Source organism: Triticum aestivum, chromosome 7D, assembly GCF_018294505.1.
Source record: "Triticum aestivum cultivar Chinese Spring chromosome 7D, IWGSC CS RefSeq v2.1, whole genome shotgun sequence".
In the NCBI taxonomy this organism is placed as follows: domain Eukaryota; kingdom Viridiplantae; phylum Streptophyta; class Magnoliopsida; order Poales; family Poaceae; genus Triticum; species Triticum aestivum.
In genome coordinates, this window is record NC_057814.1 from 252,614,558 (window position 1) to 252,686,646 (window position 72,089).

The 72,089-nt window shown below is 46.5% G+C and overlaps 2 protein-coding genes across 2 annotated transcripts; both read left to right on the forward strand.

Annotated features, from left to right (window-relative positions):
• The first annotated feature begins 14,537 nt into the window (after positions 1–14,537).
• Positions 14,538–18,783, forward strand: LOC123168493 (PTI1-like tyrosine-protein kinase 3). Its single transcript, XM_044586378.1, has 9 exons — positions 14,538–14,836; positions 14,923–15,053; positions 15,989–16,224; positions 16,324–16,450; positions 16,591–16,864; positions 17,117–17,249; positions 17,668–17,754; positions 18,199–18,387; positions 18,490–18,783. The coding sequence occupies exons 2-8, from the start codon at positions 14,966–14,968 to the stop codon at positions 18,337–18,339; spliced, it is 1,086 nt and encodes a 361-aa protein (XP_044442313.1). The 5' UTR covers positions 14,538–14,836; positions 14,923–14,965; the 3' UTR covers positions 18,340–18,387; positions 18,490–18,783.
• Positions 18,784–24,704: 5,921 nt separating this feature from the next.
• LOC123166839 (biotin synthase, mitochondrial) lies at positions 24,705–28,189 on the forward strand. Its single transcript, XM_044584645.1, has 6 exons — positions 24,705–25,033; positions 26,518–26,697; positions 26,848–26,954; positions 27,110–27,315; positions 27,427–27,566; positions 27,745–28,189. The coding sequence occupies exons 1-6, from the start codon at positions 24,830–24,832 to the stop codon at positions 28,048–28,050; spliced, it is 1,143 nt and encodes a 380-aa protein (XP_044440580.1). The 5' UTR covers positions 24,705–24,829; the 3' UTR covers positions 28,051–28,189.
• Positions 28,190–72,089: the final 43,900 nt, after the last annotated feature.

The window sequence follows — 72,089 nt, forward strand, 5'->3', positions numbered from 1 at the left end:
GATGTGATCCCGTTATCAATGACATCCAATGTCCATAGTCAGGAAACCATGACTATCTGTTGATCAACGAGCTAGTCAACTAGAGGCTTACTAGGGACACGTTGTGGTCTATGTATTCACACATGTATTACGATTTCCGAATAACACAATTATAGCATGAACAATAGACAATTATCATGAACAAAGAAATATAATAATAATCATTTATTATTGCCTCTAGGGCATATTTCCAACAGTTGGAACCATGCACAAGGTAGCACTTGTCCACACCATCTAAGAGCTGGACATCATGTAACAACAAAGAAAGAGCTACAAACTCGTTTGGGGCAACAGTGGTCAGCCAGTTCATGAGGTTTCGCAAGTAGCCCATAAAGCATGATGTGTGAGACTAGGATGTGCATGTTGGTGGAGTGGGAGTGGGGAGTAGAGGCTCGGGAAGACTTTTTTTTGCAGGGTAGGTCTGGAAAGACTTTGGCTCGAAGTGTGCTGTGGAGTCAGATGTCATACCAGAAAAAAGATTTCCTGGCCATTGTTTGTTAGCACAAAGGTTATGTATAGTAGTGTGGGTAGCTGGGATTGGATGGCATTTGTGAGGAAGGAAGGTCTATGGCAGGAGGCATTGTGTGTAGGTTGCAAAGGTGTTGTTGATCTAACTAAGAAATCCAAAGAAGTTGGGGTGTGGAGCTATGAGTAAGGTATTTGTAGCCAAATTTCATTAGAAGGCAATTGTTTTGTGTAGCTAAATCTTCCAAGACCAACAAGTTTCTTAGATTTGCAAACGTTTTCCCAAACAATCAAGCATTTATGGCGGGAGAGAAGGCTGAATTGAACGACGAACTAGTTTGGTCAGAGGAATGGTCCATCCTATCCACTCAAAGTCTTGCATTGAATTACAACCATGCGTGATGCACTTTAGCCCATCCGACAAAACACTACTTTTGAAAGCGATCTCCTCTTGGACATTGAAGCTAAATGGTTGATGCCTCCTTCGTAAGTTTATTGGTCTGATTTTTCATGAGTGGTTATCGTGATGATTCTGGCGACCTGGTTGTGGGGGCAAATTATTTCATCGACCCTGCAGCAGATGTTTAAACTGTTGAGGCCATGGCGTTGAAACAATGCTTGGATCTAGTTGGAAGCACGAGAATTTAGAACTTAATAGTCCACTCCTACTATCTCCAATCGATGGAATGTATGAAAACAGTGCAGGATCCCCGTTGGTGGCGGCACCATCACAAATAATTGTTTCAACACTATAGTTGATTTTCACAATGTTGTTTTTGAGCACTGTGCTCGAGAAACTGATTCTGCACCTCATGAATTAGAAAGTATAGTGTGACGCCCGGATAGTTAAGCTACAGTAATTCTCTGTTAATGGCCCACTTCACTTCGATTACTGTTACTAATCTCACATTAGTTCGAAACCGATTCAAATTCAAATTCAAAATCAAGCAAACAATAAAAGTTTTCAAATATTTAAACTCAAATGTTCGGAGTGAACCAAATATTGCATAGGTAATTATGTTGGAGAAACCACACCTTTATAAAATGTTTAAATACTATTAGATGAATTAAAACAACAGTAAAAATAATTATTTGAATACCTTTTGTAATTAATAAACTGTCAAACTAATTATTTGAGGACTAGACTTTTTGTGACTATGGACTAAGATGAAATACTAATTCAGATGCTACGTGTATATTTTACTAAAACTAAGATTAATAGGAAACAAAACTAAGACAGAAAAGATAATATAAATAAAAAGAAAAAGGCAAAACAGAAAATAAAACAAAAGAATAGAAAACAAAGAACCCCCCCCCCGGCTCCCCATGGGCCTCGGCCCATCCCACCCAACCAGCCCTCAGCCCAGCCGGCACCCCACTCCTCTCCATAACCCCCACTCACCAGAAACCCTAACCTAACTCCCCCACTCCCCACGATCCCCACTCCCCCCGCGCGATCTGGATCGGGGGCGCCGCAACACATGCCTCCCCAATCCCGTCGCCCCCGAGCCCGACGTCAGCGCCCAACCGACGCTGCCCTGCCATCGCCGGACTGCCCCGCCCCACCGCTCCTTCGTCGCACGGCATCGGCCTCGACTGCCGTCACCACGCCGCCGCCCGAGGACCAAGTCATCGTCACCTCCCCGCCTCGCCCCCACGCTCGGACGCCCACACCGTTCGCCGCCACCTCGCCCCCGTCGTCGATTTGCCTCGCCGGACCACCCCGAGCCCGCTGCCCTCCCCGACCGGCCCCTTGAGAGCACGCCTTCCCCTCTCTGCCCCCGCGCTCACTACGCCTCCACCGCCGTAGGCCTCGTGCCCCTACAGCCGTCGCCGCTCACCGCGCTCACCCCCCTGCCTGCGCTGGCCGGTGCCCCGCGCACCCTGGCACGCGCCCCGGCGCGCGAGCCCGCGCCCCTGGATCCCCGAGCGTCGCCGCCCCCTGTACCCTCGTTGCCCGCTTCCGCCTGCGCCGCTCGCCCGCGACCCCCCTGCTGCTGCTCTGCACAGCCGCCTGGCCGCGCCCACGCCCCCTCTGCTCCGCCCGCCACGGATCTGTTCTCCCCGTCGGTGCCCTCGCCCGCCCGCGCGCCGTACCCCCCTCGCCGGAGCTCCCCCTGCCGCCCCGCAGCGCCCGGTCGGGTGTGCCTCTATTCGGGCTATGCCCGACGCCCGCGCCCGCTATGGCTCCCCAGAGCCACAGACTAGGGGGCCCCATGCCCCAGAAAACATTAAAGAAAAAGTGATTAAAACAAATAAATAATTAGTTAGTTAATGAATTAATTAACTTAATTAATTTTGATTAAACTAATGAAACTTAGTTAACCTAATTAACTAATTAAGCTAATAAATCATGTTTAGTTAGTCTGAGTCAATGACGAACGGGACCCACACGTCAGGTTGACCCAGTCAACCCCCTGTTGACTGCTGATGTCATGATGACGTCAGCTTACACTATTCTGGATAATGTTAGAATTAAATAGATAAATAAATTCAGAAAATGATTAAAACTTTAGAAAAACATAGAAACTAAACCGTAGCTCAGATGAAAATGTTTTCTACATGAAAGTTGCTCAGAACGACGAGACGAACCCGGGTACGTAGCTCGTTCGTCTGCCACACATCCCTAGCATAGCGAACACACAACTTTCCCCCTCCGGTTCATCTATCTGAAAACGCGAAACACCGGGGATACTTTCCCGGATGTTTTCCCCCTTCGCCGGTATCACCTATCCCCGCGTTAGATTAGCCCTGAGACCGCGTATTGCCTTGTTATATTTTGTGTGATGCTTTGTTTGCTCCGTATTTACTGTTTCTTCCCCCTCTTCTTCTCCGGTAGACCCCGAGACCGACGCCGCTGCTACCCAGTACGACTACGGTGTTGACGACCCCTCCCTCTCGGCTGAGCTTCCAGGCAAGCCCCCCCCCCCTTGATCACCAGATATCGCCTATTCCTTCTCTCTAGTGCTTGCATTAGAGTAGTGTAACATGTTACTGCTTTCGGTTAATCCTATTCTGCTGCACAGCCTGTCATTGTTGCTACAGTTGTTACCCTTACCATCTATCCTACTGCTTAGTATAGGATGCTAGTGTTCCATCAGTGGCCCTACACTCTTGTCCGTCTGCCATGCTGTACTACTGGGCCGTGATCACTCCGGGAGGTGATCTCGGGCATATGCTATATACTTTATACTATTACATTACTTATGATACTTTTCGGAGATGGGGGCTGAAAGGGCAGGTGGCTCCATCCCGGTAGAGGTGGTCCTGGGTTCCCGACGGCCCCCGACTGTTACTTGTGGCGGAGCGACAGGGCAGGTTGAGACCGCCTAGGAGAGAGGTGGGCCTGGCCCTGGTCGGCGTCCGCGGTTACTTCAAAATAACACGCTTAACGAGATCTTGGTATTTGATCTGAGTCTGGCCATTTGGTCTATACGCACTAACCAACTACGCGGGAACAGTTATGGGCACTCGACGTCGTGGTATCAGCCGAAGCCTTCGTGACGTCAGCGACTGAGCGGCGCGCGCCGGATTGGACGTAAGCCTGCCTTGTATTAAGGGGCTAGGTCTGCTTCCGGCCGCCTACGCAACGTGCAGGTGTGCAATGGGCGATGGGCCCAGACCCCTGCGCGCATAGGATTTAGACCGGCGTGCTGACCTCTCTGTTGAGCCTAGGTGGGGCTGCGACGTGTTGATCTTCCGAGGCCGGGCATGACCCAGGAAAGTGTGTCCGGCCAAATGGGATCGAGCGTGTTGGGTTATGTGGTGCACCCCTGCAGGGAAGTTTATCTATTCGAATAGCCGTGTCCTCGGTAAAAGGACGACCCGGAGTTGTACCTTGACCTTATGACAACTAGAACCGGATACTTAATAAAACACACCCTTCCAAGTGCCAGATATAACCCGGTGATCGCTCTCTAACAGGGCGACGAGGAGGGGATCGCCGGGTAGGTTTATGCTATGCGATGCTACTTGGTGAACTTACCATCTACTCTCTTCTACATGCTGCAAGATGGAGGTGGCCTGAAGCGTAGTCTTCGACAGGATTAGCTATCCCCCTCTTATTCTGGCATTCTGCAGTTCAGTCCACCGATATGGCCCTTTACACATATACCCATGCATATGTAGTGTAGCTCCTTGCTTGCGAGTACTTTGGATGAGTACTCACGGTTGCTTTTCTCCCTCTTTTCCCCCTTTCCTTTCTACCTGGTTGTCGCAACCAGATGCTGGAGCCCAGGAGCCAGACGCCACCGTCGACGACGACTCCTACTACACCGGAGGTGCCTACTACTACGTGCAGGCCGCTGCCGACGACCAGGAGTAGTTTAGGAGGATCCCAGGCAGGAGGCCTGCGCCTCTTTCGATCTGTATCCCAGTTTGTGCTAGCCTTCTTAAGGCAAACTTGTTTAACTTATGTCTGTACTCAGATATTGTTGCTTCCGCTGACTCGTCTATGATCGAGCACTTGTATTCGAGCCCTCGAGGCCCCTGGCTTGTATTATGATGCTTGTATGACTTATTTATGTTTTAGAGTTGTGTTGTGATATCTTCCCGTGAGTCCCTGATCTTGATCGTACACGTTTGCGTGCATGATTAGTGTACGATTGAATCGGGGGCGTCACAAGTTGGTATCAGAGCCGACTGCCTATAGGAATCCCCCTTCCATACTCCTTGGCCGAAGTCGAGTCTAGACATTGCAGAAATTTTACTAACATGGCTATGCGGCCCATGGGCCCACGTCGCCATTGGGTGGTATTAGGATCTTTTACTCCTCGATCTTTACTCCGGGATTCTGAACTCTCTTCTATTCGGGTTAAACGGTTTTTACTAAAATCTAACTTTAGGTTCTCGAAAATACTTTCTCCCGGAGAGCCCCTTCAGTCCAGATGATCGCCGGCTGCACCAGAAGATTTCGAAGATACTCTTCGATATTCTCTCGAGACCTTATGCCCGTTGCTTTTGCAATTCCCTTCCACCGAAATATCCCTATGGATAAATACTTACACCTGTCGTGCTTACTTTTATTCCCAGTCGATCTTGTTATTACAAGATACCCCGAGAATATTTTGTGCCTACTGCCTTGCAGTTTTTGCCACCTGAATACCCCTAAGAATAATTTCTCGCACTTTCCGAGTATCCGCTCATCCCCAGTTGTTCAGGTGTTTCACAAAATTCTTTGAAATACTATTCAATCCTCCGAAAATCCTTAGCAGCTTTATTGCTCTGCAAATACTTGTCTACTTGCATTATGGATGCTTCCCATATAACTGGCAATATTCATTAGTCTCCTTTGACACCGTCATTTTGATCCTGTTGATTCAACATGAGTGCGAATGCACGCAATCATCGGTTGATCCTTTTAAATTATCTATCCGGCTCAGATGTCATTTTGAACATGAGCTGGTTCTCAACCAATCCAATTGCCGTCGATTGTACCCCCAAGACTATTCAACTTATCCATCCCTAATCAGAACATTGCTTCTGATCCCTTGATTTGAAAATCATAATTCCTTTGCATTTGAGCTCTGGATTAGTCAGTTGTTTCTATAATCCAATGCCTTTGCATTGTTAATTCATTCTGATTGAGTACCGATACTCACATCCGATTCCTTGTGGTCCGCGAGACCAATTGCTTGGTTATTATCCGACGGTGTCCTTCATATCCAATAACCTTGTCGGTTCTTCCCCTAATATATAATGCCTTTTGTAAATTGTATCCTCTGTTTTTGTTAACCATGCTCTGCATTCGAGCTTGAGTTATTTTACTCCTGAAGTTTGTGGTATATGTTCCTAAGAGGCCCCGATGGGTTGGACATATGCCTTTTTTCTAATCCATGTGAACCCAGAAACTACTACGGGTCATACTCTACTGGTGTTATGCCAGATAAAATTTCAACACCACAACTTCGTTGAAGACGAGAAGTGAATGAAAGGTTGTGCATTAAAGAAGTGGGAGTCGACCTTGAACTTTGTGTTCATGCCCATGGACCTGATGTGGAACTTATCATGGAAGCTTCTTGCAAAATATTTAATCCTTTGGGAAATTCTTCCGGTGTCATTAAATTGGATCCCTTGCAGCTATGGTTCCGACCATATTGTTCTTCTTTGATCACATTTCTTGGGCAAGTTTAAGCATTTGTCTTCTACGGATCAATACCCCACTCCAACCTCTACTTTGATCTGTCATCGAGTATTACCCCCCTGGTATCTCGATAATATCACAGAACCATATTACTTCTTATGAGTTCTTCTTCAAGTATTATTTCTCATCAATTCCAATTTTCCCCGGGTTCTGAGTTGTTAGACACTCAGGGACACCGATAGTGAATCGAGTCTGTAACCCGATTCATTAACTCTAAGTAATTTTCGTTGCTTATGAGTTTAATAATCCTTCAAGTCATTCCTAGTCTGATTGTCTATTCCTTATCGTGCTAAATTTTAACTGTGCTACCTGGTCCTTCTTCCCGGAGCACCATTTTTGATGATGAGCTAAGCTTATGTCGATCTTCCTCATCATATCATTTCGCCTTGAACAACAAGCTTGATTTCGAGTTTGTGTCGTACCCATGGTTCCAATAACCTTTCGCTTCATCATTCCTTTGACTTGATGTCGTCGCTAATTGATTACATCTTCTTGAAATCTCTCGACAAATGTGTCGTGGTCATCATCAACCTTATGAGCTCGTCCTGGATATCAATCGGATTCATGAAGAGAAATACCATCCTTGCCCTCGAAGAGTTGTGTTATCATCGGCCACTTTATTGCCTTCCCTCCAACACAAACTTGTTCGTATTTTGTGTTGTACCTTGAGTTCCTTGCTATCCAACATTTGTTCTTCTTTACCTTGGAGTATTACCATCTTTTATGTCAAGAATGTCGTGAGAATTTCACCACCTCTTAAGAATTCTTGATATAGTAATACTTCTCGCCATCTCCGTTCATATCTTGGTCCCCGTGTTGATTCAAACCGGGGTACCAACAAGTGAACAGTGCTGCTTGGATTCTGAACTTCTAGCAACCCTATTGCTATGAAGTTGATGGTCGATAGTTCATTCTTAGACTATTGGTTGTTGAACCACCATTCTAACGTTGATCATGCTACCTAAGCCCATCTTTTGTGTGCACCTTTCAACTAATGTTTACTTGTGTATGTTTTCCTCGAGCATACCTCATTATATCATTTGATCTGACAAATGTTATCTCCTTGTTCACATAAGTGTGGAAATCCATCTATTGAAAATCTCAATGAATTGTCGCTAAGTCAATCAGCCACCTCCTCACCTCTCCTTGATTTAATGATGAACTCTTGTTTCAGAACTCGCTTCCATAGTTTAATTCCTGAGAATCTTACAATGTCATCTCGGCAATTTGTGGTGCACCCTTCTTCTGAGGCTTCCAGAGTCTGACTTATCCTGACACCAATCAGATCTGAATCTCGGTCAGATATGATGCTTGGAACATATTTCCAAGAGTTATAACAATGGTCTTTATGTGACCCGGTAAGGTGATGTCATGCCTAGCACACCTGGCCGGAGCACCTAGTGTTATAGTTTCCTTTTCTGCAAGGATATCCATTCATCCATGAGGAAATTGTAAGACTTATTCTACAGGTTGTTCCTGATGGATCCTTTGTATATCCAAGTCTGACCTTTGCTTGAAGACCATGTCAATGCTATCTCGAAGCATGTCTGTGGTACTCCAATTTTCGACAAGAACATTTGAAGCCCAATGCTAAATGTTTCTTGCTCAATTATCCAAACATCGTTGTATGGGTAATGTCATGAAGTTTCTCTCCCCTTACCTAAAGGGTTTTCTACATTATATCTTGTCACAGATATCATGCCCTGCTTGTCCTTGGGAAGGTATGCCCCAGAAATATGTGGTTAACACATTTTCCTTTCCATTTGTTCTATTTAATCTGATGACCACCTTTTCCTTTCCATTGTTTTGTTTAACCTTTCTGGTGATCTATATGATCTAAGCAGTAATATTCTTCTGCTTATGTAAACACCTAGGTGTACAATCGTGTCGGTAAGACCCTGTTACTTTTGTTTATGACATTCCGGTAACCACCGATGGACAAGAACTTTGCCTACTGGTCCGCCTCGTTCAACGAGCAGGAAAATGGTTCTCTTTGTCCCTCGCCCTTGGTACCGATGTTGTTGCCGACATAACTGACAGGCCATCCACTAACATGCCTTGCTATCATGATTGTGCAAGATGTAACCGCCCTTTCTACTTTTAAACCACATGGTGGGCCCATAACCCACAGTTCCACAGGATCGAAAACTGACTCTCCTGTACAACCCTGTTTCTAATGGATATTCCTTACGCTTGGCTTCGTATTTAATTCACGGGCCACCTTCCTAGTGCTCTATTCTGGTACCAGACGCAATACTTACTCTCGCTGCTCTGAACCCCTTTCTCACTCTGGTTTAGACTTCGAGCAACTATCTATCCGCTTGGAACCTCTTATTGTACCTTCGTACCTTACTCTCGATGTATTTTATATGTTCAACTCGAGAGATACTCTTATGCTCATTCATGGGTTAATCCCAGATTGTTTCCCTCATAAGCATTTTGTCGCAGCCGACCTGCCCCTTACCGATTCGTAAGTACGTTGGAGTTCCCAAAGAAAAGGACGACTTCACCCTGATGACCTGAAGCAGAGAAATAAAGACGTCAATGTAATGGATCGACCTCTTCGAGAAGAGCAACCAAGGCCGAGAAGATTCGTTAGAATTTCGTAACTAGACCTTTCCCCCTTCTCTACCTCTTAAATCTTGGGACGAGATTTCTTGTAGTGGAGGAGAATTGTGACGCCCGGATAGTTAAGCTACAGTAATTCTCTCTTAATGGCCCCACTTCACTTCGATTACTGTTGCTAATCTCACATTAGTTCGAAACTGATTCAAATTCAAATTCAAAATCAAGCAGACAATAAAAGTTTTCAAATATTTAAACTAAAATGTTCGGAGTGAACCAAATATTGCATAGGTAATTATGTTGGAGAAACCACACCTTTATAAAATGTTTAAATACTATTAGATGAATTAAAACAATAGTAAAAACAATTATTTGAATACCTTTTGTAATTAATAAAATGTCAAACTAATTATTTGAGGACTAGACTTTTTGTGACTATGGACTAAGATGAAATACTAATTTAGATGCTACGTGTATATTTTACTAAAACTAAGATTAATAGGAAACAAAACTAAGACAGAAAAGATAATATAAATAAAAAGAAAAAGGCAAAACAGAAAATAAAACAAAAGAATAGAAAACAAAGAAACCCCCCGGCTCCCCATGGGCCTCGGCCCATCCCACCCAACCAGCCCTCGGCCCAGCCGACACCCCACTCCTCTCCATAACCCCCACTCACCAGAAACCCTAACCTAACTCCCCCACTCCCCACGATCCCCACTCCCCCCGCGCGATCTGGATCGGGGGCGCCGCAACACATGCCGCCCCGATCCCGTCGCCCCCGAGCCCGACGTCGGCGCCCAACCGACGCTGCCCTGCCGTCGCCGGACTGCCCCGCCCCACTGCTCCTTCGTCGCACGGCATCGGCCTCGACTGCCGTCACCACGCCGCCGCCCGAGGACCTCGTCACCGTCACCTCCCCGCCTCGCCCCCACGCTCGGACACCCACACCGTTCGCCGCCATCTCGCCCCCGTCGTCGATCTGCCTCGCCGGACCACCCCGAGCCCGCTGCCCTCCCCGACCGGCCCCTTGTGAGCACGCCTCCCCCTCTCTGCCCCCGCGCTCACTACGCCTCCACCACTGTAGGCCTCGTGCCCTTGCAGCCGTCGCCGCTCACCGCGCTCACCCCCTGCCCGCGCTGGCCGGTGCCCCGCGCACCCTGGCCCGCGCCCCGGCGCGCGAGCCCGCGCCCCGAGATCCCCGAGCGTCGCCGCCCCCTGTACCCTCGTTGCTCGCTTCCGCCTGCGCCGCTCGCCCGCGACCCCCTGCTGCTGCTCTGCACAGCCCCCTGGCCGCGCCCACGCCCCCTCTGCTCCGCCCGCCACGGATCCGTTCGCCCGTCAGTGCCCTCGCCCGCCCCGCGCGCCGTACCCCCCTCGCCGGAGCTCCCCTGCCGCCCCGCAGCGCCCGGTCGGGTGCGCCTCTGTTCGGGCTGTGCCCGACGCCCGCGCCCGCTATGGCTCCCCAGAGCCACAGACTAGGGGGCCCCACGCCCCAGAAAACATTAAAGAAAAAGTGATTAAAACAAATAAATAATTATTTAGTTAATGAATTAATTAACTTAATTAATTATGTTTAATTAAACTAATGAAACTTAGTTAACCTAATTAACTAATTAAGCTAATAAATCCTGTTTAGTTAGTCTGAGTCAATGACGAACGGGACCCACACGTCAGGTTGACCCAGTCAACCCCCTGTTGACTGCTGACGTCATGATGGCGTCAGCTTACACTATTCTGGATAATGTTAGAATTAATAGATAAATAAATTCAGAAAATGATTAAAACTTTAGAAAAACATAGAAAATAAACCGTAGCTCAGATGAAAATGTTTTCTACATGAAAGTTGCTCAGAACGACGAGACGAATCCGGATACGCAGCCCGTTCATCCGCCACACATCCCTAGCATAGGGAACACACAACTTTCCCCCTCCGGTTCATCTGTTCGAAAACGCGAAACACCGGGGATACTTTCCCGGATGTTTTCCCCTTCGCCGGTATCACCTATCCCCGCGTTAGATTACCCCTGGCACCGCGTATTGCCTTGTTATATTTTGTGTGATGCTTTGTTTGCTCCGTATTTACTGTTTCTTCCCCCACTTCTTCTCCGGTAGATCCCGAGACCGACGCCGCTGCTACCCAGTACGACTACGGTGTTGACGACCCCTCCTTCTCGGTTGAGCTTCCAGGCAAGCCCCCCCCTTGGTCACCAGATATCGCCTATTCCTTCTCTCTACTGCTTGCATTAGAGTAGTGTAACATGTTACTGCTTTCGGTTAATCCTATTCTGCTGCATAGCATGTCATTGTTGCTACAGTTGTTACCCTTACCTGCTATCCTACTGCTTAGTATAGGATGCTAGTGTTCCATCAGTGGCCCTACACTCTTGTCCGTCTGCCATGCTATACTACTGGGCCGTGATCACTCCGGGAGGTGATCTCGGGCATATGCTATATACTTTATACTATTACATTACTTATGATACTGTTCGGAGATGGGGGCTGAAGGGGCAGGTGGCTCCATCCCGGTAGAGGTGGGCCTGGGTTCCCGACGGCCCCCGACTGTTACTTGTGGCGGAGCGACAGGGCAGGTTGAGACCGCCTAGGAGAGAGGTGGGCCTGGCCCTGGTCGGCGTCCGCGGTTACTTCAAAATAACACGCTTAACGAGATCTTGGTATTTGATCTGAGTCTGGCCATTTGGTCTATACGCACTAACCAACTACGCGGGAACAGTTATGGGCACTCGACGTCGTGGTATCAGCCAAAGCCTTCGTGACGTCAGCGACTGAGCGGCACGCGCCGGATTGGAACGTAAGCCTGCTCTTGTATTAAGGGGGCTAGTTCTGCTTCCGGCCGCGTACGCAACGTGCAGGTGTGCAATGGGCGATGGGCCCACACCCCTGCGCGCATAGGATTTAGACCGGCGTGCTGACCTCTCTGTTGAGCCTAGGTGGGGCTGCGACGTGTTGATCTTACGAGGCCGGGCATGACCCAGGAAAGTGTGTCCGGCCAAATGGGATTGAGCGTGTTGGGTTATGTGGTGCACCCGTGCAGGGAAGTTTATCTATTCGAATAGCTGTGTCCCTCGGTAAAAGAACGACCCGGAGTTGTACCTTGACCTTATGACAACTAGAACCGGATACTTAATAAAACACACCCTTCCAAGTGCCAGATATAACCCGGTGATCGCTCTCTAACAGGGCGACGAGGAGGGGATCGCCGGGTAGGTTTATGCTATGCGATGCTACTTGGTGAACTTACCATCTACTCTCTTCTACATGCTGCAAGATGGAGGTGGCCTGAAGCGTAGTCTTCGACAGGATTAGCTATCCCCCTCTTATTCTGGCATTCTGCAGTTCAGTCCACCGATATGGCCCTTTACACATATACCCATGCATATGTAGTGTAGCTCCATGCTTGCGAGTACTTTGGATGAGTACTCACGGTTGCTTTTCTCCCTCTTTTCCCCCTTTCCTTTCTACCTGGTTGTCGCAACCAGATGCTGGAGCCCAGGAGCCAGACGCCACCGTCGACGACGACTCCTACTACACCGGAGGTGCCTACTACTACGTCCAGCCCGCTGACGACGACCAGGAGTAGTTTAGGAGGATCCCAGGTAGGAGGCCTGCGCCTCTTTCGATCTGTATCCCAGTTTGTGCTAGCCTTCCTAAGGCAAACTTGTTTAACTTATGTCTGTACTCAGATATTGTTGCTTCTGCTGACTCGTCTATGATCGAGCACTTGTATTTGAGCCCTCGAGGCCCCTGGCTTGTATTATGATGCTTGTATGACTTATTTATGTTGTAGAGTTGTGTTGTGATATCTTCCCGTGAGTCCCTGATCTTGATCGTACACATTTGCGTGCATGATTAGTGTACGATTGAATCGGGGGCGTCACATATAGCTCGGGTTCATTCGCCGGAAACGTGGATCTATCCTTATTTCATATGATATAAAACTCGCCATGAAGGCTTTCCTAAAAACATGTTGTATTCAACCTCTAGCTAATTTAAAATCTAGGTTCAATATACAAATGGAGTAGACCTCTAGTTTTAGTAGTCTATCCACCACTCTCTGCTTGACTCCCATCAATCCAGCCGGGCTATGGGTTGCCAGCCGCGTCGGACTCCCCTGTCACGACGACAAGGTAAGCCACCACCTACAACACTACTCCCAAGCGGTTTACGTCGGTCAGGGCCGCAACGTGACTCCATGGGAGGGAACTCACCCTGCAAACATCATATATCAAAACGGGCGTTGTCCATCGGTCTAATCCGACAACAGTGAGGAGACTGGAGATGGTGGAGGAGAGGAACGGGGGTGGCGGCTAGGTCGCCTGTGACGTGGTCCTCTAGAGCGACGCATGTGATGTTATGTGATGAGATGGACGATACGATGTCTCGATATCTTCTACTATATACCCCTATAAAATCAAAGCGGTGAACCAAATCCACCCTACCCATGTCCACGCCGCTCCCGTGTTTAGCACCACATGTGTTTATAGCACTAAAACACTTGACTGATCTCAGCCATCATATACCCTGTAAAAGCACGAAGAGTGGAGAACCAAATCCATCCTTCACTCATGTGTTTATCACCAAAGATGTTGATCTCGGCCGTCAAAATATGTCAATCTAAAGACGCGATGTTTAACATGGCAAGTAATTATTTCTTAATAGCTATCCATATTTAGGTTCCATGGTTATCTTCCTCAATCTATCTGCTCTCTATGCAGAACGAGACTTTTTTTTTGCGAGAGTACGCACAAGACTACACTTAAATTAAAAAATATATAGGAGAATACTCTCATAGATCAAGAATATTTTTTTTATAGGATATAAGAATTGAATTTTTGATAATCATATTTTTATCCATCCAATGTGAAGATGGGTCTAAATCTTGTGATCATAAATTGTGGTTACTGGTTTAATGAATACTCGCTCCGTTCTAAAATTACTTGTGTTAAATTTGTCTAGATACGGATATACCTAACACTAGTATATCTAGATAAATGACAAGTAATTTGGGGCGTTGATAATATTTTTTATGATGATGTGGGTGGTGACTAATTCAGTTAGATGATTGTGTTGCCAAAGGACGGCGATCCCATTATTTGATTCCTACCCCCAACAAGAACACCGAAATTTTGTCTGGGAGCTGACTGTATACCAGTGGTATCTGGCCAAGTGCAGAATCAGCGCCAACCGCCACGCAACCAAATCCAAAGCCGAGACAATCAGTCGACAGCAATGATGAGCCAGTTAAATCAATTAAATGATGATCACCAAACACGTTAGGCAAAATCAATCCGGACGGCGGCGAGCTGGAAAGCAGGAGGAGCCGAGCTGGAATAAAATCGGCGGCGACCGACGACAGGAGGATTACAGACGGAAAACTCGTTTTGGCTTTAAAGAAATCCAAGCCGGTACTCCCTTGCCATCATCATCGACACCACCTCCCCCGTCCCGCTTCTCTTCCCTTCCCCGTCCCATTCCCTTTCCCTCTTCGCCGCCGTCCCAGACAGGCAGATAGCTCAGCTAAGGGGCTCTTCCTCTCCCCAAGACCATCCGCGCCCCCATCCTCCGTCTGGTTCTTGCTTCGCTGCGCCGCCGCCGGCAGCTGAGGTGAGGCTTCCCTGACCCCGTCATTCGTGTATGCCTCCGCCGTGTATTGGCCTGACCGTTTGTGCTGATGTCAAATCTGGTTCCAGGGACAAGAAGTGAGCAAAAGGAGAAGTCGATCGATTGGTCATTATGCGGCGGTGGTTTTGCTGCGCACATGTTGACACACCGTATCAGGAAAACGGGGATGAGTTTCCCAACAGTCCTGAACGGGCAAATGGTACGTTTGAGCATGCCCTGCTTCTAGAATCTGAACATATAAATGAGTTTCCGACAGACTGATACATCATGTTTCTACCCTTGTCCATGTTCAGTTGGCATTTTTTACACGACTAGTGCAAATGGCAGTTTGTACTATTAGGAATTGATAACAAAGGACTGCCCGTAATTCACCCCTGCTGGTTGATAGAGCTTTGTATTAGATGAGAGTACCATTTCCAGTGCAATGGGCATACTTGTCTCACTTGCAATCGGTTTTGGGGTTATTGACCAATTGGAACTTTATTTCCCTCCTACCATTATGATGGAAAAACCAGTTTTATTCAGTAACTCCCTCCGCCCCGAATTACTTGTCGCACAAATGGATAGAAATGGATGAATCTAGAACTAAAAATACGTTTAGACATTCATTTCTGCGACAAGTAATTCCGGACGGAGGGAGTATAATATAGCGATGCACAACTTTGTTGGGTACATGCATTGCTAGCTGTATATAGCAGATAGTTGACTGAAACAGCCAAACTGTACTGTCACATAGTCTAGACTAGTCTAACTAATACAATTATTCATTCATCAACGTCAAGTTTGAAGTTCCTTCCTCCGGGGCTATCTGTAACTACCAATTAGACCGTCTTTTTTGGTGACCAACATGACAGTCTATTTATTCGAGGTCTTCGAGGAAACTTGTCTGGTACAGCTGAACGGCATTGATCAGCTGATGGTTTTTGCTGATTCAGTTATTCAGTTGAACTATTGCAAAGTTCAGTTATCCTGTAGTTCATGATAGTTATGGAAGGAAGGAGTAGGTGATATCATATATCTTTTTGTCAAGCGTAGGTGATACTCCGTATCATATATCAACGCATTCTGCATAATATCTCTGCGTTCTATGTCTCTGCTGCTGACACCATATCCGTTTTAACATATGGGCTTCAGGTAATGGTTTTACTCAAGTTGGTGATCAGGGAAAAGCACCTCCCTCCATTGAAGTACCTGAATTGTCATTTGATGAACTGAAAGAAAAGACGGATGATTTTGGGTCAAAAGCTTTGGTTGGTGAGGGTTCATATGGAAGGGTGTATTATGCTGTTCTAGAGAACGGGACACATGTGGCTGTGAAAAAGCTTGATACTTCAGCTGACCCTGAACCTGACAATGAATTTATCGCACAGGTATGGTTGCCAGGTATATAGCTATCTGCATATGTATTCTAAGTTATCTACAAATTTTATTGACCAATTGTTATGGGCCTTTTCCTTCTTTGGATATAGGTCTCCGTTATTTCTAGATTAAAACATGAACATTTTGTTGACATGCTTGGGTACTGTCTGGAAGGAGATCAACACTTACTGGCCTACGAATTTGCTACTATGGGTTCTCTGCATGATATTTTGCATGGTATTTATCTAGCATACACATAAGAGTTACCATTAAGCAAATTCAAGGTTTTATATATGTCCATTCCATGCATCCTGCCATCAAAGCTACACATATATAACATTGTGCGTATTCTTTTTGAAATTTTGCTCTTTCAACAGGGAGAAAGGGTGTTGCTGGTGCACAGCCTGGCCCAGCACTTGACTGGATGCAAAGGATCAACATTGCTGTTGATGCTGCAAAAGGGCTTGAGTATCTTCACGAGAAGGTCCAGCCTTCTGTAGTCCATCGGGACATACGGTCGAGCAATGTACTTTTATTTGAGGACTACAAAGCTAAAATTGCAGATTTCAACCTTTCAAATCAATCGCCAGATATGGCTGCTCGTCTACATTCTACTCGTGTGCTTGGAACCTTTGGATATCATGCTCCCGAGTAATTATTTCAACTCATATATCTGAAATATTTTCCATAGTTCTGTATAATATATTTTTGATTGTGGTCCTGAGTAATAATCTGCTGGGGGTTTCACCAAACCATCGCAGTAAGAAAGGATTCTAGTGAACTTCAGTTTTGTGTTTTGCAACTGAAGTTTCTTTAACACTTAATATTTAGGCACTGAATAGATATGGCAAACTATAGTATTCACCTGATTCCAACATATAAGAGGTGTCCTATGCCATGCAGGTATGCCATGACAGGCCAACTGACGCAAAAAAGTGATGTGTATAGCTTTGGCGTTGTTCTTTTGGAGCTCCTAACTGGAAGGAAACCAGTAGATCACACGATGCCAAGGGGACAGCAGAGTCTTGTTACATGGGTATGTATACATTCACTTCTTTTGTTCACCCTATTATTCAACAAGATTCTGCCTTCAAAGGGGAAGAGCTGTCATTTCTTTGTCTGTGGTGTTGTCCTGATGGGGTTCGATTTATAGAGGCTATAATAGACTTAATAAGGCTGAGGCTAACAGCCCCATTTTCACAGTACATAAGATGTAATGTTCAACTTCAAACCCCTTGTGTTTTCTGGCACTAGATGCAATAATGCATGCTTCTATAATTCCATATAACATATTTGTTCTGGATTATGCGTAAGCAGTTCTGTACATATCTGGATAACTTTGTTGTTTGGCACGTCAGTAAAGATTTTTGCAATTCTCTACCAGAAAAGGTAGCCGGATGTAGTAATTTCTAGGTTTAATTTATAGACTGATTTGTTATTCATCTTCAAACCAGGCAACACCAAGGCTTGGTGAGGACAAGGTAAAACAATGTATTGATCCAAGATTAAATGGAGAGTACCCTCCAAAAGGAGTTGCCAAGGTATATCTTCCTCCCTCCTCCCTAATGCATATGCCGATATGCGCTTGTGAAGCACCATTTTTAGTACACATCTATATGTGTATCATTTTGTGCTAAAAAGGAAAGTTATAGATGGCCAACAATTACAAAGCCACTCAAAATGGCTGCGACCTGATGAGAACAACACTATGTACATGCTTAATACATCCAAAGATGGTTTTATTTAGGAAGTGGATGGACGGGCATTTCTCAGCTTTGCTCAAATATTCTTAAAGTTACTTTGTGTTGCTAGGGAAAAACTGCATTGCTAGCTCTAGTTTTTCTTTCTTTTAGGAATGGATGGACATTTCTCAGCTTTTAACAATCTTCAAGTTGCTATGAATTGCTAGGGAAAATTTGCATTGCTTGAACTAGATTTGTGAAATTCTAGCATATCAACCGTTGTTTTATTTGCTATCTGTGCAGCTTGCGGCAGTGGCAGCTCTCTGTGTGCAATACGAGTCTGAGTTCAGACCCAGCATGAGCATTGTAGTCAAAGCATTGTCTCCCCTTATAAATAAACCACAGCAGCCACCGGGAGCTCCAGACACACCTTCAGATACTTGACAACATGTGCAATTCGAGATTCATGTAAAGTAATACCAATTTTCCTCGGTACGTCATTTTGATGCAACTTTTCCACCTGTTTATATGTTGTCTTGATCAGGTTGTATATCAGAGAAATATAATAACCCAATCTTATGGATCACCCTGTAGGTTGCCCTGGCAGGTACTGCTTGCCCATATTTCTTGTGGTCATCGAGGACTACTGCAGCTAATTGGTTTTTTTGTGTCCTTTTCACTCCTATACTTGTTTTGTTTGTTCTGTGTTCTGTGTTCTTCAGGCAGTACTTGATGCTTCCTTTCACCTTGTAATTGGGTTGCTCATACTTCGATCTCAGTGGTTAATAATGCCTTAATTCTTTGAGTTTGTATTCTAGTGTTTTAAAATGCCACAGGTGCTAATGCATGTTTGTTGAGTTTTTTTTAATAGAGTTTAGATTCTCTGCCCATGGAATGTTCACTTCAGTAAGCTTTTCTTGCCTATGTTAACTTATAATAACTAGTCTTAGTAGTCAGAATCCCGAAAAAAATAAGTCTTAGTAGTCAGAAATTTTTCTTGGTGAGAATTTGGTAAATTATTAGCAGGTTTGTTTCCAAAACACTGTACTTCCTTCAGGCATTGAATAGGCCTGCGCATCTCACGGCTGGTGTTGTTTTGGTCTGGTAATTTGTAGTTGCCTGCCATACACAGTTCTTTTTGCATGTTCTTTTTGCCTGATGGATTGTAAACATAGACGATCTGTCGCCAACATGTACTTCAGACGCGGTGAAAGTGAAAAACATGTACTCTGGTGCAATTTGTACTCCTCGTGAAGTGCAACATGTACTTCACGCACATGCAACGTATGCTCCATGTTGCTAACATATACTCTGCCTGGCACATCAGTCGCGCACTAGTGTATGTGTTGAGTGCGCATGGAAATAAAAACGCGAGGGTGGGGTGGGGGCAGGCACCGGGCTAGCGCGAGCGAACCAACCCGGCAGAGGGAGCCCTGCGCGTCAGCAGGCGCGACGCATGCCCCTCCTGTCGCAGCCGAACTAGCCCGGCGCGGGGCGAGGATGCCGACAGGCGGGTCCTGCCTCTCCTTCGTGCACGGGACAATGTGCAAGATGCCGCGTGTGAGGCAGCCAAAATCACCCCATGATGGTGGCTCTGGCTGAGCACACGGTCCACCTGTCATGGACCCTTGAGATGGGCGCCCGGGTGCGTACTGTCCGGTAGGTCACACGACACGAAGAGCCCCCGAGAGGCCCCCACGGCACGCCATCGGGCAATGGACGGGGCAAAGGACAGTCTCGCCCGTGGAGGCGCCCAGGAGGCGGGCACTCCAGCATCTTTTACAAGAGTAATGATGCCCCAACGTCTCCAATAGGTACCCAATAATAAGGCACAACCAACTCCAGCATCTTTTATAAGAGTAATGATGCCCCAGCATCTCCAATAGGTACCTAATAATAAGGCACAACCACTTTTTGCGACAAAAAAGTGCTTTGCCTTGTATGCAAAAAGATTGCTTTTAATTTGCAGCACCACGAAAATAGGGCACCAAGTGTTACAAATATGCAACATCTGGGCGGCTGGAGTAAAACAAATTTGCAGCCGCACCACCACCGCGTCAACACCACCCAATCGGCTAAATCTGCACCCCGCCGGATGCCGCATCCGTCGCGGGATCTGTTTAGCATCTTCGTCGCCGCCCGCTGCGCCGATCAAATCCGCCACCATGCAACCTCCATTTCACCACACCACCTCCGCAGCGGCACGCTCGATTCGGTCATCGCCCGCCGCCACCCGTCGCCGCCCCACCTCCACGCCGTTGTCGTTTTGTCCTCGCCCTCATTGTCGCACCGTCGCCATACTCGCGACGCCTCAATGTCGCCGAAGCTCAAGTCAAGAGCAATACCAGCTTCAAGAGGGTGGCTCTGGCCACTGGTGTCGAGTTCCAATGCGACGACCGCCGCTACTGGCTCGACATGTTCAAGACGGCGGGCATCACGACGTGAGCCTACGAGATCGTCAGTTGGCGGTTCGGCCGGCCGCGAGAGGAGCTCAACTTCTTGGAGATCACAACCCGAGAGGATGCAGAGTTCATCGGTCCGCCAGTGAACATTATGCCGGTCAATGAGGAGGAGGAGGAGGAGAAGAGCAATGCGGAGTTCATCTACATTGTTCCCGGCGAGAATGATGTGGAGGCCATGGCGAGGTTCGCGAGGGAGAACTCGCAGTATGTCCAATACATGATGGAGTTCTTCTGGAAGCGAGACCACGAGATGAAGAAGGCGGTGAAGAAGGAGGACGAGGCTGGCCCATCGATGGTGATCAACCTTTCATCGAAGGAGGAGGAGTTCACCTCTGATCAAGAGGAGACCCTGGCCTATTGGAACTCGATCGACATCCACTATGTGTCAGACGAGTAGAGTAGTAGTGATCTTTTATGTTAGATCAAGTAGTATGGTGAACTTTTATGTTTAGGGTTTAAATCTATGCAATGTTTGGGTGTTTGTTTGAATTGATCTGTGCAATATGCTTTCAAAAAAATTAGGCCATCTATTGTAGTGGGAGGTCTTTAGTGTTGTAAAATGTTTCGGGTGTTGCAAATGCTTCAACCAACTTTTTCTTGGCCCTATTACAGGGGTCACCTATTGGAGATGCTTTTCTTCGAAAATGATCAAATCTATTACAAAAGTTCAGCGGAAGTACAACAAATTTCAAACATAATAGAAAATAGAGCGAAGTGCATAGTAGGTCCTTGAACTATTTCAAAGGTATCATGTAGGTTCTCAAACAATGAAAACTGTCATCCAGGTCCTCGAACTACAGTAAGTGTGGCATGCTAGGTAAAATATGGTTCTCAGACTACTTTAGTGTTTTCACTGATTTTGGACCTGAACGACACACTTATTGCACTTTGAGAACCCGAATAATGGTTTTCATAGTTCGAGGACCTACATGACACCCCTCAAATAGTTTGGGGACCTACAATGCACTTTGTTGGGAAACGTAGCATGCACTTTCAAAAACAATTATACGCTCACGCAAGATCTATCTAGGAGATGCATAACAACGAGAGGGGGAGAGTGTGTCCACGTACCCTCGTAGACCGAAAGCGGAAGCGTTTGACAACGCGGTTGATGTAGTCGAACTTCTTCTCGTTCCGACCGATCAAGCACCGAACGTACGGCACCTCCGAGTTCTAGACACGTTCAGCTTGATGACGTCCCTCGAACTCTTGATCCAGCAAAGTGTCGAGGGAGAGTTCCGTCAGCACGATGACGTGGTGACGGTGATGGTGAAGTGATCCGCGTAGGGCTTCGCCTAAGCACTACGTGAATATGACCGGAGGCGTAAACTATGGAGGGGGCGCCGCACACGGCTAACAACTGTTGATGTGTGTTCTAGCGGTGCCTCCCCACATATATATATAGGTTGGAGGGGAGGATAGGCAGCCAAGGGGGCGTCCCAAGTAGGAGGAATCCTACTTGGGGTCCTCCCAATTCGGCCTCCCCCTTTCCTATTCCTATTCGGAGTAGGAAGGGAAGAGGGGAAGGGGGAATCCTATTCCTTTTTTCCTTTCCTCCTTCCCCTTTTCTACTCCAATTTTGTCAGCCCATATGTGGGGGGGGGGGGCGCACCATCCCCCTTTGTGGCTGGTGCGTTTTCCCTCTTGGCCCATAAGGCCCATATCTTTTGTCGGGGGTGCCCGGAACCCCTTCCGGTGACCCAATATGTACCCGGTACCCTCCGGAACACTTCCGATGTCCGAATACCATCGTCCTATATATCAATTTTTATCTCCCAACCATTTCGAGACTCCTCGTCATGTCCATGATCTCATCCGGGACTCCGAACAACATTCGGTCACCAAATCACATAACTCATATAATACAAAATCCTAATCTCGATTCACGCCAACCCAAGAAGACACCTTCAGAGATACCTGTAGAGCATCTTTATAATCACACAGCTACGTTGTGACGTTTGATAGCACACAAGGCATTCCTCCGGTATCCGGTAGTTGCATGATCTCATAGTCAAAGGAATATGTATTTGACATACATGAAAGCAATAGCAATAAAACTGAACGATCAACATGCTAAGCTAACCGATGTGACTTATCCATCACATCATTCTCCTAATGATGTGATCCCATTATCAAATGGCAACTCATGTCCATGGTTAGGAAACCTTAACCATCTTTGATCAACGAGCTAGTCAAGTAGAGGCTCACTAGGGACTCAGTGTTTTGTCTATGTATTCACACATGTATTAAGGTTTCCGGTCAATACAATTCTAGCATGAATAATAAACATTTATTATGAATAAGGAAATATAATATAACAACTTTATTATTGCCTCTAGGGCATATTTCCTTCACACTTTACTCTAGAAAATACATCAAGATCCCGAGACCACCGAACGAACACCACTGCCACTAGAAATGAGTTGCCTCCGCGGCATTGTCAATACTGTCACCGCTTTCCTACCGGAGCCGGATTGATCTTGGTAGGACCAGTGCCCTAGAGCCGCAGTCGTCGCCATTGAGCTCTTGCATAGATCTGATCATCTGAAGCACCTGACACCAAATCTCGCCACATGATGAGAAACTCTAACTTCACTGCTCAGGAATCTACGCCAGAGCTCCTTCGACTATGTCCAGACGGACAAACTCGAGGTGAATCAAAGCCTGTAAGATTTGAAGAAGAAGCATCGACATTCGCCCAAGTGCGGCACCTACAACAGCTTAAAATTGTAACTTGGTCTTGCTTTCCTCCCTCCTCCCGGGTCGCCCCGCTCACGCTCGGGAGGAAACCCTAGCCCCGCCGGCGGGGGTCCCCCGCCTTCTCCTCCTCCACCTCGCCATCGCCAGAGGGCGCGGCCAGGCGAAGCCTAGTCGGCGGCGGTGGGGAGATCTCACCCCTTCGCTCGACGGGCTCGGTACGGGCCTAGGCGGCTGGGCCAGGGTGTCGCGCTAGCGGCGGGCGCGGCAGCGCGGTGGCGTGGCGGGCGGCGTGCTGGAGGTGCGCGCCTGGGGGCCGGTTTTGTTTGCGGCTCTGCCAGATCTGGCCCTCCGGGTGGCGCGGGGCCGGGGCGGCGCTGGTCATGGGCGGCGACCCATGCCTCGTCTTCCGACTGGTGGGGTGGTACCGTGACTGTGGTGGTCGACCCTCTCTCGCCTGCTGCTCGGCTGGTGGTTGTGGCGGACGATGGCGGCCTGTTGGTGGACGTCGGCGGCTCGGTGGGTGCCGTTGGCCGGCCGGTGGTGGTGGGGCGCACCCAGGAGGGAGGCAGAGGCCTCCTGGTCCATGTCCCCGATGGCGCGATGCGGTGGCTGCGGCGAGGACGAGGCCACTGGCTACAGCAAGGACGAGGCCGGTACCTGCAGAGAGGTCGAGGCCCGCGGCTGCTAGCAACCCTCTCCCCTACCTGGATCTGGCCGGCTGGGTCGTCTTCCTGCCAAGGGTTCATTTTGGGGTGAAGGGAGTCCATTTTACCTCTCATCAGTCGGTTACGTCCATTAGCATCGTTTTGGTTGCGGAGGGGTCATGGATGTCGGGGCAGCGGCCTTGGTGATGGTAGTCACGCTGCTTGTGGGCGAGGTGCGCGACTCAGGTGTGGGCTGGTTGCTATGGCCGCTTGGGGCGGCGTGGCGGCAGGTGCTTCGGCGAGCGGTGGCGTTTCAAAGGTGGAGCGTGCGTGCCAGGGGCGATCCCCTGCTCGGCTTCGGTCGGGCCGATGGTGGCGGCGTCCTTGGGCGTTGTCTCCTTCCTGAAGGCGTTGTCGTGGCTACTCTCCCCCTTCGAATGATCCAGGTGAAAGCCATGATCCTTTGGATCCGGCGGCGACGGTGCTCCAGTGTCGTTCCCCTTCTTGAAGGCGCCGTCTTGGAGGCCTACATTCGTCGAGCTCAGGCTCGTCTCTCCGTGACAGTTTGTCATGGCGGACTACTCCGACTACTTCAAGCTCTGTCCTTATTGCTCATTTGTTGTATGCTTGGAGTGTTGGGGCGTTATGGCTGTTCATGTACTTGCTGTATCCGACCTTGGGTGTGTTGTGTGGTGGTGTGGTGTGGTCTGGTGTGGTTTTCATTGTCTGTATCGGTGATCATTGCTTTATAATATAAATCGGGAGAAACCCTTTTTTGGTAAGCGCGACACCGCGAGGACTAAAAACCCTAACCTAAACTACTAGTCGGAGCGAAGGCATCAAAATTTCTCTCTTCATGACCGGCAGCCAGAGCGGTGGGCAAAGACGAAGCGAATTCATAGACTCACCGATGAAGTTTGGAGAGGAGAGTTTGCTCTAGCCGTGAGTTAGGGAAGGAAGTCGACATGCTCTTGAGCTAGTCATAGCTAAATGCGCTATGCTCGCGGGAACACGGTAAACAGCTAAAGGAGCAAAATCGCACTCTCGCTTTCCAACACAACTCCCTCGGCAGTATCGCCCAGTGTAGCAGCGGCTCCGTTCCGGCCAGCTTTGCTCGCCGAGCCGGCCATGATGTTGCTGCTCGCGCGCAGCCTCCGCTCCCGCGTCCGGCCCCCCCTCGCCTCCGCCGTTAGCGCCGCGCCCTTCTCATCGGTATCGGCGGCCGCGGCGGAGGCGGAGCGGGCGGTGCGGGACGGGCCCAGGAACGACTGGACCCGCCCCGAGATCCAGGCCATCTACGACTCCCCGCTCCTCGACCTCCTCTTCCACGGGGTACATACTCTCTCATCCCCCTTTTCCGTCTGCGTTCCGTTCCAAGTTGGGTAATGTCCCCAATTTCCTAGTGCTCTCGTGCTCTCGGCTCTCGGCTTAGATTTGCTGCCAAGGTTCTCCACTTGGGCTGCTTATCCTTTAGACGTTCGTGTTGCGAGTGACAGTGTGGCTCATTTTGGGGTTAGTTTGCTTGGAGGAGCTTGGGGAGTGCACGCAGAGGTATTGCCTATGGTGTAGTGACTCTTTCTGATTGGCAAACCATGATTATGAAATTTACTCTTATTGGGAGTAATATAGATACTATGCTAGAGGCTGCTAGCACCCGCTGGCCCATTTATTTAACACCCACATCCATGTCCAGCTAACACCACTTGGAATTATTAGTTAAATAGTGTTAATCTGCCACCGAACATTGCAGTCGGCATGGTGGAAATTAGCTTCAACCTTTTCACTTCGGAGCCTTTTAGTAGTGGAGAGTCCCCATCATTGACAGTGGTGTCAAGTCGAGTGGGATTTGATATTTGACATCCGATATTAGCATGCGAGATATTCTCGGTCATGACTGCTGAACAGTTAAAAGTGGCGATTGACACAAAGAACATTACTAAGTAGCATTGATAAAGTTTTTTTGGGGCCTTGTTAATGGTTTGGTGTTGCCAGTGGTAGGTGGCAACTTTCTTTCTCGTTATCTACCAGTTTCAGAATTCTACAACTTAATTCCCAGAGAAGAATTCAAATCGAATAGTGCATAACGTCTTCCTGGGAAATTTTGCCGTAAGGATAGTTCTGGCTTCCAGGAAATTATCTTCTCATTGGCGTGTTCATATGGATTGTAGATGTAAGGATAATTTTGTCATAAGGATAATCTATTTAGTTACTTTGTAAGGTGTATACTGTACTCAAGGACATTTAGGGAGTATAATCTGGAAATTTGCATCAAGGATTTTATGTACAGAGTGTTTGGATGCTTGGGATTCAAGACTATCGAAAGTATCATCTTTAGGAGGATTTATGTGGTGGGAATGGGTTTATGAGGTACCGAAGGTCATATGCTATGTACATGGAAATCTTTTTCATAAATCCTCAATTGTCCACTATTTGATTGTAGATGGAAATCAGTAACAAATTTAGCATGACTAATGCACAAGTCAAGGTGTTAGGTAATAACTACATTATTTATTTGATGTAAAACTGTAATGGTTCTGATCAACTTGGTGCGTCACAGCTTGTAAGCATTGTTTGCACCATATGAATTCGTAAGCTTGGTGCCTCTGTGTTGATTATATGTAGTTATGTACAAAAGAGACATGCAGGATGATCATTCCACTCATTCATTGTTCTGTTCAGCACATTCACCACATTTTCCTGTAATGTCATTTCATCCTAAGGAAGATTTATTAACTTTGTTTCTCGTAAAAGGGGGAAACAAAATCTTAGTTACCTTGTCTTCAAATTTAATCAGATAATACTGTCATCTTTTGTAGGCTCAGGTCCATAGGAATGTCCATAAATTTAGAGAAGTGCAGCAATGCACACTTCTTTCAATAAAAACTGGTGGGTGCAGTGAAGATTGTTCATACTGCCCACAGTCTTCAAGATACAGCACTGGATTGAAGGCCGAAAAATTAATGAAGAAAGATGCCGTCCTAGAAGCAGCAAAAAAGGTACTGTTCGTGTAACAATTTCCTTTGGGGGGGGGGGGGGGGGGGGGTTAAGGATGACTGCACACTTCAGTTTATGGTTCATGGAAACATTGGCCGGCCCACATAGATACTTAATCGTCGTGTTCCTTCTTCTGTCCTATTACCTCTTAGGCAAAGGAGGCTGGGAGCACCCGATTTTGCATGGGAGCCGCATGGAGAGAGACAATTGGCAGGAAAACAAATTTCAACCAGATTCTTGAATATGTCAAGGACATAAGGTATTTATCGAAAAAGCTAACATGGTAGAATTAGTGTGTATAACATATTTTGATCACAATGCATAGCGTTTGAGGAAATATTAGGAAAAATGCAATTTTTCTTTATCATATTCTATTTTTAGAATGCAATATACATTTGATAAATATCTGTGCAGAGGTATGGGCATGGAGGTCTGTTGCACCCTGGGCATGCTAGAGAAACAACAAGCTGAAGAACTCAAGAAGGCTGGACTTACAGCTTATAATCATAACCTAGATACATCAAGAGAATATTACCCCAACATTATTTCTACAAGATCGTACGATGATAGATTACAGACTCTTCAGCATGTCCGTGAAGCTGGAATAAGCGTCTGCTCAGGTTATTGTGCTTAAATCACTGATAATTATAACTTCCATCGTGTGATTCCTATATATGTGTCTTTGCCTCTTTATTAATGAAATAACTTGATGTACTGTTTCCTGTTTGCAGGTGGAATTATTGGTCTTGGAGAGGCGGAGGAAGACCGTGTAGGGCTGTTGCATACACTGGCCACTTTGCCGACACACCCAGAGAGCGTTCCTATCAATGCATTGATTGCTGTCAAAGGCACGCCTCTTCAGGATCAGAAGGTATGTTACTGTTGATTATTTTCTTGTAGGTTAAGATGTCGAAAGTTATCGTAAAACAGGCTTGGATAACCTCAGTTGTCAATTGGGTACGATATACAGAATATAACCAGCTTCACGCTAAGATTATATGCTGATTTATTTGTAATAATTGCTTTTGCTAACTAATGCGCATTACCAGCCTGTAGAGATATGGGAAATGATCCGCATGATTGCCAGCGCACGGATTGTGATGCCAAAGGCAATGGTGAGACTTTCGGCAGGGAGAGTACGGTTCTCCATGCCAGAACAAGCTCTCTGCTTTCTCGCTGGGGCCAACTCGATCTTCGCCGGTGAAAAGCTCCTGACAACTGCGAACAATGACTTTGATGCGGACCAGGCAATGTTCAAGATCCTTGGCCTGATTCCCAAGGCTCCAAACTTCGGCGATGAAGAGGCCACGGTAGCAGCACCCATGGAGAGATGTGAGCAAGCCGCTTCGATGTAAAATGTCGGTATAGATTCTCGAGACCACATCCGGTGCAAAACTGGCACCATTATCTCCACCTAGAGCTTTGTACTGTAGAGATCATGATATTTCTTAGTAACTTCAGATTCATCGAAATAAAAATAGGGGGTTCTCTTCATCGCGTTCCTGGGACGTGGTCGTGCAATGTTATTTTCAGTCAGGTTGCTACATATATAATCTTGACGGTGCGGCACACGTAGAAGAGGGACATAGTTCAGGTTACAGAGCTTGTAGCACAAGATAAAGAAGAGAAAAAGAAGAATACAGAGAGACCACCATAGGGGTGGATATCAGTCATGATCCGTGTCTGGCTCATTTTCTCCAAGCATTTCAACCATTGAGAGCTACAGGCAGGGAGCTGGCGCTCTTGCTTGATCATCTACAAAATCGATCTTCGTGTTGAGTGGCGTCCTGAAAAACTCGACGGTTCCGTTCTTTCCAGTGTTCCAGCAAGCATAGATAGCTGCGGTCGTGCGCCTCCAGAGCCGTGGAAATTGTTTCCACCATTGCTCCGGCGACGCAGCCACGAGGGCCACAGCAGTGAACACATTCGAGTCTAGCCAGTCATTCATGAGGTGCCGGAAGCCACGGGCATAGGGACGGTTGAGCAAGAGGAGGCAGTTTCATGCTCCTGGTCGCATAAACGGCAAAGGGGCTCATGGGGAATACTACCTCGCTTGGCAAGATTATCACTTGTGAAGATCCTTTCATGAATCCAAAGCCGAAGAAAGAACTTGCATTTGGGCTGCACCTTTTTTTGAACTCCAAAGGATTGGGAAGTTTGCCCTGGAATAAGAACCAAAGAATTGTCGGAGATAGGCGGATTTATTAGTAGAGTAAATCATTGTTTCTCGAGAATTTGTTTCAGTGCCCAGGATCAGATGCACTCGAACTCCACGCCGTCAAGGTTTCTCGAGATATGTGATGTAATTCTCCATTTGTATCTGCTCCGTATGTTTATTTCAAATGAATTTGGCCCACAATATTCACTGGAGGTTGGTGCCATTCAAACTCTCAGGGCATACCCAAGAGACCGACGGCAATTTCCTGAGCCGGGATGTGCCGCTCACGCTGTAACTCGGCCTCAAACGGCCACGTATCTCCTAGCCCTTGGAAAGAATCAACATTCAAAGAAAACTTTGTGAAAAGAATAAGAAAATGCTACTGTTCATCAGCGGATGAAGCTGCGCGCGTCGACCGCCTTGGTAGTCGTCAGATTTGATTTTGATCTAATGGCGTGCAACCATCTTCAACCTTTGTAACTTGGCCCCAGTTGCAAAGCAAGCAGTGCAACAACGTGCTTGTTGCAAACGTTGTTTGTCACGTCCATTACGCAACTAGCCTTGTACGCGTGTCACATATTCCTCATGGGTCCCGTCCTCTACCTTATCTCCTACACAACAAATGTGAGCCACTCATTTTCATCTTCTCTTTTCAACGCATTCAACACACCACAAATCACGCTGGCCGTCGGCACCTACCTGCCGCGCCTGCCACGAATCGAGGCCTCCACCTCAGCGCGACCTCGACCACCTTCATTCACACCGGATGGCAGTCATGCCACCCCTGCTAGCCCCATGCCGGGGACCTACATGCTCCAGGCCGGCCACCAATAACGTTTGCATCCTCCAGTGCGCCTCCATGTCACGTCCAGCAAAAGGTCATATACGAGTTTCTGCTACGACGATATTGTTGCAAATTGCGACGGCGAACGACAAAAGGGATTTTGTTTTCTGCAACAAGTCTCTTGTTGCAGAGGGACGAGTGCAACACTACGTTTGTTGCAAAGGGGTCAACAACGAAGTTTTTCTTTCTGCGGCAAGGGCTTTGTTTCTGAAACATAGGCCTTGTTCCAAAGAGAAAACCGTTCAGCGTTTGCAAAGTGACGAGTTCAACACGAGCCTTGTTGCAAAGGCTGGCGCACACTCACGGGGAGAAGATCAAATGGCTGCCGAGCTCATCATCCAACGACTACCGAGGTGGCGGATCTTTTCTAAACATCACCCGGCCGGTGCGTAGCACGCCCCTTGTGAAAACCACCTTTGAAAGGTTAAAAAAACTGGAAAAAATTACAAGATGTTAAGAGGGTCATGCTCTATTGCTATGCAAAAATTAAAGTTTAGACACATTACAGGATGCAAACTATGAAAACAAGATACCAAATTCATCAATGGATAGTATGAAACACAGTAACGGATGCGAGCTATGAAAAAAAATCAACTTGGAATTTCGCATGGAATAGAACATCACCTTAACATCCCTTTTTTTTTTAAAAAAAAATCGAAACTTCAAAACATCATTTCCGCGTGGTTTCCATGTGTTATTCTTTCTAGCCCATGACATCAACTAGCTCCTTCGTGATCTAAACAGAATGCAAAAGAACTGGCTCCTTCGTTTTAGGTCTTTCTGTCGATCCGCTATCTCCCCCAGTCTCACTCCACACCACATCGACCCCACGATGTCAGCATCCGGGCCATCTTCTAATGCTTCCCAAAACCAGGAGCTCCTCTTCCTAATTCCATTGCCTTTCTGCGGTGACGACCTCATGACCGCCACCGCTCGCAAGGGATTGCAACCCGGCTACAGATTCTACAAGTGCACCCACTACGATGGACTGACCTACACAAAATTTTGCCCCATGCATTCCCTTAACCATGTCTTCTAACTTGTGCCAATTATATTTGTGTTTTTTGTTGCCTGTGAATCCAGTCCCTGCATGTCCTTTCTTTGAGTTATATGATGTATATGTTGGAAGAATCAACCCACACCAGAAGCAGAACCAAGCTGCACAATAGCAAAGAAAATACAAAATGATAAACCAAAACGAATTAGCCAATTCCTTTTGCTTGGGAAACATGGCAAAATTAGAGTGTGTTTTCAATCCAGTCTTAAAGGGTTGAACTTTATTATCCTTGATCCTTAGGCTCACTATCCCGAGATCTTGTTTTAGAAGGACTTTCCACGCATTGATACTTGGTGCAATGTTTCTAAGGATCTTACTATTTATTTGCATCCAATGTTCCAACAACCCATGATCAAAATATCAAGAGCAATATCAGAAAATAGACGGACGGCTGGATGTCTAGGAGGACATAAGTGCTTCCTCTCCTATTATGAATTGAATCCCAACAACTCAGGCAAAAGGGCAGTTTCAAAATAAGTGCAAGGAAGTCTACACACACTGAGCGCAAAGAACATAAAATTGGAGCTGGAAGTATTTCCTTTGGGGCAGATTCCTAGTGTTCAATCTATCATGCAACAACAATTAGAAGAAAACCTTATATCTTAGAATAACAATAATTTCTAAGACAAATTTGAGAATAGGATGAGCAAGGCAGATATTCTCAAAGACGTATACATCTTGGTGGCAGAAAAGATTGGAGAATTCCAGGAGTATAGCCATTTGTCCTTATCCTTAGAGAGATGAATTTGATGCAACAAAGCCTACAATTGTTCAAACTGGTGGAAATCTTGCAAGGAAAGAGGTTCGCGAAAAAGCTCTTCCAAATTGGGGCAAATGACTGCTTGCTTGATTGAGATTGTATCATTCATAACAAATGAATAGAGATATGGAAATAATTGTAAACAACTTCTCTCTCCCTAGTCCCCATCTATCTCACTATTGAAGAATGGTGTGACCTTGACCAATCTGACATGAAGCAGTAACTTTTAATTTAGGTAGCAGCTTGAGAATGCTCTTCCTCCAAAAGTATCCAATCAATCTATCTTGATTTGGTCAAGATGCATAATAGGATTCCTGAATGAGATTGACCTAAGTTAAATCATAGTGGTTGAAAATTTTGTGCAAATGCTTCATCAGCAAAGCCTTGTTACGAGTTTCAATGCCCAACACACCGAACCCACCATCCACTTTGGCAGGAAAACTTTGTCCCGGGCCTTCAAAGTAGTACCTTTATCTTCCATGCCATAGTTTCTCTAGAAACAATGCTTAAGATATTTGTTAATTTGGTCAAGCACAATTTTGGGCAACTCTAGAGCACATAAAGAGTGTGGGAAAACTAGCGAGACAATCTTTACCAACTGAAGCATTTCCCCATACAAAAGGAATGATGATCATCCAGACATCCTTCTCTCACTTCTCTTCATAACATGCAGAAATCATTTATCTTGGGTTTGGTGGTACAGAGGGGGAGGCCCAACACTAGTGCAAGTATGTAAAGGGAAAAGATCCTTGCACACACCCAACAATAGAAGTAAGCATGTTCAACTGTTGCGAGGCACATTGATGGGCACAATCATAGATTTACTGTAATTAACTCTGAGTCCGGTATAGACTGCAAAATCCAACATAAGATTTTGAATGTGCTGAAGTTGAATAGGGCAGACAGGCATAACGAAAAAAGTGGTATCATCAACATATTGGACAATAGGGAAATCATGGCATGCACCAGTAGGCAGGGGATGCTGGATAAGATTGTTGACCTCAGCTTCATTAAAAATTGATTGTAGCAAATCTGTAGCAATGACAAATATAAGAGGGGAGAGTGGATCTCCTTGTCTGACACCTCCCTTGCAAGGGGTTTGCATGCCTGGGATGCCATTCAGAAGTACAACTGAATAAAAAGAGGAGTAAATCATGTCAATCCATCAAAGCCATCTCTTACCAAAAACTTTGGCTACCAACAACTGCTTTATAGTTTGATGTTCAATCATATCATAAGTATTCTCAAAATCTAATTTTAGAATGGTCAATTGCTTGCCAGACTACTAGCATTGTTGAATTTATTCATATGCCCATGCCAGACAATCCAGGATAGATCTTGATTTTAGGAAGCCATATTGATTAGCATGAACCAAATTCAAGATAATTCTTTGGAGCCTATTGGCCAACAACTTAGTAATTATTTTGATGGAGCAATCCAACAAAGAGATGGCTAAAATCAATTACATTCACATGTAGAACTTATTTAGGAATCAGAGTGATGAAACATGAGTTGTTGCTCTATAAATATGCTCTTCCATGATAGAAATCATCAATAAGGCAATACAAATCATCAACAATAATATTCCAACAAGCTTTGATGAAGTCAATATTAAATCCATCAGAACCAAGTGCCTTATCAAGGGGCATTCTTCACTACCTCATCAATATCAGATTTAGAAAAAGGAGCTTCTAAGAAATCTAGACCAGTCCTTGCAGTAATTAAAGTTTCCAAGTTCAGCAGATTGTGACTTTGCATAGAAGTGCCCAATCTTTGTTTGAATGGTGTCCATAAATAGCAGCTTTAGCATGATGATCATGGCGTTCCAATCCCAAATCAACTTTCAGAGAAACAATATGATTTGTGTATGTATATGATTGTGGGTTTAGCATGAAAAACATTTAGAATTGGCTTCTCCCATCTTAGTCCATCTGACAATTGCCCTTTGTTTCTAGTAGATCCACTGGTAAGATCGCAACTTGATTAAGTGCTCCTTTAGAATATCTCTACCATTACGTTCAATGATATTCAGCTTTCCAAATTCCTCGATAGTGTTAATGAAAAGGATGACCTCATTAGTGGAACTGATTGTGGAAGCAAGAATATAGATATAGCTAGCCCAAACTTTCAAACCCTTTCTTAATATCTTAAACTTTGCAGTGAGTCTCTACGCACTATCAATTTTTAGGAACCTGTTGTTCCCAAAGCCTTTTAATAGTTTCCTTGAAATTAGGGTGTTGCAACCAACAATTGTAAAATCTAGATATTTTAGACTTGGGATGGAGGTGCTGATTTTAATCATATAAGGAATATGATTAGAAATAGGGCTGACAAGAGGAAGAACCAGGGTATTGGGTTAATGAAGGTTCCTCGCTTCAAAAGTGAAAAACTAGCCCAATTTCTCTAGGAGGGGAGAATTTTGCATGTTGCTCCAAAAGTAAAGCATGCATTTCAAAGGAATTTATACTAGCACGAGAGCACCGATAGATGCATTAAATTTATTATATCGGAAATGTAGACACCCTCTTTATTTTTGTTCCCAGGACACCCCACATAGTTAAAATCACCTAGAACCAACCAATCTCTATCATCAGGCATATCAATATTTTGGAACCAATTAAGGAATATAGCTCTAGCCTCAGACTAACAAGGACCATATATATTACTTAGGAGCCAAGAATCATTATTATGCACTGATGAGGACTTCATAGATATGAAAAAGATCATTCTTGAACTCAGTTTGGCGAGATAAGAAGTAATCATTCCAGGAATGAAAATACCCCGAGAGGCCCAAGCTTACTTAGTCTCCTTGGGCAACAATTTCTAACATAATGCAAGTCAAAATGTTCTCTCTTAGTTTTCTAAAGGCATACAATAACACAATTGAATTCTTCAATCTTATTTCTCAAAGCTAGTCATTTATCTTTGTCATTTATCTCTCTAATATTCCAATTAAGAACATTTCCATGTTTAGACACTTCAAATAGATATATACACTTAAATGGTCCAAATCCACATTAACATACATATCCACACTATGAAGCTGACTGGCATAGTGGCCCGAGTTGGTTTTCCATTTACAACCTTGGTGTTTTCTTTGTCAGAGTTCCGGGCCCCGTGGATCTTTCAAAATAACAAGGACCGGTGGGGGCAGAATACTCTGTTGGTCCATAATTGCGGAATTGTGGATGGCTGCATGGGAACTTAGTAGTAGCCAATTTGTTGCTGGCGCGAGAGGGCAGTGTCTGATTCGGAGATATGGCTGAGGGAGTCCTGGATTAGGGGGTCCTCGGGTGTCCGGACTATTTGATATGGGCCAGACTGATGGGCCATGAAGATAAAAGCAGAGGACTTCCCCCCGTGTCTTGGTAGGACTCCCATATGTGTGGAAGGCAAGTTTGGTGTCCGGATATGTTATTTCCGTCCCTTACAAACTGACTCTGTACAACCCTAGACCCCTCCGGTGTGTATATAAACCGGAGGGTTTAGTCCATAGAGGCTATCAGAATTCTCATAGGCTAGACAGCTAGGGTTTAGCCATTATGATCTCGAGGTATATCAACTCTTGTAACCCCTATACTCATTGAATACAATCAAGCAGGACATAGGGTTTTACTGTTGGGAAACGTAGCATGCAATTTCAAAAAAATTCCTACACTCACGCAAGATATATCTAGGAGATGCATAGCAACGAGAGGGGAGAGTGTGTCCACGTACCAGCGTAGACCGAAAGCGGAAGTGTTTGACAACGCGGTTGATGTAGTTGAACTTCTTCTCGTTCCGACCGATCAAGTACCGAACGTACGGCACCTCCAAGTTCTGCACACGTTCAGCTCGATGACGTCCCTCGAACTCTTGATCCAGCAAAGTGTCAAGGGAGAGTTTCGTTAGCACGACAGCATGGTGACGGTGATGGTGAAGTGATCCGCGCATGGCTTTGCCTAAGCACTACGACAATATGACCGGAGGCGTAAACTGTGGAGGGGGGCACCGCACACGGCTAACAATCGTTGTTGTGTGTTCTAGCGGTGCCCCCCTCATATATATAGGTTGGAGGAGAGGAGAGGAAGCCAAGGGGGTGCCCCAAGTAGGAGGAATCCTACCTGGGCGCCTCCCAATTCGGCCTCCCCCTTCCATATTCATCCGGAGGGGGAAGGAAGGAGGAGGGAGGAGAGAAGGAAGGGGGAGGCCGAATTGCTCCCCTTCCTTTCTCTCTTCCCCTCTTTCCTTCCCCCCTTATTTGGCCTACATGGGGCGCACCATGTTGGGGAACGTAGTAATTTCAAAAAATTTCCTACGCACACGCAAGATCATGGTGATGCATAGCAACGAGAGGGGAGAGTGTTGTCCACGTACCCTCGTAGACCGAAAGCGGAAGCGTTAACACAACGCGGTTGATGTAGTCGTACGTCTTCACGATCCGACCGATCAAGTACCGAACGCACGGCACCTCCGAGTTCAGTACACGTTCAGCTCGATGACGTCCCTCGAACTCCGATCCAGCCGAGTATTGAGGGAGAGTTTCGTCAGCACGACGGTGTGGTGACGATGATGATGTTCTACCGACGCAGGGCTTCGCCTAAGCACCGCTACGATATTATCGAGGTGTAATATGGTGGAGGGGGGCACCGCACATGGCTAAAAGATCGTCGATCAATTGTGTGTCGAGAGGTGCCCCCTGCCCCCGTATATAAAGGAGCAAGGGGGAGGCCGCCGGCCAAGGAGGAGAGGCGCGCCTAGGAGGAGTCCTACTCCTACCGGGAGTAGGACTCCCCCCTTTCCATGTTGGACTGGGAGAGGAAGGGGGAAAAGGTGGAGGGGAGGAAGGAAGGGGGCGCTACCCCCCTCTCCTTGTCCTATTTGGACTGGGGGGGAGGGGCGCGCGGCCCTGCCCTGGCCTCCTCTCCTCTCTTCCACCGAGGCCCAATAAGGCCCATTAAGTTATCGGGGGGTTCCGGTAACCTCCCGGTACTCCGGAAAAATCCCGATTTCACCCGGAACACTTCCGATGTCCAAACATAGGCTTCCAATATATCAATCTTTATGTCTCGACCATTTCGAGACTCCTCGTCATGTCCGTGATCACATCCGGGACTCCGAACAACCTTCGGTACATCAAAACATATAAACTCATAATATAACTGTCATTGTAACGTTAAGCATGCGGACCCTACGGGTTCGAGAACTATGTAGACATGACCGAGACACCTCTCCGGTCAATAACCAATAGCGGAACCTGGATGCTCATATTGGTTCCTACATATTCTACGAAGATCTTTATCGGTCAGACCGCATAACAACATACGTTGTTCCCTTTGTCATCGGTATGTTACTTGCCCGAGATTCAATCGTCGGTATCTCGATACCTAGTTCAATCTCGTTACCGGCAAGTCTCTTTACTCGTTCCGTAATACATCATCCCGCAACTAACTCATTAGTCACAATGCTTGCAAGGCTTATAGTGATGTGTATTACTGAGTGGGCCCAGAGATACCTCTCCGACAATCGGAGTGACAAATCCTAATCTCGAAATACGCCAACCCAACAAGTACCTTTGGAGACACCTGTAGAGCACCTTTATAATCACCCAGTTACGTTGTGACGTTTGGTAGCACACAAAGTGTTCCTCCGGTAAACGGGAGTTGCATAATCTCATAGTCATAGGAACATGTATAAGTCATGAAGAAAGCAATAGCAACATACTAAACGATCGAGTGCTAAGCTAACGGAATGGGTCAAGTCAATCACATCATTCTCCTAATGATGTGATCCCGTTAATCAAATGACAACTCATGTCTATGGCTAGGAAACATAACCATCTTTGATCAACGAGCTAGTCAAGTAGAGGCATACTAGTGACACTCTGTTTGTCTATGTATTCACACATGTATTATGTTTCCGGTTAATACAATTCTAGCATGAATAATAAACTTTTATCATGATATAAGGAAATAAATAATAACTTTATTATTGCCTCTAGGGCATATTTCCTTCACACCAGACCCCTAGGGGCTGGTCTGTCCCCTTCTTGGCCCATTAGGCCCATGTATTTGCCGGGGGGATGCCCGGAACCCCTTCCGGTGACCCGATATGTACCCGGTACCCCCGGAACACTTCCAGTGTTCGAATATCATCGTCCAATATATGAATCTTTACCTCTCGACCATTTTGAGACTCCTCTTCATGTCCGTAATCTCATCCGGGACTCCGAACAACATTCGGTCACCAAATCACATAACTCATATAATACAAAATCGTCATCGCACGTTAAGCGTGCGGACCCTACGGGTTCGAGAACTATGTAGACATGACTGAGACACTTCTCCGGTCAATCACCAACAGCGGAACCTGGATGCTCATATTGGTTCCCAGATATTCTACGAAGATCTTTATCGGTCATACCGTAATGACAACATACGTTATTCCCTTTGTCATTGGTATGTTACTTGCCCGAGATTCGACCGTTGGTATCTTCATACCTAGTTCAATCTCGTTACCGGCAATTCTATTTACTCGTTCCGTAATACATCATCCCGTAGCTAACTCATTAGTCACATTGCTTGCAAGGCTTATCATGATGTGTATTACCGAGAGGGCCCAGAGATACCTCTGCGATACTCGGAGTGACAAATCCTAATCTCGATCTATGCCAACCCAACAAACACCTTCGGATATACCTGTAGAGAATATTTATAATCACCCAGTTACGCTGTGACATTTGATAGCACACAAGGTATTCCTCCGGTATCCGGGAGTTGCATAATCTCATAGTCGAAGGAATATGTATTTGACATGAAGAAAGCAATAGCAATAAAACTGAACGATCAACATGCTAAGCTAACGGATGGGTGTTGTCCATCACATCATTCTCCTAATGATGTGACCCCATTCATCAAATGACAACACATGTCTATGGTTAGGAAACTTAACCATCTTTGATTAATGAGCTAGTCTATTAGAGGCTTACTAGGGACACGGTGTTTTGTCTATGTATCCACACATGTATCAAGTTTCCGGTTAATACAATTCTAGCATGAATAATAAACATTTATCATGATATAAGGAAATATAAAATAACAACTTTATTATTTACTCTAGGGCATATTTCCTTCACTCTCCCACTTGCACTAGAGTCAATAATCTAGTTCACATCGCCATGTGATTTAACACCAATAGTTCACATCGCCATGTGACCAACATCCAAAGGGTTTACTAGAGTCAATAATCTAGTTCACATCACTATGTGATTAACACGTAAAGAGTACTAAGGTGTGATCATGTTTTGCTTGTGAGAGAAGTTTAGTCAACGGGTCTGCCACATTCAGATCCGTATGTATTTTGCAAATTTCTATGTCTACAATGCTCTGCATGGAGCTACTCTAGCTAATTGCTCCCACTTTCAATATGTATCTAGATCAAGACTCAGAGTCATCCAGATCGGTGTGAAAGCTTGCATCGATGTAACTTTTTACGATGAACTCTTTATCACCTCCATAACCGAGAAACATTTCCTTAGTCCTCTTTAGGTACCTAAGGATAATTTTGACCGTTGTACAGTGATCTTCTCCGAGATCACTATTGTACCCTTTGCCAAACTCATGGCAAGGTATACAATAGGTCTGGTACACAACATGGCATAATTTATAGAACCTATGGCTGAGGCATAGGGAATGACTTTCATTCTCTCTCTATTTTCTGTCGTGGTTGGGTTTTGAGTCTTACTCAACTTCACACCTTACAATACAGGCTAGAACTCCTTCTTTGACTGATCCATTTTGAACACCTTCAAAATCTTGTCAAGGTATGTACTCATTGAAAATATTATCAAGCGTCTTGATCTATCTCTATAGATCTTGATGCCCAATATGTAAGCAGCTTCACCGAGGTCTTTAATTGAAAAACTCTTATTCAAGTATCCTTTTATGCTATCCAGAAATTCTATATAATTTCCAATCAGTAATATGTCATCTATATATAATATCGGAAATGTTATAGAGCTCCCACTCACTTTCTTCTAAATATAGGCTTCACTGTAAGTCTGTATAAAACCATATGCTTTGATCACTTCATCAAAGCGTATATTCCAACTCCGAGATGCTTGCACCAGTCCATAGATGGATCGCTGGAGCTTGCACACTTTGTTAGCACCTTTAGAATTGAGAAAACCTTCCGGTTGCATCATATAGAACTCTTTAAAAAATCCATTAAGGAATGCAGTTTTGACATCCATTTGCCAGATTTCATAAAATGCAGCAATTGCTAACATGATTCAGACAGAATTGAGCATCGCTACGAGTGAGAAAGTCTCATCGTAGTCAACTCCTTGAACTTGTCGAAAACCTTTCGCGATAAGTCGAGCTTTGTAGATAGTAACACTACTATCAGTGTCCATCTTCCTCTTGAAGATCCATTTATTCTCAATGGCTTGTCGATCATTGGGCAAGACCACCAAAGTCCATATTTTATTTCTCATACATGGATCCTATCTCAGATTTCAAGGCCTCAAGCCATCTGTCAGAATCTGGGCTCATCATCGCTTCCTCATAGTTCGTAGGTTCGTCATGGTCTAGTAACATGACTTTCAGAACAGGATTACCGTACCACTCTGGTGCGGAACGTGCTCTGTTCGACCTACGAGGTCCAGTAGTAACTTGATCCGAAGTTTCATGATTATCATCATTAGCTTCCTCTCTAGTTGGTGTAGGCATCACGGGAACGGATTTCACTGATGTGCTACTTTCCAATTCGAGAGAAGGTACAATTACCTCATCAAGTTCTACTTTCCTCCCACTCACTTCTTTCGAGAGAAACTCCTTCTCTAGAAAGGATCCATTCTTAGCAACAAAAATCTTGCCTTCGGATCTGTGGTAGAAGGTGTACCCAACAGTTTCTTTTGGGTATCTATGAAGACGCACTTCTCTGATTTGGGTTCGAACTTATCAAGCTGAAGCTTTTTCACATAAGCATCGCAACCCCAAACTTTAAGAAATGACAACTTAGGTTTCTTGCCAAACCACAGTTCATACGGTGTCATCTCAATGGATTTAGACGGTGCCCTATTTAACATGAATGTAGCTGTCTCTAATGCATTACCCCAAAATGATAGTGGTAAATCGGTAAGAGACATCATAGATCACACCATATCTAATGAAGTACGGTTACGATGTTTGGACACACCATTATGCTGTGGTGTTCCAGGTGGCGTGAGTTGTGAAACTATTCCACATTGTTTTAAATGAAGGCCAAACTCGTAACTCAAATATTCACCTCCGTGATCAGATCGTAGAAACTTTATTTTCTTGTTACGATGATTCTCCACTTCACTATGAAATTCTTTGAACTTTTCAAATGTTTCAGACTTGTGTTTCATTAAGTAGATATACCCATATCTGCTGAAATCATCTGTGAAGGTCAGAAAATAACGATACCCGCCGCGTGCCTCAACACTCATCGGACCGCATACATTAGTATGTATTATTTCCAATAAGTCATTGGCTTGCTCCATTGTTCCGAAGAATGGAGTTCTAGTCATCTTGCCCATGAGGCATGGTTCGCAAGTATCAAATGATTCATAATAAAGTGACTCCAAAAGTCCATCTGCATGGAGTTTCTTCATGCGCTTTACAACAATATGACCTAAACGGCAGTGCCACAAGTATGTTGCACTATCATTATCAACTTTGCATCTTTTGGCATCAATATTATGAATATGTGTATTACTACGATTGAGATTCAATAAACCATTTATATTGGGTGTATGACCATAGAAGGTTTTATTCATGTAAACAGAACAACAATTATTCTCTGACTTCAATGAATAACCTTATTGCAATAAACATGATCCAATCATATTCATGCTCAACGCAAACACCAAATAACATTTATTTAGGTTCAACACTAATCCCGAAGGTAGAGGGAGTGTGCGATGGTGATCTTATCAACCTTGGAATCACTTCCAACACACATCGTCACCTCGCCCTTAACTAGTATCTGTTCATTTTGCAACTCCCGTTTCGAGTTACAAATCTTAGCAACTGAACCGGTATCAAATACCCAGGGGCTACTATAAACACTAGTAAAGTACACATCAATAGCATGTATATCAAATATGCCTTTGTTTACTTTGCCATCCTTCTTATCTGCCAAGTATTTGGGCAGTTCCATTTCCAGTGATCATTTCTTTTGCAGTAGAAGCACTCAGTTTCAGGCTTGGGTCCAGCTTTGGGCTTCTTCCTTGAGAGTGACAACTTGCTTGCCATTCTTCTTGAAGTTCCCTTTCTTTCCCTTTCCCTTTTTCTTGAAACTAGTGGTCTTGTTAATCATCAATACTTGATGTTCTTTCTTGATTTCTACCTTCGCCGATTTTAGCATCGCGAAGAGCTTGGGAATCGTTTTTGTCATCCCTTGCATATTATAGTTCATCACGAAGTTCTAGTAACTTGGTGATAGTGACTAGAGAACTCTGTCAATCACTATCTTTATCTGGAAGATTAACTCCCACTTGATTCAAGCGTAGTACCCAGACATTCTGAGCACATGCTCACTGGCTGAGCTATTCTCCTCCATCTTGTAGGCAAAGTACTTGTCAGAGGTCTCATACCTCTCGACGCGGGCATGAGCCTAAAATACTAATTTCAACTCTTGGAACATCCCATATGCTCCGTGGTGTTCAGAACTTTTTGAAGTCCCGGTTCTAAGCAGTAAAGCATGGCGCACTAAGCTATCAAGTAGTCATCATACCGAGCTTGTCAAACATTCATAACGTCTGCATCTGCTCCTGCAATAGGTCTGTCACCTAGTGGTGCATCAAGGACATAATTCTATTGTGCAGCAATGAGGATAATCCTCAGATTACGGACCCAGTCCACATCATTGCTACTATCATCTTTCAACTTTTCTCTAGGAACATATTAATTAAAATTATATAGGAGCTATATCGCGAGCTATTGATCTACAACATAGATATGCAAATACTATCAGGACTAAGTTCATGATAAATTAAGTTCAATTAATCATATTACTTAAGAACTCCCACTTAGATAGACATCCCTCGAGTCATCTAAATGATCATGTGATCCATATCAACTAAACCATGTCCGATCATCACGTGAGATGGAGTAGTTTTCAATGGTGAACATCTCTATGTTGATCATATCTACTATATGATTCACATTCGACCTTTCGGTCTCCAGTGTTCCGAGGCCATGTCTGTACATGCTAGGCTCGTCAATTTTAACCCGAGTATTTCGCATGTGCAAAACTGTCTTGCACCCGTTGTATGTGAATGTATATCTTATCACACCCGATCATCACGTGGTGTCTCAGCACGATGAACTGTCGCAATGGTGCATACTCAGAGAGAACACTTATACCTTGAAATTTTAGTAAGGGATCATCTTATAATGCTACCGCCGTACTAAGCAAAATAAGATGCATAAAAGATAAACATCACATGCAATCATAATATGTGACATGATATGGCCATCATCATCTTGTGCTTTTGATCTCCATCTCCAAAGCACCATCATGATCTCCATCGTCACCGGCTTGACACCTTGATCTCCATTGTAGCGTCGTGGTCGTCTCGCCAACTATTGCTTCTACAACTATCGCTAACACATAGTGATAAAGTAAAGCAATTACATGGCGTTTGCATTTCATACAATAAACCGACAACCATAAGGCTCCTGCCAGTTGCCGATAAATTTTTACAAAACACAATCATCTCATACAATAACTTATATCACATCATGTCATGACCATATCACATCACAACATGCCCTTCAAAAACAAGTTAGACGTTCTCTACTTTGTTGTTGCAAGTTTTACGTGGCTGCTACGGGCTTCTAGCAAGAACCGTTCTTACCTACGCATCAAAACCACAACGGTGATTTATCAAGTTTGTTGTTTTAACCTTCAACAAGGACCGGCCGCAGTGAAATTCGATTCAACTAAAGTTGGAGAAACAGACACCCGCCAGCCACCTTTATGCAAAACTAGTTGCATGTCTGTCGGTGGAACCGGTCTCATGAACGTCATCATGTAAGGTTGGTCCGGGCCGCTTCATCCAACAATACTGCCGAATCAAAATAAGACATTGGTGGTAAGCAGTATGACGATCACCGCCCACAACTCTTTGTGTTCTACTCATGCATATCATCTAAGCATAGACCTGTCTCGGATGCGACTGTTGGGAAACGTAGCATGCAATTTCAAAAAATTTCCTACGATCACGCAAGATCTATCTAGGAGATGCATAGCAACGAGAGGGGGAGAGTGTGTCCACGTACCCTCGTAGACCGAAAGCGGAAGCATTTGACAACGCGGTTGATGTAGTCGAACTTCTTCTCGTTCCGACCGATCAAGTACCGAACGTACGACACCTCCGAGTTCTGCACACGTTCAGCTCGATGACGTTCCTCGAACTCTTGATCCAGCAAAGTGTCGAGGGAGAGTTTCGTCAGCGCGATGGCATGGTGACGGTGATGGTGAAGTGACCCGTGCAGGGCTTCGCCTAAGCACTACGACAATATGACCGGAGGCGTAAACTGTGGAGGGGGGCGCCGCACACGGCTAACAATCGTTGTTGTGTATTCTAGCGGTGCCCCCACACTACAAAAAAAAGACACATCCGTGACATTTTGGGCCAAACGATTTTTTTTCTGTCATACTTATGACACTTCTATGAAGATAATTGTGACAAAACCCGATATCATCATAGATGTGGTGGGGTCCTACTTCTATGACAAAAAATCATGACAGAAAATGGGCTTTTCGTCCTGGGCGTGCCGGAGACGCAGCTGCATGACATTCTTTGGGCCGTCCATGACGGAAAAAACCGTGGTAGAAGCGAGGGCGAGGAAAATATCGGGGTGTTCCCGGTTACGGTGGGTGGTCGGGGCCGAGTGATGCGCGTTTCTCTCGTACACGCATGCCCGTGGGTGCGAGGCATTGGGCTCTAACTGAACCCAAGTGAGGCGTTGGGCTCTAACTGAACCCGAGCGATTGCACTGCAGGCTACGCGTTACTGAACCCGAGCGATCGATCGATGGCTGTTAACTTAACCCGATCGAGCGATTCCTTCGCTACTGCTGCTAACTGAAGCCGATCGATGCTGCCTCTGGATGAATAGTGAGCGTTGCTGGGGGGTTGGATGAACAGTTCCCGGTGGGGGTCGATGAACAGGACCCCGTGGTGTTGCCTCTGGATGAACAGGACCCCGATCGATCGAGCCGGTTGGGGCTGGATGAACAGGACCCCGTGGAGGGCAGGATGAACAGGACCACCCCGTGGAGGGCAGGATGAACAGTAAATGGTGGAGGGCTGGATGAACAGTAGCCCGTGGAGGGGTGGTTGAACAGGAGCCCGTGGAGAGGGCTGGTTGAACAGTAGTCGGTGGAGTAGCGCGCGGTGGAGGCTGGGTGAACAGGAGCCCGTGGATGAACAGTCACAGGTGGAGGCTGGAGGAGGTTGATGGTGGGTGAACAGTAGCCCGTGGAGGCTGGAGGGGGTCGACGGTGGAGATGAACAGTATCCCGTGGAGTCCCGTTTTGCGGTGCACCACACCCCTCTCGATGAACAGGACCCCCGTTTCGACCGTAGCGCTCCAACACAAGTCCGTTTCCTCCGTTTTGTGGTATGCCACACCCCTCCCGATCAACAGGACCCCCGTTTCAACCGTAGGAGGTCCGTTTCCTCCGTTTTGCGGTATGCCAGACCCCTCCCGATGAACAGGATCCCGTTTCGAACGTGGCCGGTCGAACACAAGGCCGTTTCCTCCGTTCTGCGGTACGCCAGGCCTCGTTTCCATCGGCTGTTCCGTCCAAGCCCTCCCGATGAACACGACGCATTCCGTTCCGACCCAGCCGGTTGGCTCCCCATGAACACGACGATGACGCAGTTTCTCCGTTCTGACCCAGCCATGTACACGAGCCCTGGCCGTACGTATGCGCGAGTAGGCGTTCGAGACCCTGCCCGTATGTACGTACGTGGCCGTATTTTCTTTCTTGCACACTGGCCGCTGTACGTACGTGTACATGCTACGTGCGCGCCTCTACTATGACACGTGCACGCCTCTACTATGACACGTGCGGGCCTCTACATCGACAAGTATGTACGTACACGTTCGCGACCAGAATGACAACGCTACGTACGCTTCGACTAGGTGGGTCCCGACTGTCAGGCACTTCCTTGCGTGTGAAGATGTAGCTGGTGGGTCCCAACAGTCAGGGGGGCGAATCATTTTTTTGCCCGGACGCACTTCCTTGTGTGCGAAGATGTAGCTGGTGGGTCCCAGCAGTCAGGGGAAACGTTTTTTTCAAGAAATACGGTGGCCCATCCGGTGGGTCCCCGCTGTCAGGTGGAGGAATAATTATTTTGCGCGTAATAAGGAGGCACTTCCTTGCTGCGGCCGTGGACCCAGCTGTCAGCCTCTCCACGTACAGTCCACGTCCGATGGAAGCCGTTCCTTGACCATGTTGACCACGCCGCGCCGAGAGCACCAGGACGGTGGACGACGGCGAGGCCTAGGAAGGGGACGACGCGGAGCTGGGGAAGACGCGGCAGTGGAAGCCCGCGCGAAGAGGAGTACGAGGGTTCACTTGTTCGGCTGCGGTGTGAGGCTGCCGTCGCCGCAGGGCCTGGCCAGCGGTGGGAATTGTAGGGGCGGTGAGGCCTCCGCGGCAGCACAGCTGGCCACGGGAGGCAGGAGCATGCGGCACGACCGGCGCTGCTTTGGGCGACTGGAGCAAGAAGACCAGAGGTTGAAGAAGCACTACGGCCGTTGGATGGACATCGTACGGTCACTAGAGCTAGAATCGTTCATATTGACTAAGTTGACAAAGCACTCTGTCCCCGTCAACTTAGTAGGCCCACAAGTCCGCCTCCCACCAAGGTGGGTCCCAACCAGCAGGGGGAGTATTCATTTTTTGTGCGTAATAAGGAGGCACTTCCGGTGGGTCCGAGCTGACAGCGGGGGGAACGTTTTTTCGCGCAATACGGTGGCCCGTCCGGTGGGTCCCAGCAGTCAGGGGGAATGTTTTTTTCGCGAAATACGGTGGCCCATCCGGTGGGTCCCTGCTGTCAGGTGGAGGAATCATCATTTTCCGCGTAATAAGGAGGCACTTCCTTGCTGCCGTCGTGGACCCAGCTGTCAGCCTCTCCACGTACAGTCCATGTCCGATGAAAGCCGTTCCTTGACCACGTTGATCACGCCGCGCCGAGAGCACCAGGGCGGTGGACGACGGCGAGGCCTAGGAAGGGGACGACATGGAGCCGGGGAAGACGCGGCAGTGAAAGCCCGCGTGGAGAGGAGTACGAGGGTTCACTGGTTCGGCTGCTGTGTGAGGCTGCCATCGCTGCAGAATAACAGGGGGTGTGGGTGAGTAGAGGGATGGCCTGGCCAGCGTGGGAGTAGTAGGGGGCGGTGAGGCCTCCGCGGCATCACAGCCGGCCACGGGAGGCAGGAGCACGCAGCACGACCGGCGCTGCTTTGGGCGGCTGGAGCAAGAAGACCAGAGGTTGAAGAAGCACTACGGCCGTTGGATAGACATCGTACGGTCACTGCAGCTAGAATCGTTTATATTGACTAAGTTGACAAAGCCCTTGGTACGCGTCAACTTAGTAGGCCCATAGGTCAGCCTCCGAAACGGTGCGCCCCAGATGTCAGGGGGATGAATCATTTTTTGGGCGGCTGAAGCAAGAATATCCGAGATTGAAGAAGAAGCATGACATCCCTTGGATGGACATCCAACGGCCACAGCTGCCAGAACCTTGTGTTGTTGACAAAGCCTTGCATACGCGTCAACTTAGTTTTTTAGGGGACGCGTCAACTTAGAAGGCCCACAAGTGTGTGGCAGAGAACATATAGCCAATTTGCGATTTGTAAGAATGTACAGCCCATTTTTTTATTATAATGGAATTTACTACAACCCATTTACAGTTTGTTAAAAGTACAACCCATAACCCATTTTCTAGCTAGGACAACGATTAATAATTTCAACCAACCGCTCAAAACAGATTTAAAAAAAAATCTCATATTTTTATCCAAAATATTTTTATCCGAAATTTCTAGTCAGATTAAATATAATATCAAAATAAAGTTGTATTACGTTAAAATCCAACGAAATATTGCGCGCGCAACAAGTAATGAAATTAAAATTTTCAAATTCCAAAAATAATATATTTTTTAAACTAATTACACGTTTGGTGCATTTTTTTATAGTTACTGCCCAGTTATTATAATTACATCCCATTTATTATTTCTTAAAGTCCATTTTCTTGTTAAGCCTAATGCATACCTCCTAGGAAAGTTTGCAGCCCAGCGGGGCGGAGAATAACAAGTTGACCCGGATATTGTGTGCAACTGTCGGCCCAGTTGCATTGCTGATGTTGAAAAAAGGCCTGTGTAGTACAGTACAACCTAACATGGCTACTCAGCCCACATTCAGCGACGCCGGAAAGGCCCAAACAAGGCTTCTGTACAACTTTTTGAAGTCACTGAGCTCAATTAATAACTTAAGAAAAAAGTTAGATTACAGTGGAACCTAATTAAAAGCTGTCACGAGCAAAGAAATAATTCAACGGGTCCCACTTGTGCGTGTGTGCGTGTGTGTGTGTTTGTGAGAGAGAGAGACCCATCGGTCGATGCTCATAAATACATCTTTCAGCCATATGCATTGCTGATGCTCAGTAAAAACTTATATAGTTGACACAATCATATAGAACATCATAGCACACTGAACTTGCATACAAAAATTTCATGTAGGCGGCACAATCAGGATGGAAGCAGTGGATCGCTACGGGTAGGGCTATGTTGAAACCAATGAACTCGTACATAACAGTTCATCATCTTTATCAATGATAGGGAAATATCTTGAATGCTGTGCAAAGAAAACAGACAGACAACACAATAAGTTTTGCTAGCACATTAAGTTGACGTACAGCCCTTTCTAAAAAAAGTTCAGGTACAAAATTAGAACATGTCACAATCAAATGTACTGGCACATCAGTGCTTCACACCGATAGCTCGGATTTAACTAGTATCTGACAAGATTCAGTTGTTACCTCAAATTAGAGCACATCCAGGAAGCCAGCCCTGCCTCTTCTCCCAAAGAAGCAGTGGCCTCCGCCACGCGATGGAGTAGGCCCTGTGCCATCTATCGTTCCGAGCAACACGGGGAAAGTCTGACGTTGACTCCTGTAATGGATGTCGTCGACGGACCCTGGCACCAGCGGTGGCGGCAGGACTTCGATTGATGGATTGACCACTTCTTCGACATGCACGAACACTCGATAGAGGTACATCCCTAACGTGGTCCGCGGCGGCCTTAGTGGCGATGAATAGTACAACCCCGGTTCCTGCACCGGTATCTCAACACCAATCACCTTCGGTATGGTGGACGGCTTCTTCATCCATGCCATAACCGTCAGAGCCCAGCTGTCTGGAGGAACAAACATACTTACGAGCTCACCTCCAAGGTCGTTGATAAGCTCATTCATGGACTCGCTGTTCCAAGCACGTCGAGGCATGTCGTGGAAGGTAAGCTTTGTTAAAAACTCAAGCTTAGAAGGCACCGAGCCCCATCCTGGATGCCACCGATCAAAGCTCACCAGCGCGCCATCGCAAAACAAACGCCGGGAAGATTCGAACACACGACTGCAGTCGAAAGTTGTCCGGAACCTGACGAAGAAATCAGCCGGTGGCGGACATACTTCGACGAGCAAGTCACTTATTTGGATGCCGTGCGCAATGCCAAGAGCTTTGACAAGGTCGTCCGGCGAGACGGGAGGCCGGTCGCCGTTGATGGTTACCATCAGCACTTTGCCAGCAAACTGGTCGTCAAGCGCCGCCATGCCACTGTTGAGCGACAATACGCAGCGACCGAAGGCAGGACGGACCTCAGGATCTCCGGCTCGGAGATCCGCGTTGACCGGCGACATGATAGTGAGCTTGAGTACAGGGAGTACAGGAGGGGGATTTGGGGGAACTGGAGTAGGAATCGAGATTCCAGAGGTGGGGGAGGGGCGGGAGATTGGGGATGAAAAGGTAGCTTGAATTTCGAACACGCGCAAATATGCTCTCGGCGCGCAAGCACACGAAAACACCGGTGGCGCCCACATGTCGGCCTTAGAGTCCTTATTCTTTGTTTTTTGGAGAGCCCGACCTTTTTTTTGAGGATCTTTTGAGAGCCCGGCCTGAGAGTCATAATTGACCTGTTTGGCATTGCGTTACTACTCGGCCCATATTCAACGACACCTCACTGGCCCAAACAAGTGTACATCATCGAAAAGACACTGAGCTCAAATTATATAACTTGAAAAAAGGAGATACACTCTGAACACTGGAAAATGGTGATGCCCTCATTTAGCCCACCAGTAGTTTGAGACAATAAACAGTTTGAAACAACGATATATACAACATTCAAACACTGACTAGTGACTACTACTGACATAAATAGCAAGACATGATAGTTCATAAGAAGTCTTGCTACACCACCAAAACGCACCCATCTGCAGCGCTCAGACTCTCGTGATCCAGACAAGAATGACATTCTAAACAGAGCCAACTATTACATAGCAAGAGTGACATAGACGAGGATGACCATATGACAAGGAATATGCATAACAAAAGAAAGAACTACCCATCCAGAACAAGCAGCAAAGACAACAAAGTCATTCGAAGAGATGATCCAACACCATCATAATTTGCAGCCCCGCTTGAGCGACCAATGATCTGGAGACACCAATACTCCACCCTTTCGACGCAATAGCCTAATTACCTATCTACCTGAAGGCTTGAACCACATCACTGCCTGTCGTAATTAAGACATCCAAGGATCAAAGTTAATCCGGATGCCTTTGTCATTCTCACCTTCTTTTGGCTGCAGGCTGTATCGTTGACAATCAGGGGAGTTTTCTCCCGAACTCCTATGGCTCGCCGTGTAGACACAGTTTTCCATAGCAAATAGAGCCTCTCTGCCATCAAGGTCCTTGCGAACGGTGATCTCCTGGTTAATCGGATAATTGAGTCCGAGAAACAGAGAGTGTGAACCAAGGCTGTTTACCCGCCTCCAACTAAAAAATCCGGAAGGCCCCAACAAGCTGGTATCCTGCTCATAGACGTAACTGCCACTGTCCGGATACTCACGTATTTCACGGTGCTTGTATACAGTGGGGTTTTTGCAATATAACTTTTTCGGCTCATGTGTCCGAATGATCATCAGTCTTTTGCCATCATCTGATCGAGCGAGGAACCAGTTGTGCTTCCCTGTTTTTGGCAAAGGTGGTGTGATTACAAAGGGCAGTAACTATAGGGACACTGCATCATATCAAAAAGGACATGCATTGTTAATGTAAGATCAGCATTGTTCAGAGTATGAGTAGGATAATGCAAGAAACAAAATTGTTAATGTAAGATCAACATTGTTAATGTAAGATCAGCATTGATATGTCCCTGTTGGAACTGGGAGGAAAATACAGGGAAATGTATACTGGGTTCGAAAATATAGAAGTGCCATGCATGGTTATACTCATGTTATCTCGCAATCGATTCTTCACAGGAAACTACCATGTCATGCATGTTATGGAATCATGTTCTGTCCTCACAAACAAATTCTTCAAGGAAACTAACAGACCATGCATTGTTATATAGTCATGTTCTGTGGGCAAATTTTTTGTGAGGATATTATTCTAGCCATTGATTGCTGAAGGGCGAATATAGGTATGTACACATGGTAAGCATTACAGGATTTCACTACTTCCAAATATAGAGTTCTCCATATGCACATTTACTTCCCTAATGTATGGTTAGATGAAACCAACAGTGTGGTGCATGTTTCTACATCATGAAAATGAGGAAACTTACATGGCCATTGATACACACTCATATTTAGTAGTAGTATATAGATTATTGTAAAATAAGGAGAATATCCATATATTCCTAACCGTTTGATTATTCAGGGGTACAAATTGGCTGTAATGACATGATCACAATCGCATGAATTAACTCATTCCAAATATAGCTGATTTACTGCATCTCTAATACATTGCCATAGTTCTACTCAAATTCTGCTCAAACATGGATATGCCAATCATCAGAAAAAGTTCAAACAGTGTCATGGCGTCATCATTAACATGAGACGGAAACAACTTACACGCGCCGTCCCAGCAATACGTGGTGCCATCTGCTTTGTCGATCGCGTAGATGATGCCATTGTGTTCAATAGCATCACAGAAGTGTGTATCAACTTTGACGATGATCCACTACGAGCTGAGTTGTCTCCATCTAAAGAAGGCACCGGCGTAAAGATAGGCGAGTCCCTTGTCGAACAAGGCAATTAGCTTGAAGTCTGCATAATCCGCATGTCGTGTGGGCACTTGGCAGATTACAATGTTCCGCAAAACAAGGTCCGTCCAACTGACGCGGTAATCTAGGTGACTAGGACCGCGATGGTAATACTCTATATAATCCAACGGAGGAAGGATAATCTCATGGGAGGTCTGGAAGTTCACGAGCACCAACTTTTTTACCATCTTCTCTGACGGCAGCCATCCAGTGGGAGTTCATGCCGACCCAGTACATACCTGCCAAGAAGTTTCGGGCGATGGTGATCGGATCGAAGTCGAGGGAAATGATGTACGGCGACCCACTACATACCTGCAAAGAAGTTTCGGCTAATGGAGATCGAATGAAGTCGAGGGGCATCATGTATGCCTCCGTATCATGGTGAGCCAATCTCGCAAGACAAGATAGCAGCAAGCAGGGTGTCTTGAAAAGCTTAGGCCTCGCTTCAACGATGGCCGTGTGCATGCCCCTCGAGCATGCAGCCAGCCGCAGGGCGCTCAACATATCCATACACGAACAACATAGGTCGAGGATGTCACTGGGGAGATAGCTCCAATCGTGCCTCATATGGATCCTGCGCGGTTCGCGTTCGACCATGGTGGAGTTTGGAAGGTGGGGTTTTGGGGGGCTTGATTTACGGGGGAGAAGGCTGTCGGTGCTGGAGCGGCTAGCGAGGGAATAGTGGTACTGGGGGAGGCGAGCGAGGCGAGGGTATGCGGGGGCATAGTGAGATAATGAAGAGTGACCTCAGGATCTCCGGCGATACGGAGATGGAGATGGAGTGGTGCTAGGGGAGAGGGAGACGAGGCGAGGCATGCTATACAGCGGCGGTGACAGTGACTGCACAATGCACAAGGTGAGGCTGACTTTGGTAACCCGGACACGCCGCCTGGACTGGTGTCACCTCAGGCGCAGGGTCTTGTCACTTCAATGTGAGGACCAGATGAATAATAGTATTTTGACCATCAAGTGTACCGCAGTTGTACTACTACTACTACTACTACTACTACTACTACTACTACTAGTAGTAGTAGTAGGAGTAGTAGGAACATGAGTACACTCCCGTGCTAGCATGCCTCTGTGTTCACTTCATCCTCCAGCTATCATCCATATTGCGAGCAGAACCAAATTCTCGTGCATGCGGAAGCGCGAAGAAGGACTTTTCTTTTTTGAGGATAACCGCATATTCCTTAATCATAGTAGGAACTTGAGTAGTACTCCCTCCGGTCCTCTTTTGTCTGCGCATAACTTTTTTTAGTATTTCTCTAATTAGTCTGCGTATATACCCTTTTGCATGCGCCCATTTCCCTCCATGCCCCGCATTCACAGCATTAATTAGCGTACGCATGAGAGCTGCAGCCCGACTCCAGCCAATAAACTGCAGCATGCAAGTAGGCCACTCTGTGCGCGTGGGAGAGAGAAAAGGCAACCGAAGAGCCCGTCCAATCCATTGCATGCAACAGTCAAACCACCGCACCTCTCCTCATGCATGTGCATAACTTCTCCCATTTACTTCTCCATCGGGAACCGATTTTCCTCGGCTTTTTCACTACTCCTTGTTCTTCATTTGCATCCAAACCACACTGTATTCACATTGTTTTAACCTCTTCACATCCTCCTGGAGTAATTCCGAAGCCCCTATAAGTAATCATCTTCTTCAGTTAGATTAGCCATCTAATCTTAATTCTCCAAACCATAGCCCTCCGGTCCAGCGGTTCCAAATGGCGAAAGAGATCGAGATGCAGGTTTTTAGCGTCGAACATGTCCTCGTTGAAGGCTCGTTGAGCATAGTTGCCACAGTCACCGACCACCCAAGGGTTGTTCGGAAGTGGATCAACAATGTATCCAACTCCCTCCAAAAGGTGGAGATGAATGTCATTGGTCTCGACGCAGAGTACACGGAGTGTGCCACTGGGAAGATCCAACGCGCCGCTGTCCTTCAGCTGTGCCTCGAAGATGATGTTTTGGTGTACCACATAATACACGCGCCCTCCATACCAGGTGAGCTTCACGATTTCTTGTCTCGGGAGGACATATACTTATGTGGGGCACCCATCGCAAGGGACAAACAAAAGTTGGAGCCGTACAACCTTGATTTGAAAAGCATCGCTGACCTACAAACCAGAATAAAAATTCCTGTAGAAGATTGTGATAAACCGACACCATACCTATTCGACGTAGCAATTTTTGTGCTAGGAACAAATCTTCAGAAGGGTGACGAGACGCTGGCATTAAGGTCGTCTGGATGGGAGAATTATCCCTTGACGTACGAGTGGATAAAATATGCTGCCCTCGATGCCCGTGTGAGTTTCGAGATAGCTGCAAGGTCCAGAGAGCTTGTTGCGAAGCCGTCTCCCACAGAAAATGAGAACAAGAAGAAGAAGATGTTGCACCAGCAGCAGGGCATTATGGATGGATGAACTATGTCCTCTCTTGTAAAAAAATATTCCCTCTCTATGTATATTGATATAGATGGACTATTTCGATGGTGTGCATGTCTTTGGAACAAGTAGTAGCGTGGGTCCGCTTGACTATAAGGAACTATTTATCCGCCTAGCTTTCTCTACTACTCCTTCTAGTGATCTGTATGCAATGCATGTGTCCGTAGACATGACAGCTTGTCCATGGAAGTTCAACTACGGCGACCATCACGTTTCATCCACTGCCACTCGCGATTCCCACGACACCATGTCCCCCGACGTGCGCCTCACCCCTCTCGGCCGCACCGCCCCTCTGCCTTTGTGTGCATGACATGTGGGCCACCTTTAAATGCGGTGAGCATCAAGTTTCTACCATAGCCACACGCGATTCCCACGACGTTGCATAAACCCATGACACCACACGTCCCACACCATCGAATTTTCATCGAGCGGCTGTGACACATTTCGTCCCGGGCATCAATCCTCAGCTGGAGTACTTTTGTACTATAGGTAGTACCCGCCAGTGTGGCCATCTACGCCTCGTAACGCCCCGATGCCCAGCTGTGGCACCCTCGCCACGGCCACGCCACCACCGGCCGGTTCATCTCAAATGAGTGAGTCGTGAACCACACCACCACCATGAGAATGACATGTGGGCCAGCCGCATTTAAGGTCCGCATGTCATTGACTCATAGGCCGGGCACTAAGCCACTGAAGTTCGGTCCCGTGGGCCCCGAGAGGGAAATGTAACTCATGCGGCATGCCTTGTGGTGCTCCCGCAGTACGAGCTCGTGCCAAACCCGGAATTTGTTTCTTACTACTACCAACTACTAGTAAGGTACACGTGCATTGCACGCATGAGATTCTGGTGGTTTGTGCATTATGCTTCTACATGTGGAGTCTTCTAGATTCTACATGTGGCAAAATCTGGTGGAATGTAGATGATATCCAACGGCCAGTAGTGCTCGGATTTGCCATCTTTGTACCGTCGGGTTGGCTTCATCCAATGACCAACTTTCAAAGTTATGGTTTGGTTTGCAGCCTAAGGTTGCCACGCCTAAGCTTAGGCGTGCCGGCATGTGTTTGGTTCATTGCTACACTTGTGGCTTGCCACACTTCTCTAGCTACATGGTCCACATGTCATAGACTCAACTTCTTGCCAAATCTTGCCACACTTGTGGTGGCCATTTTGTTAGCCACATTTTTTGTGGCAGACACACTTTGCCTAAGCTTAGTTGTGGCAAAGTTAGTCATGAATGAAGTTCAACCATGGAGTCTTCTAGATTCTACATGTGGCAGAATCTGGTGGAATGTAGATGATATCCAACGGCCAGTAGTGCTCGGATTTTCCATCTTTGTACCGTCGGATTGGCTTCATCCAACGACCATCTTTCAAAGTTATGGTTTGGTTTGCAGCCTAAGGTTGCCACACCTAAGCCTAGGCATGCCACAAGTGTGTTTGATTGCGTTCTCGTCTCAGCATAGTTGTTCCCTCTTCATGCATGCTCAACTCAACACCCCTCTTCATGTATGCTCTCTTCATGCATGCTTCTAGTGTATTTGTGCTAATCTAGTGTGGACTCATGCACCCTCCATACACTCTACCAAACACCCAAAAATGGGTCGAGAAGGGAACTCTTGGGATCATGCACCCTTCATACACCCTACCAAACACACCAGGCATGTGTTTGGTTCATTGCTACACTTGTGGCTTGCCACACTTTTCTAGCTACATGGTCCACATGTCATAGACTCAACTTCTTGACAAATCTTGCCACACTTGTGGTGGCCATTTTGTTAGCCACATTTTTTGTTTCAGACATACTTTGCCTAAGCTTAGTTGTGGCAAAGTTAGTCATGAATGAAGTTCAACCATGGAGTCTTCTAGATTCTACATGTGGCGGAATCTGGTGGAATGTAGATGATATCCAACGGCCAGTAGTGCTCGGGTTTGCCATCTTTGTACCATCGGATTGGCTTCATCCAACGACCAACTTTCAAAGTTATTCACACACTATATAGGGGGTATAGATATAGATGTGCCGGCCCGTTGCATTGGATCCAAAGTATGTCTGTTTAGTGGAGTGCACTCTAAACACATTATCTGTTTATTTTTCTCTAACCTTTCGTAGCCATGCAACCAAGCCACATAAGCTTCATGGGTGCCCCCACATCATATTATTCATACTACGTTGACAGAAAAAAAGATAAATCACCCAAAACAAGATCTTCCCGTTTTTTGTTCGTACGATGCTGTGTCGTGCACGTACCTACTAGTTGTATAGTGGTAGTACTAGTTGTATAGTGGTAGTACTAGTTGTATAGTACAAACTTGGTACTAGTAGGAGTAGAGTAGTACGGAATGCTCCTACTCTATCAACGAGCCCCATCTGACACCAAATTTCTTGGCTTCCGTGCTACAGCTAGATCTTCCCCTCGTTTCTGTTTTCCAACCCGGCGGCGGGCGGGGTGCGGTTTGCCAATAGTCGGTTTGCTCAACGGCGGTCCCACATGAAAGTGAAAATGCTAGGCAACACGCCTTCCCTAAGCTATGTGTCGTGCCGGACGGGCCGTGGAGTACTCCCGATTCCCGGGCATGTGTGGGGGGAGTGCGACGCGAACGCGGCAGGCCTTTTCCTTTTACTAGCAATGTGCCCGTGCGTTGCTTTCAAGTTAATAATGGGCTTTCTGCAAATCGGAGTAGAGAAGTGGGCTATTGTGGCAAAAATGCCACAACTTACCTCACAGCCGTTAGATGCAGATCTAATGGTCAGAAACGACGGATGGCAGACACACCACCATCACCAACTAAGTCTTTTATAGGAGTATATATTTCTCAGGCTGTTTTGATGAGGTGAGGGAGGGATGTGGTTTCTTTCAAGGTAATAAGGGTTTTTCTGCAAATTGGAGCAGAGAAGTGGGCTATTGTTGCAAAAATGCCACAACTTACCTCACAGCCGTTAGATGCAGATCTAATGGTCAGAAACGACGGATGGCAGACACACCACCATCACCAACTGAGTCTTTTATAGGAGTAGGAGTAGAGAAACATGTATAAATTGTAACATTTTGGTTCTGCTCCTTGGCACGATCGATAGATAGAAATAACGATTGGAAACGCTAGGGCGGGGCTATTTCCGCCAGATAAGCAGGGTACGTAGTAGCTAGGTTGGCGCATCATCGGTTTGGTCACACGCGGTCCGACATGTTCTAGTGTTTCTAGCAAGATGCTCGTGCGTTGCACGAAGTTGATGGAAAAGGTAAGCACAACTTATAAATTGACGGATGGAGTACTAGTTACAGTGATGCATATAATTAAGCAAAGGGATTGCACATGTCGGTATTGACTGGAACGAGAATGCAACAACACAATAAGAATTAAGGCCACGATGATGATGCGATCGCAGTGGTGGTTACAGAAGGCAAGAATAAAGATGCATCCATCAACGTACGACCTCCTCCTCCTCAACTTAGGGCACGGGCCACCGACCGGCGGCTAAGGAGCGGCGGCTTTTCTGGCGAGGTCGAGGTGCTTCCAGCAAAGGCATCCAAGGCTTCCAGCCGGTTGAGGAAGGCCAACGTCGTAGCGTCCTCACTGGCCTTGTAGATACCTAAATACACGATTTGCTCGTACACGTGGATGTGTAGGTCGACGAATTCTGACAGGGCGAGGCGCCTCGCGGCGAGCGCGACCTCCAGGTGGACATTCTTCGTGGCATCGGCGGGCAGTCGCAGGGCCACCAGTGCTTGAAAGAGGTTCCGGCCATGGAGGCCGATTTGGGTGGCAGGCAATGAGGAGCCCGGGCATGCGGGCTGGAGGAGTACGGCGATGTCGTCCGCGAGCTTCTTGAGGATGGTGAACTTGTTGGTGGTGGCAACGATCATCTGGTCCAACTGAGAGTCGTAGTTGGCGTCGACGGCGGCCATCCACCAGCCGGTCTCCAACACCATCTGGAGACGATCCTCGGCGCCATGCCGCAGGCCGACATCGTGGACCATCTGGCACAGCCGCTGGCCGCTCGCGCGCATCGCCGCCATGGGTCTGGAGTGAGCTCTTTTGCGCTTAGTGTAGGTGCTTAGGCAAATGCTTAGGTGCGTACGATGTGGAGATGCATTGGAATGGAGGAGCGCCTTTATATGAGGGCAAACTGCGTTGCATTCACATCGTGCAGCCTCTTTTCCCGGTCCTCCTCCCATTACTTCCCTCATGCATTAATTGAAGGAGGATGCATTGGCTGTTCAACATTTCGGGAACCGCTACTCCCTCACTCGTCTGCATTAAAGCCGTATCGGGAACGGCGCCGCCTGCTGTCAAATCGAATAGTACTGCGCCGCCCGCTGCACGCCCGGCTGAACACGCCTCCTCGCCTCCATCAAACGCCTCCGTTAAACCCGTATGCAAACCGAGAAACCTACTCCGGCCACACGTCCGTTCATGAGCGGGCCGGAATCAAACGCAACACCGGCCGAGCTCCTCTTGTCCGCCCTCAGTTTAAATGAGGCCAGATGCCGGCCAAGCTCCTACCGTCCGCCCTCTATTTACACGAGGCCAGATAGACAGCGGGCAAGAATCACACCCCTCCGCCGCTCCCCCATCTCCGCCTTCACCATTTTCTCCACTCTTCCGATGGCTTCCGAGGAGCCGTTCTCCGGCATATTACCCGGCTGGGTGGCCCGCCGAGCCCTCCGGATACGGGCGAGGCCGCTCGGTGCTTCACCAACCTCGCTTGGCCCGACGGAGCCAGTTGCCGCCCCAAGCAGGTGCGTGGTTCAGCAACTCGCCGCTCCAGTTCAGCTCGATGAGGAGTGGCGAGTTGCTCCACGCCGGCACGGCGGCGAGCACACCGGTACAGGCGTCGTCGCTGCCGCGTCATACCACGCCTCCCGTGTCTGTGGGCGCGCCTCCCGTGCCTACGGCAGTGCCATGCAGGCAGAGACAGAAGCCGGGTGCGTGTACAACGACGAGTCGGTGGCCAGCTTCTCCGTGTCCGCCGCCATCATCGAGGAGAAGTAGAACACGGGAGGCCGCCGCCACTTGGGTCCCATGAAGGCCATCGCCGAGGCGACGACTGCGCATTCAGGTGGTTTCTTTGCTTCTTCGTCTCTTCCGAGGACCTTCGTCGACCCCGCAAAGTGTCTGCTGGACATGAGGAAGACAAAGGGATCCACGGGCGGCCATTTAGATTATGTACTCCCTCTCCAGCTGGCAGGAAATTTTTGTTCTAAGAATTGATAAATTATATGTATCTATAACTAAAATAAGTCTAGATACATCCATTTCTAGGACAAGTATTTCCGGACGGAGGGAGTATTAATTATACCAAGATAGCCGGATTGGCACCACTTAGTTCATGTAAATGTAATGAAATCCATCATGTTTATACGAAGATCCGGCTTTTCTTATACGAAATCCTTCATACTTATATGAAATCAGTCCGTGTTTGCACGAATTTCATCTGGTTGGTTAGAGTTGTGAAAATGTATGCCGCTGGCTTTTGATGTCGTCCTCCGCGGAAGGAAACGGGAGGAAATTTGCCGGCTGCCGTTGGAGATGCTCTTATGCTGGAAATAATAGAGTGACATCCAATCCATTTGAGTTAATTGCATGTATGATTGTCCCTCTATAAAAAGTTAATTGCATGTACAGTGTACACGTGACTTGCAAGGTGGCTACAGCTTCGTACAGAAAGTTAAAAAGAAACAAGCCCATCCTTAATCTTGTATTCTAAGTACTCTGTGGGTTCCACTGTCAGTACAGTAGCGAAAGAAGTATATATTAAATAAGTAATATATAATATAAAAATCTAAAGTTAAAGACAGAATTCAGACTCATGTCATCGCGTTGCGAGCATCTGACGCTAACTAGTCTAGCACATTTTTGTTGTAGACCATGCTGCTGATATATCTCCATGTCTACTCTTATACTCCATCCGTTCCTAAATATTTGTCTTTTTCAGATTTCAAATGGACTACCACATACAGATGTGTATGTAGACATATTTTAGAGTGTAGATTCACTCATTTTGCTCCATATGTAGTCACTTGTTGAAATCTCTAAAAAGACAAATATTTAGGAATGGAGGGAGTAGAAAACAGAGTTGGTGATGATGGTGTGCATGCCATCATGCAATATAGGCCGCCGGATTTATATCTAACGGATAGGAAGAAAACTATGGCAATTTTGCAAAAATATACCCACACCCCTCTCCACGTTCGCAAATACGGCTTTCCCTCGTTCATCCTTTTCTCTCACAAGATAAACTACTCATACAAATGCATCTTGATGTTCCGTGCAACGCACAGGCATCTAGCTAGTTTTTTTAAAATAGTTACTGCGATAATTGGGTTGAAGTGATATATTTTATGTCTGCCCCAAATGATTTCGGATTCACTAGTAGTAACAAAGAAAAGGTTGCCTTGTTAATTAACAGAAAACAGGGTGAAAACTATCACATGAGGCCGGTAAAAAGAGGCACACTGGGTTCAGCGTCAGTGTCACTACAGCTGTGCGTGCGCGAGAAGTCTACATATCGAGGGGGCTACTGAGCGAGGCATAGAGACACAATGTTCGAGAGAGAAACCAATTGACAGATTACGATCAGATTGAGTTGTCACCCTTCTGCTGTAATAGTTGGGGTGGGGGGGGGGAGGGGGAGGGAGAGAAAGACATATCAAGAGTGTGCGCGGTAGGCACAGAGGCACAACTAGCGAGTGTGTGTTTATGTGTGTGTGTGTTTGAAAGAGGAGTAGATAGATTACTATCAAGATCGAGGTGCCGCCCTACTCCTTCGGTGTCGGGTAGTGTGTGTGCGTGTGTGTGTGTTTGAGAGAGAAGCCAGTCGATAGATTAGTATGTATTCATATGGTTCCGGAACTCGAGTTAACCTTAGGCATATGTGTGAGAGACATTATTATACTTTGAGACATTAGTGGCTGTGGGTGGGCGGAATTAAAGGGGTGGGCGTGTTCGATAGAGAGAGCGTGTGTGTTTCTGTATGAGAGACTTGTAGGACGGGGTAGAAAGACGAATTCTAACCTTGATGGAGGGAGAGAAATACACAAAGTGCGCGTGTGTGATTCCGATGACCACAGGGAAATGAGATATGTATGCGTGTGAGAGAGACTGCACAATTCATTCACGTATCACTATCTAACGATCGTGGACGTGCATCGCTTGAACATAAATCAATATCTACTTCGTATCATGGCCAAAGGTACAATATCGATTCAACGCTATAAAGATTGGACACTCACATATCACATTTTTTCTATTTTAATAAATCTTTTCAGTTGTGCATGCCAAAGTTACAGTGATGTTTCTTCAAACAACCAATGTAGCTATCATGTACATGCACCATTGTTACTCTTGCACTCAAAATCATTAGTCTTGGATGATTTAAGGTTCTATTATGAAGTAATATATGTAATATTCATATATGAATTCAACAGGTACGCAATTTATGAAATGGAGGCTATGTAATCATATGAGGTAACACTTTAAGTAGCGGACTACAATATCCATTTCTTTTTGTGCGCCTGTACACTAACACGTCAACGCATTATGTTTAAAGTAAATAACCAATTGCACTAAATTATCTATTTACACGAGAAATACATAGGATGAGCATTTGATCCCTTTTTTTGTGAACGCGCCACTACACCCGTACGATTGGCCGCGCCCGTGTCAACGTCCAAGTTATCGGCGCATCATCTCGAGTTATTGTCTTTTTTTCTGGGGTGGACACACCAGTTATTAACTGCTGACGTGCCCCGTGTACACAGTCTCGCATGACCTTCCCGCTAGCACGGTTCAAAATTAGTTGAAACTGGATACGAACGATCCCGCGGGCGGCAAAATCTCCCGCCTCCTTCTAAAATTTCCGCCACCTTAGTCTTTAGCATGCGAAATTCCCCTTTTGTCCTTGTTGCACGGAGACCAAAAGTTACAATACCGCCCTCATCTACATAATAGGTTGGGGCTGCTTTGGTAACTTCCGTTTCCCCCACTACACGACACCCCCATTTCCTCTCCCCCTCCCGCAAAAACGACTAACTCCACAGCACGAGAGCATCTCACATCACGCCGTCCGTACTTCATCGGCCTTTCTCCCCTCCCCTCTCGAAACCCTAGACTGCTCATCCACCGGCGTACCAGAGCCCATTCACTGCCAGCGGCGTCCACCTCGCCGGATCTACTTCTGCGGCCTCATCTACCCCTCCCACCTCCCCTAAAAACAAGTAGACTGCTCATCCACCACTGTACCACAGCCCATTCAGTGCCGGCCTTGTCCACGACGCCGGATCTGCTTCGCCGGTACTCTCGTCAACTGCAGGCATCTGCAACGGCTCATTCGTACTCCCCACCGGAGACACTTCGTCCACACCCCCCGGAGCCGCCCCACCGACGCCCCCGTCGACGGCCTCTGATCCTCTTCGCCGACAGCTTCCTCAACCCTACCGGAGCCGCTTCGCCGACAACATCGTCAACCCCACCGGAGTAGCTTCGCCTATACCATTTTCAACCCTACCAGGGCCGCTTTGCCAACTCACAAGTCCACGGCCTCAGATCCGCTTCCTCGCACCCTCATCCAACCTACCGGAGCAGCTTCTGACGCCCCGTCCATGGCCGCAGATCCGCATCGTCAACACCATCCTTAACCCAACCACCGAAGCAGCTTCACCTACGCCCTCGTCCACGGCCACAGATCCGCTTCGTCCACACCGTAGTCCACCCTACCGGAGCCGCTCCACAAACACCCTACTCGACGGTTCTAGATCTCCTTACCGGACCCTGACAGCCAGCGCAGTGTCATCACCCTTGACGTTTCTTACCTGATTCCCACCGTCTGGCAAGATGCCAAGCACCCGCCACGGCCTAGGTACTTGTCACCTTTAAACTCGTCCAGCATCACCTGCCCGATGTACTTAAAATATACTAACAGGTCGCTGTTACCTGTTATGCAGCTAGCAAAAACTAAAAGGACGATGTTTCTTCTGGATCTAACAGCTTGGCCAACCAACATCTTGGACCGAGGCATTGCTATGATCTTGTAAGCGTGTCTCTCTCTCTTGTATTGTTCTGTGCCTGCCAGCGTGCTTTGCTAGGATTTTCGACCAGTAATCCCTTTGTGCAGACAATGATTTCTACTACTGGCCGCTAAATTAGATATGTAGATGTCATACATGATACTACCTTGTACCTCCGTTCCTAAATATATGTCTTTCTAGAGATTCCACTATAGGCTACATACGGAGCAAAATGAGTGAATCTACACTCAAAAATGCATCTATATACATATGTATGTGGTCCATACTGGAATCTCTACATAGACATATATGTAGGAACAGAGGCAGTACATTACACAAAATCGTAGGTGGCATGTAGGAATTCCAGTACACTACATTAGGCTCCCTTAGAGTGCCTGCTAGTCCAGCACACAGAGTCATGGCTAGTTTATGCTACGCACACAATCATTAATTGGTGGTTTAAATATGCGCAAGGGATATGCAATGTATTATCATGTAGAGATGTCTGAAATTAGCCGTGCCAACTTGGAGATTGGGTTACACAATGAAAAAGTACAAGATGTATGTGGCAATTTATGGCCATCGCAAAAAAAGGAGAGCCAGTGGTGAGCCTATACAGTGTGCTATGGTACGTCGCTCCTCCATTGCAATCATCGTGACATGTTATTTGTATGTCAGTTCTATTGGCCAAGTTTCTTAGGGACAGTTATTACGAGTTATCCTAAGAAAATAAGCACCTCTGAATATAAGCTCCATGTATACGGTCAAAAAAATATAAGCTCCATGTAATAAGCCAACCAGTTCTTTTCATTGCGTTTTCAGCTTATCTTTGGTATGATAAGTGAAAAGTCTAGATTGCATTATATTTTTTCATTTTGCTGCCCATATGAAAATTAATTTGACTTGCAAACATCACAAATTGAACCCAGTGCAGTAAGTAATATGATAGGAAAACAGACCATCACTATTTGCTCAAAATGCAAATACAAAGATACCATCTACTTGGCACAATCTACTTTGGTCAATGTTTTCCATAGAGATCCCATTGCCTAATTTAAACAAAAAACGCATGACCCACATTTAAATGAAGAACAATTATTTATTGAAATTCGATGTTCCAAGTGGCTGGTTATTATCATATAGCAGCACCACCTGAAAGCATCATATAGCAGCAGCAACAGCTCATAGCAACTCATGATACAGCAGCAACAGCAGTGTGCAATTCATCATATAACAGAAGCAGCTCATAGCAATTCATCATATAGCAGCAGCAGGAACAACTCATAGCAATTCATCATATAGCAGCAGCAGGAGCAGCTCATAGCAATTCATCATATAGCAGCAGCAGATCAACTCATAGCAATTCATCATATAGCATCAGCAGGAGCAGCTCATAGCAATTCATCATACAACAGTAGTAGGAGCAGCTTATATCAACTCATCATATAGGAGTAGGAGCTCATAGCAATTCATCATATAGCAGAAGCAACAGCTCATAGCAATTCATCATATAGCAACAACAACTCATAGAAATTCATCATATAGCAGCAGCAGGAGCAGCTCATAGCAATGCATCATATAGCAGCAGTAGAAGCAGCTCATAGCAATTCATCGTATAGTGGATCAGAATGAAAATTTGGCAAAAAATCAGAGGAGATCCTCACCTTGTTGGATGAGCTCATCCTTCAACAGCTCCTCAAGGCCACGGCCTGGGAGGTGGGGAGGGAGAATAAGGTGCCTTCTGCCGCAGTGTGGCATCAGCCGTAGTTGTGCAGCGCCTGCCGGAGTAGTGCGTTGGACGAACCACAGTGGAGCAGCTGCTGGAGACCATGAGAATGAGGGGCGGCACCAGAGAGAGGAGCAGCCAGGGAGATTTGCCCCTACCCGCCGGCCATGTAGCCTAGCTGGACAGAGCATCATCGAGGACTAGGCTAGATGGGACCAGTGGCGACGGCTTGCTGGAGGAACCCTAGTGCTGCAGGCAGGGGATCGAGGTAGAGGGAAAGGGGAGAGGAGATGCAAGCAGGCAGGGAAATAAATGCTTGTGTGTTTGTTTTTTACTTGAGGGTGAGGTGTGACGCGGGCGTCACCAGTTGCATTTTGAGTGTAATATAGGCAGACAACAGTCATTTTACTATTCCCCTTCCCTTCAATTTTTAGTGAGGTTTTACCCGAAACACCCCCCTCCAAAGCGAAATTAGTTAAGCCCAAGCCCATAACTCAAAAATGACTTCTTTACATCTTTTATGGCTTATTTTGACAATAAGCCCTGAAAAGGCGGAATAGAACTGGCCCTTAACCTGCAATTCAATTGTGCGTGCAATGATGAATCACTCCTGCCTGCTATAGTGTACATTTAGGCATCTCATATATGGCATAACCTAATACATGTGCATTCCATTGTAGAATCTGGAATATGCAATGTTTATGTTAGTTCATACGTTGCACATGATGTTTAAATGCCCCTTAAATCTGGCAGTCAAGTGATGGTCTTTAAGCCTCCTTCTTTACTTCTTTTCTTGATATGTAAGATTTGCTCACACATCTGTTCAATTGCTTGTTTGCATCAGCCAGCCATACTAGGACTGTTTGCTTTGATTACTTGTTGTTCTTGACCTAACACTCTAACAGAGCTTGTCAACGATTTAAACACTAAGGGCTGCTGTAGTGGGGCCTTTTCTAACTCATAGGTGACATAAAGGTTTGGCTGTACACTAAAGTAGGCTCTCCAAGAGTACCTGGAGATCCAGTTCGAAGGTATGTCTAGTTTTTACATAGTGCAGACATAGTAAATGCTCATTTCATTGCGTGCAAGTGCAAGAGATGCGACATATTTCATTATGTGGTGTTGTTTTGTTATAATCTCATCCTTTTGTGTTCATAGACTGGAAAGTATGCATATTTATCTTCCAAGGAGACGAGTAACTAGTTTGTGTCACCTTGCAGAGGGGGTGCAATGAAGATAAGATTGAGGATATCCAAGTACAAGATGTTAGGAAGGAGCCTTGCAAGAGAAGTAGGAGCTGCGCTGAGCCTCTTGAACCTATTAAGGTAAGTCACTGTATCCAACTCAACAGTTCAATTCCTTGTTTGTTTCAGGCATAGTTAATTTGCTCTTTTCAATTGCTTTATTTGTCCTCAGTTAATGAGATGCCCAAAGAATGATGCCTGATGTTGGGTACTTGTATAACTATTAGTTGACATAATTAAAGGCCTTACCATTTAATTACTCTGCCGAAGTGTGCCTGAAGCTTTGAAGTCTATTAACCAACTATTATTGAATGAGGCTCACAATCTAGTTTATACTAGGCTAATGATTGGATAGTTTTGCTTGCTGTAGTATGTTTGTATGAAATCCTCTGCTATTCATTATGCTCCCTAAGACTTTAATTGAGCTACAGAATGGCCAACTGCTTGCTTACTTCTATGCAACGTGCTGTCTAAATTTGTAACTTGTCTGTGTTTTGGATTGGGCCCCAAAATCGTGCTCCTCTGGTGAGCTAAGAGAGATTTCTGTATGCAGGCTGCACATACTACCTTTTTTATAATTTTTAAAATATCACCTGCTTATGCTTCATGATGTGTAACATTATTGTTAGTCCTGTTTTGCCATGTACAAAATAGTCTGTCTTGCTCGCTTCACTGTTGTAACTATATTTTTGCCCTAGTCATGTGTACTTACAGAAACATTTCAGGATGAAGTGACATCAACACAAAGATCTGCGAGCAGTGCGGCATGGCCATTACCGAATGATTATGGATTGGAATTGGAATGTGCTAATGTTCTCGAGCATCAACTAGAGGTGGCAAGACAACGTGTACATGATTCTGAACGTACAATCAACAAGCTGAGACTGGACATGCAGGTACTAGATCCAGGAGTCAAAAAATGAAACAAGACACTGAAGTAACAACGAAGGAATTGGAGATTTTGCAGACTGAAATTTGTGCTATCTAAATCCGGCCAATCCTATTTTCTGAAGAGATTATAGTTCAAATGGTAAGTTATGTTGATGCGCGTCCATGATGTATGAGCTGTATTTGCCCAGTGTATGTAATTTGCTGTTTGTGTATGCTTTATTATCACTGGTGCCGAACCATAATGCCCTGTGGGTATAATTGGCTGTAATTTCTTTATTGTATAGTGTATGATTATTCTACGTTTCTATGCCTTAGTCTCTTTATTGTATAGTGTATGTTTTTAGACGTGATAGTATAGAGTAGGATCATTCTTTGAATATGCTATATCGTTCAAACGGGGGCCAACTCGCCCAAACGTTGTAGTGACCATGGACCTCCACAGGCCGTATGTTCCATGGGCCATCTACGGGATGGACGATCCCTGGCCTTCTATGGCCGTCGGATTCATGGGCCTTCTATGGGCTGTCGGATCCGTGGGCCTTCTATCGGCTATCGGATCCATGGGCCTTCCATGGGCCAGCGGATCCATGGGCCTTCTATGGGCCGTCAGATCAATGGGCCTTCGGGTCAATGGGCCTTGTACGGGCCGTCTCATCTATGGGCCTTGTACGGGCCGTATAAGGGGCCGTAAACGGGCTAGAGCGGAAATCGTACGTTTTATGGGCTGACCATAACGGGCCGTTAATCGGCCGTATTTGATGATGCTATGAAAATGGCCCAACAGATTAACGGGCCACAAACGGGCCGACTGTATCCACGGGCTGAATTTGGCCCACAAGCAGAAAAGGCCTGTAACGGGCCGTAAGTAAACGAATGCTAGAAATGAGCCCAAGAATAAATGGGCCCTGAGAAGGCCGAAAGATAACATGGGCTGGAAACGGCCCAATGGTATAATGGGCCGTTAATGGGTATAAAGTGATACACTGTTCATTACGGGCCAGTTTTACCACTGGCCATTAATGGGCCGAGGGTTACTAAGGGCCTCATATGGGCCGAAATACGTCATGGGCCATACATGGGCTGGAAGTTAAAACGGGCTGGAATTATATTGGACGGCCCAGATGACGCTACTGGGCCTAATTCGGATAGGTCGTAAACGGGCCCTGGGTTAGCGGGCTGTAAATGGGCTATATGCGAACATGCCGTTAAGAGGCTTGTCATGGGCCGGCCCACCACCTTTTGACCATGTCAAACGGGCCGGCCTTTTCACAGGAATGGGCCTCTGTTGGGCCGTGCCACGTGTCGACGTATCATAGGCGCTTTGGGTCCAATGAGTGGATGACATCTGTCCCAACAGTGAGCCAACACGTGTTCCCTCCAGCCAATGATGATTTTACACGTGGAAAATCCCCATTGGTCGGGGTTGTTAACGGGTTATCGGATCCAAAACCGGACCTGATAGCTTAACGGCGTTCCGTTACGGTGGATGCCACGTGTCGGTCACCCTTGACGAAAGCACTTCTGTGACGCGCGATTTATCGTCATGGAAGTGGACACTTCCGTGATGATAATTTTGGTAATGTCATGGAAAACTTCTACGACAGCACAGGTATGACTATCTTGATTCTGTCATAAATTTGTCATGGATGTACATGCATGACAGAAAACGTGACCTACTGTGACAAACACGTAGCATCACGGAAGTGTATTTTTTTGTAGTGCCACCACATATATATAGGTTGGAGGGGAGGAGAGGCAGCCAAGGGGGCGCCCCAAGTAAGAGGAATCCTACTTGGGCGCCTCCCAATTCGGCCTCCCCCCTTCCATATTCATCCGGAGGGGGAGGAAGGAGGATAGGAGAGAAGGAAGGGGGAGGCCGAATTGCTCCCCTTCCTTTCTCTCTTCCCCTCTTTCCTTCCCCCCTTATTTGGCCTACATGGGGCGCACCAGCCCCCTAGGGGCCGGTCTGTCCCCTTCTTGGCCCATTAGGCTCATGTAGTTGCCGGGGGATGCCCGGAACCCCTTCCGGTGACCCGATATGTACCCGGTACCCCCGGAACACTTCCGGTGTCCGAATATCATCGTCCAATGTATGAATATTTACCTCTCAACCATTTCGAGACTCCTCGTCATGTCCGTGATCTCATCCGGGACTCCGAACAAGATTCGGTCACCAAATCACATAGCTCATATAATACAAAATCGTCATCGAACGTTAAGCGTGCGGACCCTACGGGTTCGAGAACTATGTAGACATGACCGAGACACCTCTCCGGTCAATCACCAACAACGGAACCTGGATGCTCATATTGGTTCCCACATATTCTATGAAGATCGGTCGTACCGTAATGACAACATATGTTATTTCCTTTGTCATCGGTATGTTACTTGCCCGAGATTCGGCCGTCGGTATCTTCATACCTAGTTCAATCTCGTTACCGGCAAGTCTCTTTACTCGTTCTGTAATACATCATCCCATAACTAACTCATTAGTCACATTCCTTGCAAGGCTTATCGTGATGTGTATTACCGAGAGGGCCCAGAGATACCTCTCCGATACTCGGAGTGACAAATCCTAATCTCGATCTATGCCAACCCAACAAACACCTTCAGATATACATATAGATCATGTTTATAATCAGCCAGTTACGTTGTGATGTTTGATAGGACACAAGGTATTCCTCCGGTATCCGGGAGTTGCATAACCTCATAGTCGAAGGAATATGTATTTGACATGAAGAAAGCAATAGCAATAAAACTGAACGATCAACATGCTAAGCTAACGGATGGGTTTCCATCACATCATTCTCCTAATGATGTGATCCCGTTCATCAAATGACAACACATGTCTATGGTTAGGAAACTTAACCATCTTTGATTAACGAGCTAGTCTAGTAGAGGCTTACTAGGGACACGGTGTTTTGTCTATGTATCCACATATGTATCAAGTTTCGGTTAATACAATTATAGCATGAATAATAAAAATTTATCATGATATAAGGAAATATAAAATAACAACTTTTTATTGCCTCTAGGGCATATTTCCTTTATTTACTTCCTTTAAGAGGGCCCGAAGCTAGGTAAACATTGCATGCCCATCCCTTGTTACCATTGATTCTCAAACGCACAGTTCGGGACCCCTACCCGAGATCTGCCGGTTTTGACACCGACATTGGTGCTTTCATTGAGAGTTCCACTTTGTCGTCGACAGAAGGATCGATGGATCGACTCGTCATCAGTGACGTTGCTATTTCCGGGGAGACTTTTCTCCCTGGTCAACTCTTTGTGTTTGGCGGCTTCGCTCCGCCGGCCAATTCAACTGGTCACCTCGAGCAGGTCGACAGCTGCACCCCTGGTCACTAGATCAGGTTTGGAAACTTGAATTACATCGCTGATATCTGAGGAGACCTGATCTTCGAAGGGTTCTCGACCTCAGCTGCTCCTCATCTACATGAAGGAAGCCCGTCGGATTCACCATCAGATTCCGTTCAAGGATCGACTCTCGTGCCTGCCCTGGCCTTAGATCCAGAGCGGACCACTCTGTCCGAAGACAGGAGGCTAAGCCCCGCCGAACTCTCTCCCATTATGGAGCTCCCTGCCGGAGACCTAGAGGTGACCATGTTGTCAGCGGGCCTGTAGTCAGACATGACTCTTCCTGTCATCGGGAAGTCGGCAATATACATAAGTATCATAGGTATGATATTTATTCTGTCATGACTATATGAGGTTTTGATAAACCGGCCCTGATTATGGATTATTTAGTCATCAGTGGTTTTTATAAAGGGGTATTATGACCCGCCCTGGGGTAAACCGCCAGGGCACTTCTTATCTGTTTTTATGTGCAGCAACAAATGATAAAACTGCCCTACATAATTGATGATGCTATGAAGCATAAGTGGTGGATCTTTAAATGATGGATCAGTAGTGTTATGCAAATAAAACACGCACGATGGCGTGACAGAGCAGAATTGTTTAAACTATGCTATTACAAGGCATCTGACGGCCCAAAAGGACAAGTGTTTTTGATATATAGCGTCAAAACGCTATGACCAGCGTTGTCTCATGAATTCAAACTTCTACTCTTGGCGGGTTGAAGCCTCCAGGTCATCCTGTGCTACGTCTTCCTCAGCTCCTTGATTATCCATTGGCTGGAAGTCAGGCGTAGACCAGTTGATACCGGTCAAAGCTCTAAACACAACCTCATCATCAATAAGGTTGGATGGATCAATGTCAGGAGCGAAGGTATGCTTATGCGTCAGTGGGATCAGATCCACCTCTCGATGAACCAACGCCTTCATCTTCTTATTATCGGCATCATAAGCCGCCTGGTATTGGGACAGATTGGTCTCTTCAGCCAGCCTGCTTGCTAATGGACGCGTTGATCTGGCTATTTTTGCAAAGTCACTGAAGGGTGACCCGTCTTCTTTCACACTTGGGCAACCATTGGCCAAGTCTTCTGGATCCAGATCTGCTTGCCACGCCTTCGCCCGGCTTAAAGCAGTCAAGGTGCCGGCTCTGGCAGAGGCTCGCTTTAGCTCGTCGATCCTTTGGGGCAACACTGACAACTTCTCTAACATTTCCTTGATGAGGGTGGCGGCTGTTTTTTATGAATAGAGGCAGCAATGGTCCGTTGAGCGCCAGTGTATAGCTTTTCTACAAGAGTGTAGACAGCCTTGAGTTTGATGCGCATGTCTGAGCCCAACTTGTTGCTCCAAGAGCCTGCGTCAGTAAATTTATTGGTAAACTGGCAGATGATTATGATATGCTTGCTAAGGTAAAGGAGTCATGTTTACTACTTACCGAAGATGGCTGCTGTCATGCTATTACTCTGATGTTTTAAACAACTCATTAGTCATCGGTTTAAGTGCGGCCTCGGCATTTTCTACTCTCTTTAATAGAGCCACCTTCTCGGTCTCCCAGCCG

Excerpts from the sequence above, each read along its gene's own strand:
- LOC123168493 (XM_044586378.1), top strand. The coding sequence starts at position 14,966 with ATGCGGCGGTGGTTTTGCTGCGCACATGTTGACACACCGTATCAGGAA. Across the intron at positions 16,225-16,323 it reads ACAATGAATTTATCGCACAG|GTCTCCGTTATTTCTAGATT; the intron begins GTATGGTTGCCA and ends CTTTGGATATAG. Across the intron at positions 17,250-17,667 it reads AGCAGAGTCTTGTTACATGG|GCAACACCAAGGCTTGGTGA; the intron begins GTATGTATACAT and ends TCTTCAAACCAG.
- LOC123166839 (XM_044584645.1), top strand. The coding sequence starts at position 24,830 with ATGATGTTGCTGCTCGCGCGCAGCCTCCGCTCCCGCGTCCGGCCCCCC. Across the intron at positions 25,034-26,517 it reads TCGACCTCCTCTTCCACGGG|GCTCAGGTCCATAGGAATGT; the intron begins GTACATACTCTC and ends CATCTTTTGTAG. Across the intron at positions 27,567-27,744 it reads CGCCTCTTCAGGATCAGAAG|CCTGTAGAGATATGGGAAAT; the intron begins GTATGTTACTGT and ends GCGCATTACCAG.